General features: G+C 43.6%; 5 protein-coding genes across 6 annotated transcripts in view; 2 read left to right on the top strand and 3 right to left on the bottom strand.

Moving 5' to 3' along the window:
• prdm6 (PR domain containing 6) overlaps positions 1–493 on the top strand; it is a 129,447-nt gene extending 128,954 nt beyond the window's left edge. Inside the window, exon 8 of the mRNA XM_033972061.2 lies at positions 374–493. Within this exon, the coding sequence (XP_033827952.1) occupies positions 374–488 (115 nt within the window). The 3' untranslated portion in view covers positions 489–493. The remainder of the gene's footprint in view (positions 1–373) is intronic.
• A 6,191-nt stretch (positions 494–6,684) lies between these two features.
• Positions 6,685–23,291, bottom strand: cep120 (centrosomal protein 120). Of its 2 annotated transcripts, none has more exons than XM_033972060.2 (20): positions 23,054–23,291; positions 21,915–22,071; positions 20,745–20,859; positions 20,267–20,411; positions 19,496–19,641; positions 19,072–19,269; positions 17,874–18,089; positions 16,916–17,162; positions 16,025–16,172; positions 15,769–15,915; positions 14,340–14,525; positions 14,173–14,269; positions 13,671–13,859; positions 13,446–13,535; positions 13,245–13,337; positions 12,866–13,027; positions 12,161–12,283; positions 11,249–11,347; positions 7,728–7,873; positions 6,685–7,515 (listed from the first exon to the last, which is right to left on the bottom strand). In XM_033972060.2, exons 1-20 carry the CDS (start codon positions 23,100–23,102, stop codon positions 7,278–7,280), a joined length of 2,991 nt encoding a protein of 996 aa, XP_033827951.1. In that variant the 5' UTR covers positions 23,103–23,291; the 3' UTR covers positions 6,685–7,277. The 2 variants fall into 2 exon arrangements, with proteins under 2 accessions (XP_033827951.1, XP_055079926.1); XM_055223951.1 differs by having other exon boundaries at positions 7,142–7,515; positions 20,252–20,411; positions 23,054–23,193.
• Positions 23,292–25,809: 2,518 nt separating this feature from the next.
• On the bottom strand, positions 25,810–42,226 carry cfap251 (cilia and flagella associated protein 251). The gene is made up of 20 exons (XM_033972059.2): positions 42,137–42,226; positions 39,797–39,937; positions 38,546–38,649; positions 38,364–38,472; positions 37,906–37,989; positions 37,755–37,829; positions 37,611–37,652; positions 35,620–35,855; positions 35,045–35,221; positions 34,084–34,334; positions 33,342–33,493; positions 32,992–33,159; positions 32,275–32,453; positions 31,838–31,952; positions 31,393–31,556; positions 28,193–28,283; positions 27,897–28,040; positions 26,606–26,822; positions 26,101–26,187; positions 25,810–25,900 (listed from the first exon to the last, which is right to left on the bottom strand). Exons 1-20 carry the CDS (start codon positions 42,224–42,226, stop codon positions 25,821–25,823), a joined length of 2,706 nt encoding a protein of 901 aa, XP_033827950.2. The 3' UTR covers positions 25,810–25,820.
• A 7,744-nt stretch (positions 42,227–49,970) lies between these two features.
• On the bottom strand, positions 49,971–66,451 carry znf608 (zinc finger protein 608). The gene is made up of 9 exons (XM_055223955.1): positions 66,208–66,451; positions 63,394–63,709; positions 62,113–62,200; positions 58,164–60,162; positions 52,849–53,152; positions 51,583–51,734; positions 50,986–51,118; positions 50,781–50,834; positions 49,971–50,029 (listed from the first exon to the last, which is right to left on the bottom strand). Exons 1-9 carry the CDS (start codon positions 66,319–66,321, stop codon positions 50,010–50,012), a joined length of 3,180 nt encoding a protein of 1,059 aa, XP_055079930.1. The 5' UTR covers positions 66,322–66,451; the 3' UTR covers positions 49,971–50,009.
• Positions 66,452–68,571: 2,120 nt separating this feature from the next.
• The window catches only part of LOC117376688 (GRAM domain-containing protein 2B), an 11,081-nt gene continuing 8,992 nt past the window's right edge, over positions 68,572–70,660 (top strand). Inside the window, exons 1-2 of the mRNA XM_033973211.2 lie at positions 68,572–68,731; positions 70,387–70,539. Of these exons, the coding sequence (XP_033829102.2) occupies positions 68,667–68,731; positions 70,387–70,539 (218 nt within the window). The 5' untranslated portion in view covers positions 68,572–68,666. The remainder of the gene's footprint in view (positions 68,732–70,386; positions 70,540–70,660) is intronic.

Genomic DNA, 70,660 nt, shown 5'->3' with positions numbered 1-70,660 from the left:
GAACTAGGACTAAACCAAGACTAAACCAGACCTGAACAGGACTGAACCAGGCCTAAACTAGGACTGGACCAGGACTAAACGAGGACTAAACCAGGACTGAACCAGGACTGAACTGGGACTGAACCAGGACTAAACCGGGACTGAACCAGGACTGAACCAGGACTAAACCAGACCTGAACAGGACTGAACCAGGCCTAAACTTGGACTGGACCAGGACTAGACCAGGATTAGACTAGGACTGAACCAGGACTAGAGGAGGACTGGACCAGGACGAACCAGCACTAAACCAGGACCAAATAGGACTGGGCAGATGGAGCAGAGGGTCAGAGGAGCGTTCTTTTCTTTCTGACTGTTTCTCTCGTGTCTGTTTCAGATGTGAGCGCTGTGATCGGAGCTTCACTCAGGCCACTCAGCTGAGCCGTCACCAGCGCCTCCCCAATGAGTGTAAACCAATGAACGACAGCTCCGAGTCCATCGAGGTCGACTGAACCAACCGGCCAATCAGGACGCTGCATCTGACCTCTGCTGAACCAACCAGCCAATCACACGGTTCCATCTGACCTCTGCTGACCACGCCAAAGAACTACAGAGTCTATAGGCTGCGTTCACGTGTCCTCATCACACTGTAGAATCTCTCTAGTTTAACCTGAGCTGGAGGTCAGAGGTCAGGTCCTCAGGGGGAGTTCTCTGTGTAACTGTCAGATGCAGATGACCTGGTTCATGGTTAATATCTGTGTAATCACTGGGCCTATCCACATGAAACAAAAACTGGCACAAAGTTCAGCCTCTTCTCTGTCAGTTTAAATAAACAAAAGTTACATGATTTTGTGGAGCCATTATTCAAGGTCAAAGACGTGAGAGTCGTCAAAAGACTTTAAGACGGAAGATTAATATGACGAGTTTGTGGAGCTGATTACAAACTAATTATGAGAAGACTGAAGATTTGTAAGATTATTTAAAAATAGAGGATCTCCCATAGAGTTATACAGAGCTGATACTTTGCAGCTGATGTAGTCAAAACTCCCTAGGGGGGTGAAGCTAACTGGAGGCACTGCTCTGTCAGTTTTGCTTTAACACAGTCTGACCATAAAGACCTGACTTATCTGAACTACAACACGTGAGCTGAGAGCTCTGTGTTCTCTTGATCAGGAGCCTCTGATCACGTGTCGTAGTTCAGATAAGTCAGCTCTTTCTGGTCAGATTATGTTAAAACAAAGATCAGATTAAAGACTAACTTGAGGAACAGAGCTTCAGACAGAGCAGTGCCTACAGTTAGCATAAAACCCCCAGGGAATGTTGATGACATCAGCTCAGTCTCTATATGCCCCGCCCTCCATCTGAGATCATGACATCATTAGATTCTAGAACGTGAACGCCGCCTGTAGCCTCAGAAACAGCCAAAGCTAAACCAAATGTAAAACCCAAAACAAAAACACCAAAAAAACACCACACTGACCCCTCCTGGTGACACCAAAGAACTACATGTCTGCAGCAACGTCCACGGAGCGTCTACACAAACCAAAAAAACAAAAATGAACCAAAACTCTGCTCTGAACTGAAGCAGGAGGAGCAGGTATAATGAAAACCGAGACTCCTCAGACCCACCAAGCAAAAGACTGACACTAAACAAAACACACACTGGTTTTGACGGGAAAAACAAACTGCACTATTCACTATGGAACTTTTCTGGTATAAGGTCTGCCACCTGCTCGTCTCCATAGAGATGTTATCAACTTGTTTGGAATGTTCCACAGTATGGCATTAAACATGTCTATCTCCATCTGTCCAATTACAGGTGTTTATATTGCTCACAAATACCTCTGAAATCCTGCACTTACTCTGAATGGGATCGCCTCTACACAGATCTGACCTGTAATTTGGTCTGCTGGCGTCACCTGGTTGTTTCCATGGAGATAAATGTCATACTGTGGAACAGGCTCGTTGTCTAATCGTGACTAGTCTATAAAAATAATCCTAATGGTATTTAGACAATGCTAATCTGGACTAAACAGAGTGACACACCTGTTCTAACAAACACTTTAACACCAGCATTTTTACATCGAAATATCAACGTAGGGCTTTGATTAATCACAACTAATCAAATATTGAATTTAGTCATGGCTTAATCGCCTTGGGGACCACACAGAGTCCAGAGCCGTGGGCTCAGAGAAGAGGTTTGTGACACAGGAAATGTGTCAAATGTGTTTTTAATCAACAACCACTTTTACTGTAAATATACTCAATCAAATGTATTTAAAATCTAAACAACTAATTGATTAATCGAAACAATGATCACCGAGGGGGGATTGGCTCTCTTTGGTTGCCATGGTGCTCACTGACGGAATTCCAAATTCGGATCTCGGCTCCAGATTAGATGCTATAACTGCTCTGGCCTCGATGAGCTTCGTTTGGAGCTGAACTCTGTGGTGACGTCACACTCACTTCTTTACACAGTCTGTGGTTACAAGTTTTCAGTCACCAGTTTACCAGTAGTTGGTCAAAATGTGTTTCTAAACATGTTGACTGCTAAAATAATCATTATTTGCGGTTCTACAAAACAATAACATCTCCATGGAGACAAACAAGTGCCAGCCTCTTCACCAGAAAAGTTCCATAGTGCAGCTTTATTCTCATGTCATTTTAAACTGCAGATGTGGAACTGTCCTGTTGCACCTGTCTGACCCTCACAGCCTCAAACCTGCTCAAACCGAAGGCTTTTACTTTTTCACCCAAACCAAAGAGGCGCCTTGTACAGAGAGAGACACTTTGAAACTAACTCCAAAGAATCTCTGAACCCGGAACCAACCAAAACTAAGCCTCAAGAAGCTTTACCCGGGTCTGGAGACAACCGACGAAGCCAAAGTTGAGTTCGACCAAAGTTTGAACTGAAAATGTATAAAATAAAACGTCTATTTATGCAGCTCATATCCTGCTCCTGCACTTTTACTTTGAAAGGATCAAGCTTCACTCTTATTTTGAAGGACTTCTGTTCTGTTATGAAGATGCATGTTTTTAATGAGGACGACTTTCTATTGTTTTTAACTCTTGGGGTCTGTAACAGGAAGCAGGAAGCACTTGGAAGCACAATACACATACGTTTACTGGTATCATATGATGAAGAGTGAAGTTTGTCTCCTGTCTGCCTGGGGCAGAATGACAGAAGTGTGGCTGCCGTTTAACTAAAGCCTCTGACACATCACCATTAAGGCCTGAACTAGGGCTGCAAAGGTATACATTTCCCTCCATGTATTTGCCCCAGTCCAGATATACTGTAAAAGTAGCTCTTGAGGTCAAAATAAGTCTGTTTTATTGTCTGAGAATCAGGACGTGCACCTTAGCATGTTAATTGAACTCTGCTCTGGTTTTAGAGTTTTAAAAAGTGCTTATAAACTTTTTGTGGTGAATAACTACGATGCTCTGGATGCATAAGGTCAGTGAGGAATAACTTTGGGTCACTGCAAACTGTAAAAAATGTTTTATATATCTGAAATTGTGTCAAAACGCAGGCCGTATTTCAATATGTTCCATTATCGTGCAGCCCTAGTTTGAACCCATGACTCTGTGGTTGATGGTCGAGTGTTTAGTCCACTGTGGCACTGAAACACACAAGGAGAAAGCACAACAGAAACCAAACTAAATGCCTCTAGGTTTTCAAATATGTAACATTTTTATGATTTCAACAGATGTGTGAAAGTCCTGCCTCTCGTTGCAGACCTCTGCTCATGAACGGTCAAAGATCTCCAGATCGCCAAAGTCTAAGTGTAAAATGTGTAAATAACAAAAGCACAGTTCAGTTTGTGCCTGAGTTTCAAAAGCTTTAAGGTTCAGTTTGTGTCCAAGAAAACGTCAACCAAAAATGAACTTTACCAAAAATGAACTTTACCAAAAACCGAAGGATGTTTCACTTGGAAAAACTGACCCAAACTGATCGAAACTGACCCACCTTTGAGTTCTGTGTCGTTTCATTGTACAAAATCATGTTTTTTATAAAATTGAAACATCTTTTGTCTTGATGCAAAATGTAACAGGAACAAAATACACTCACTTCCTGTTTACTTTCTGGATTCATGTGATCTGACCTCTGACTCAGACTTGAACGCGACTCGGCTCTGCTGTGTTCCAGGCGATTGGGAGGTCAGATTTTCCCAGTTGAGCTTCACAAGCTGCGAGAGGGTTCTAGCTGAAGTCATTTGTATTTAAAACAAGACGGCTAACGCTAAAGGCTAAATGTGAACTTTAATGTGTGTAACTTATTAAACTACAGAATATTGTCATATTATGGGGTTTCTGTGGAGTTAGCCTCGCTGAGACGCTTTGGTGATTGGCACTGATGTGATACGCCAGATTCACTCGTGTGTCAAGTGGGAGTCTTCTTTCTCCTCCCCATTCACTAGTGGGAATGACCAGTTTGGGTGGCATTCCAGGGCATTTTTTTAAATCAGAGGTAGGAAAATACCATTTACCATTTGCCTGGAACACACCATAAAAGCCAGCGTCAAACAGGAAGTGAACAGGAAGTGATGCGCGTACGTCTCTCTGACATTCGGACGATAATCATGTGACTGAAGAAAGTGACTCCATTTTGTTGAACTTGTTGCATGAAACAGTTTTTTTTTTTTTTTTGTTTTTTTTTAATCAAATTAAACCAAAAAGTCTCTGTTCCAAAGGAAATAAAGCTCAAGTTCACTTTTGACTCTGGGTCCTGATTGGTCACGAGGTGGATGAGGTCATAGGGTGTGTGACGACAGCATCATCATCATCTCCCTCTCTCCTCTTCTCTTCTCTTTCACTGTTATGGGTCTGACTCCCTCTCTCCTCTTCTCCTCTCCTACCCTCACTCTCCTTTCGGTCACTCTAATGGGGCTCTCTCTCTTCCTCTCTTCTCTCCTCCTATTCTCTCTCCTTTCACTCACTGTAATGGTGGTTTTCTCTTCCTCTACCTCTCTTCTCTCCTCCCCCCTCTCTCCTTTCACTCACTCTAATGGGTCTCTCTCTTCTCTCTCCCCATTCACTCACTGTAATGGGGCTCTCTCTTCTGTCTCCTCTCCTTTTTTCTCCCCTCTTTCACTCACTGTAATGGGGTTCTCTCTTCCTCCCTCTCTCCTCTTCTCTTCTCCCTTTCTCCTTTCACTCACTGTAATGGGGCTCTCTTCCTCTCTCTTCTGTCTCCTCTCCTCTTCTCCCCCCTCTCTTTCACTCACTGTAATGGGGTTCTCTCTCCACCCTCTCTCCTTTCACTCACTCTAATGGGTCTCTCTCTTTCTTCCTCTCTTCTCTCTCCCCATTCACTCACTGTAATGGGGTTCTCTCTTCCTCCCTCTCTCTTCTCTCCTATCACTCACTTATGAGGCTCTCTTCCTCTGTCTTCTGTCTCCTTTTCTCCCCCCTCTCTTTCACTCACTGTAATGGGGTTCTCTCTCCTCTCCTCCCTCTCTCCTTTCACTCACTCTAATGGGTCTCTCTCTCTCTTCTCTCTCCCCATTCACTCACTGTAATGGGGCTCTCTCTTCTGTCTCCTCTCCTTTTCTCTCCCCTTTTTCACTCACTGTAATGGGGTTCTCTCTTCCTCCCTCTCTCTTCTCTCCTTCCTCTCTCTTCTGTCTCCTCTCCTCTTCTCCCCCCTCTCTTTCACTCACTGTAATGGGGTTCTCTCTCCTCTCCTCCCTCTCTCCTTTCACTCACTGTAATGGGTTTAAAGTGGACGTAACGATTGAGTCCAGAGGAATTTCCTGTCGACACAAAAACTCGAGGCAGAACCGGGTCAAAAACCAAAAAAAAACCCTCAAGAAAAATAATGAAAAAAAGAGAAGATGAAATGAAAACCAGGTGCAAACGAAGTGGGAACGAGGCTCGGCTCAAGTCTCACGGCTCCGCGGCCGTGGGAATTATGCAAATCACTCAAGTTTTCACTCAAATTTGTCTGAAATGAGGCTTGAAACTGAGCCGTTTAGAAGGAATCTGAAACTAAACAGAAAAAGAAAACAAACCGAGTTACTCATTTATCTGTCACATCTGGACACACAAAAACATCACATTAATAAAACTATTATTCTAACTCTGAATGGACCACCTGATGACATCACCAGGTGGAACAGACTGCTGCACTGACTAAATGTGCAGGATTACTTAAACGTGTGATAATGTGATAAAATGTTCCACACATTCACAGGTTAAAGCCCCACTGCGGAACATTTCATTACACTATCATAGGTTTAAAGCCCCACTGTGGAACATTTCATCACACTATCATAGGTTTAAAGCCCCACTGTAAAACATTTCATCACACTATCATAGGTTTAAAGCCCCACTGTGGAACATTTCATTACACTATCATAGGTTTAAAGCCCCACTGTGGAACATTTCATCACACTATCATAGGTTTAAAGCCCCACTGCGGAACATTTCATCACACTATCATAGGTTTAAAGCCCCACTGTGGAACATTTCATCACACTATCATAGGTTTAAAGCCCCACTGTGGAACATTTCATCACACTATCATAGGTTTAAGGCCCTAGTGTGGGACATTTCCTCACATTAGAGCAGGGTTAAAGGGTGACATCCTGAATTCCTCTTGACTGAAGTGAATTATTGAAGTGTTTTATTTATTTAGAATAAAGAAAATATTTAGTTTCAGACATTTTGATTTAATAATGCCATTTAGTTATAAAAGCTCTTTTGGCGTGTGTTGTAAAGCACAGTCCAGAGAACAGTATCAAAACTACTTTTTACTATTTCAGTGCTTAATGCAACCCTACATTGTTTTACATGACAAGAGTTCATCAGAGGTGCAGTGGCAGAGTGGTTAGCCTTGTTGGGGTCATGTGCAGAAGGTGGAAAAGGACAAAAACAACCTTTTAAATTGAAAAAGCATCATTATGTTTTATGTAAAAAAAAAAAAAAAATCAGATAAAACTGGACAAGTCTGTATCAAATTTACTTAAAAAATCTGTCAAATTCATAAATAACAAAATAAAACATTTATAGTTTCTACACAACAAAAGCCAAACGAGACACAACAAGGAGAACAAGACATGATGGAGACCTGGGACTGTGATCACCGTCCCTCCTCCCCCTCACGCTCCCCTTTAGTCCTAAAGGTCCAGTTTAGCAGTTCTTTTTCTAAGGTGAATGGGTGGAGTTTAGGCGGTTAGTCCCACTTTATTATTAATATTTAAATGCATTTGTTTGTCCCCCTCCTGCTCTCTGTTTGTTTGTCCTGCTCCTCCACAGCCTCCTGTGACTGGTCCATCTGTCTCGTGGTCTCCTCTGATTGGTCAGTGGCCCTTCATCACTTCCTGTATCTGTCTGTTGAGCTCAGAGATGATTCTGTCTTCGTGAGTGTAAACTCCAGTCCTCAACAGTGTGTCTCTCTCCTCCAGGAGGCGGCTCAGGTGATCACTCAAATGGCCGTCACCAAAAGGGGCAAGGCCTGAGAGTGAGGGGGCGGGGCCTGGGAGCGAGGGGGCAGGGCCTGATAGTGAGGGGGCAGGGACTAATCTCTCATCTTTCAACCTGAAAAATACAAAAATGAGAGGATTTAAGGAGCTGTATGACGGTAATGCTAACAATAACTAGCATGCCAATAGTGCATCAGTGCACTTCCTGGTTCACAGCTGATAAAAAATGCTTTACAATCACCTGCTGATATAGTTCTTGTCTCTCTTCTCTCTCTTGACCTGTGACCTTTCTCCCCCAGCCCCGCCTGCCCTCTCCTCCACTCTCACCTGTTGATTTGGTTCTTTATCTCCTCCAGCTCCTCCCTCTCTTGACCTGTGACTTTTCGTTCCTCGGAGCTCAGATACTTGAGCCTCATAACCTCCAGCTCCTGTTGCTGCTTCTTCAGACGACACATGGCGTTCTCCTGCTCGCGCTGAAACACAGAAATGACACATTAAACACGTAAACAAACATGTAAAAAAAACACATATAGGCAAGGCAAGGTAAGTTTATTTGTATAGCACAATTCGTACACAAGGTAATTCAAAGTGCTTTTACAGAATAAGAAAGACAGTAAAATCACACAAATCAAAACATAAATAATCACCCAATCTGCAACTCTCTCACCCACTCGTTTGCACCCTTTAAAAACTCTCTCTCGCACTCTTTAAACACTGTCTTGCTCAGTTTAAGAACTTTCCAACTACTTTACAAAAAAACTTTCCTGTCACTTTACTTAGTAAAGTGGTTCTCAAATAGTGGGGCGCACCCCCCTGGGGGGGCGCATATGACTCCGCGTATTACACTGTAGTACTGTACGCAGCGCGCACACAGCAAAGAGCAGGAGAGAGCGAACAGATCGTGACACAGGGCAGTGAACAAGAAACACTTTTGCTAAAGAAACACTATGGAAAACATTTTAACAGGGATGAAAAGAAAGGCGGATATAGACGGAGGTAAAGTCACCCGAAAAATAAGACGAGGAAGTCTGATGAAGAGTATTTAGCACTTGGCTTCACCGTGACTCCGGTGGGACACGAGGACAGACCGGTGTCTGCTGTGGACAGTGGACAGTGTGAAGCCAAATAAGTTCAGACGCCTCATTACACCTCAGTCACGCTGATAAGACGCTGGAGTTTTTTCAGTGTAAACGTGCCAAATATTAACAACAATCATCCACTTTGTAAATGTCACTTAAAGCAGCGAGCACTGAGCATCATATAAGGTGGTGTACCAAACTGCTAAATTACTTGTTTTAATTTGATATTTATTTAATATTAATGTATTATTTTGATATTTATTTAATTTTAATTTATTCATTTGATGTTTACTTAATTTTATTTTTTTATTTGATATTTAATTAAATTTCATTATATAATTTCATTTCTTTTATTTTTTCAGGGGGGGGGGGGCGCGAAATTTTTTCTTCTTTATAGGGGGGGGCATGATAGAAAATAATTGAGAAGCACTGCTTTACTATGTCTAATAAAAGTCCATCAGTCCATGTTTCTTTTGTCATCATAAAATTACCATTAAAGGAGAAGAGTGCAGAATTAAAACCTTTCAGTCGTATGCACAGCTAAACAGAACTGTTTTGAGCGTGGATTTAAAAAATGTCAAAGTAGAGGCCTGTCTCACATCTTCAGGAAGACTGTTCCAAGTTTTAGCTGCATAAAACTTAAACGCTGATTCTCCATGTTTAGTCCTGACTCTGGGCACCAGCAGGAGGCCGGTCCCTGAAGTCCTCAGAGTGTGAGATGGTTCATATGGCACCAACATGTCGGAGATGTACTTTGGACCTAGACTTATACACAAGCAGAGCTGCTTTAAAGTCGATTCTTTGAGCCACAGGAGTCAGTGCAGAGACCTGAGCACAGGACTTATGTGCTCGTACTTCCTGGTTCTAGTCAGGACCTAAGCAGCAGTGTTCTGGATGTACTGCAGCTGTGTTAAGGCTCGTTTGGAGAGGCCAGTGAGCAGGACGTTACAGTAGTCTAACCTACTGGAGACAAATGCATGGATAAGTCTCTCTAAGTCTGGCTTTGACAGTTTACCTTTGATTTTTGCAATGTTTTTTAGGTGGTAAAAAGATGCAGATGTTATTGATTTGATGTGGCTGTTAAAGTTCAAGTCTGAGTCCATTATTACCCCTAGATTTCTAGCCTGATTTGAACTTTTGTTTCACTACTACAGTTGTGTCGGTCAGTCAGTGGCTCTCAAACTTTCCACACCACCAAAGATAACATTTGGCATTCTGAGTACAGCCAGATGTAAACCAGGTCTATAACAGGATTATTCCAGGTCTAATCTAGGACTAAACCAGGTCTAAAAGTGGACTGCATCATTCCCACTGTAGTTCTCACCAGAAACGTGGATAAAACTCTAAAATGAGACCCACAAACTGAAGCGCTCCAAGTCCCACCTGGACCACAGTTTGAGAAACACTGCACTCAGTTGTCAAGGCGTTTAAAAGGAACTGACTGTATCCTGCCCCCTACACCTTAAACGCAGTACTACACTCACCCTGTGTCCAGAGCCTGAACCTGCAGATAGAGACACATACAAGTACAAGGCCTCATGAGTATTAAAAGAGACCGACTTTGACTTCTATGGGGTATTAAGTGTAACACGTAACATATTTAGATCACCATGTTTCCTTTTTCTTGTTTTCAAAATGCTATATTCACCCCAAAACAGCAATATTAACATGTTTTATAAGTTTCAGTTTAATTTGATCTCTGTGCTAAGTCACTCCCTCTTCAGAGCATTATCACAACACAGTCAGCTTCATCCCACTAATGAAACTACTGCACATCACTTCAGGTTTGTCAAGTTGCTGTGTACAGTTTTGTATCATGTTTTTGTATATTTATGGGAAATAGCTGTGTGGGAGCATGAGTGATGTAGGATTGTGGGTTGAGTCTTATACAGGCTTTTACTGCTAACTATAAGGAGGGTTCAAATAGGGCCCAGGAGAGATCACTATATCACTCAAACATGCATGGATGACATCTAAAACCTCTTCAGGCATGTTTTTGATGAGGGAACAGTGTTAGAACATGAGATAAAGCTCCAAAAAGTCCATGTTGCAGACTCTCCCTATGGTCACTGCTGTATTCTGGGTACAGCGTGTTCCCATGTCCTCACTCTTCAGATTATAGTCCAGATTTATGGCTCTGTGGCGACAGGATTAGACAGTTTTACATGTTTTGGTTTCGCTCTTGGTTCGTTCTTGATTCACGAAGAGTCGACAGAAATACGACGTTTGAACATTTGTCACGTTTTCACTTCATCTCAACGTGATTTAAACATTTAAAGTGTTTTCTGAACACTGACTTTTCAACATAAAGCTCAGAGTTTATTTTTGAAAGGGCCTCAAAAGAAACAGATACATTAGTTTTACAGTCAAAAAGTTTGTTTTTTAATTTAAGAAGAAAATGATCCAATGAACAATGGGCAAACTATGAGGTCTACAAAGCCTAGTTCAGTCCTGGTTCAGACCAGGTTCAGTCCCTGATTTTGTGGGTTTTGTGGTTAGTGTCTTGCCCAAAGACACAAAGCAGCATAGGCAGGACTTGGACTTCTTTGTTTTTCGATAACAATAACCAGATAATCATTGCTCTGTACATCAGTACTGAGCTAAAATGTGTTGGTGGAGGCACAAATAGTGAATGGCGTAAAGTTAAACAGAGCAGAAATCTGATTTAAACCTGCGTTTCAAACATTAGAGTTTATTTATAATCCTCTCTGTCCTCAGCATCAGAGCCACAGTCGCCCCAGGGCAGACTGACAGAGGTGGGACTGTTACCTGTTTGAAGCGAGCCAGTTCTTTTAAAGCACGTCCCCACTGCTGTTTATAATGTAGTTTAGACTTAGTGATGGACTCCAGCTTCCTCTCCAGCTCCACCTTAAAACACACACAGACAACACTATCTGTAAATCCCAAGTCCCCAGTCTAATCCCGAGTTCAGTACTGGGTCCGGTCCTCGGTCAAGTTCAGTACCTTCTTGAGTAAGTGCAACTTGATCTCAGACTGCAGTCTGAACTCTGGTCTAAACTCTGGTCTAGTCCCTGGTCCAGTCCCCCGTCTGGTCCCCGGTCTAGTTCTTGACCTAGTCCCTGACCTAGTCCCTGACCTAGTCCCTGGTCTAGTCCCTGGTCTAGTCCCTGGTCTAGTCCCTGGTCTAGTCCCTGGTCTAGTCCCTGGTCTAGTCCCTGGTCCAGTCCCCCGTGAGGTCCCCGGTCTAGTCCCTGACCTAGTCCCTGACCTAGTCCCTGACCTAGTCCCTGACCTAGTCCCTGGTCTAGTCCCTGGTCTAGTCCCTGACCTAGTCCCTGACCTAGTCCCTGGTCTAGTCCCTGGTCCAGTCCCCCGTCTGGTCCCTGGTCCAGTCCCCCGTCTGGTCCCTGGTCCAGTCCCCCGTCTGGTCCCTGGTCCAGTCCCCCGTCTGGTCCCTGGTCCAGTCCCCCGTCTGGTCCCTGGTCTAGTCCCTGGTCTAGGTCCTGGTCCAGTCCCTGGTCCAGTCCAGTACCTTCTCGAGCATGAGCAGGTTGATCTCAGACTGCAGTCTAAACTCTGGTCTAAACTCTGGTCCAGTCCCCCATCTGGTCCCCGGTCTGATCCCCGGTCTGGTCCCCGGTCTGGTCCCCGGTCCAGTCCCCGGTCCAGTCCCCGGTCCAGTCCCCGGTCCAGTCCCCGGTCTAGTCCCTGGTCCACTACCTTCTCGAGCATGAGCAGGTTGATCTCAGACTGCAGTCTTAACTCTGGTCTCATGTTCTGTTGTTCTCTGTAGAGGAGGAACTCTTTCTCCAGACTCTTGTACTTTGCCTCTGCGTCTGAGATCTGAGAACATCACACAGACATTTTTGTATGATTAAATAAAACAAACGTCAAATCCAACTGGATACAGAAATCATCTACAAGAGACATGAAAAGTAAAGCTAATTTTGGCTGAAGAGTTGAAACTTGAAACTGGACAAAGTTTTGTACTTAAAATACTTTGTTTGCAGAGCACAATCCACACACACTTTACTTTGCCCGAGGCGAAAATACAAGAGCAACTCATGGCTGCGCAGTCACTCAGACAAATGGTTTAAAGTGTCTCCAAACCACAGACTGTATATAGCTCTGGACATGGCTAACCTGCTAGCCACTGCTTTCCAAACAGGAAGTGATCATGGGCATGATTCAGCTCCATTGACTCTGGCTCCAATTCACTTTCTCTGTAAAAACTGTGTCCCCTCTCTCTGTAACTGCTGCTGTCAGACTCATCATTTTGGTCTTAGATGTTCATATTAACCCACCCTACATGATCCTAATGTTTTATCTCACAATTTTGTCCTTGAATCAAGATATGACCATTAACAATAGACCAATCTTTCGCTGAGGTTGCTCTCACTAGTGTTAGCAGTAACACACATGTACCTGCTGCAGTAGTCTCTCCCTTTCCTCCTGCAGCAGGCGGCTCTTGTCTCTCTCTAGCGCCACGCGGTGGTCACAGTCGAGCTGCAGTCTGCGGCCACTCTCCTTCAGCTCGGTGAGGGTCAGAGAGTGTTCAGCACGTAGCTCCCTCTGCAGGCGCTCCGTCTGCACAGCAGGGGGCAGTAGAGAGGGGTTAGACTGTGAGGGTGGTCATGCTAATGGCTAACAGGTTAAACAGTAATATTTATGCTAACAGGTTTGACATACCTGACCTGTAGTTAGCCACATGCTAACATGAGTTCACATTTATTTAGAGGTGAGACATGTTAGCATAGATAAATGAATGAAACATGCTGTATATTTACAGAAGTTAGACTCAGACCTGTAGCTCGGCTTCTCCCAGACGTTTCTCTCTCGCCTCCAAATCTGACAGAGTTTTGTGAAGCTGCTCCTCCAGACACTGAAACTCCTCCTCCTGAACTCAAACACAAACAGACTACACATCAGAATATTACACACACTTCAGCTTTAATACGGAACAATTACATTTGATTTGACCTAAATCTTTTTGAATGTTTCAGACCTTCTTCTGCAGCAGAGCCTCTCTCTCCTGGTCCCTCCTCTTCCACTCCTCTGCAAGCGCCTGCATGTGGCTCTGCTCCTTCTGCTTCAACTACAACACAAAACACAGCGTTAGAACAGAGCTGGACTTTACTGAGCCTGACCCCAGTCTGGTCCCAGTCTGAATCTGAGGAGCTGACTCTCTCCTGCTGCAGTACCACATAAGCCCACGGGGGGGCGCTGTCACCTGGTGGTCAAACAGGTCTTCTTGTTCCTCCTTCCACATCTCCAGCTCCAAAGCTGCGCGGTACTCCAGGGTCTGTCTAGGCGGGACAAGAGACGGAGGGGGGCCAGAGGGAGGGACAGGAGGGGGAAGGACAGGGGGGGCAGCAGGGACAGAAGGGGGCGCTGTGGGGTGAGGGGGAGCAGGATCAGTCTGTGAACAAGAGTAAACACAGTTTTTATTTACCCCAGTCCTCACAGGTAATCTCTTTGTTTGGCGGATTTTTAGGCTCGGCCTGAGCTGTTCTCATGAGTGAACTCTGGCTCTGTCCTCCGCTTACACGAAATCTTTCCTGAAATCAGCAGGGTGAGTAGAGTCTGTGTGTGTCTGTGTGTGTCTGTAGTCTATGAGTGTGTCAGTTTAAAATCTTCAGCAGTAGTGTAGAGTGTACAGTACAGACTGTAGTCCTGCTACAGCTCAATATTCATGATTAATTGACATTATAAAATATAATTTTTGTTCTCACTGGAGTGGACTCTGTCACAGTGACCTCTGTGGCTCTGACCAAACCCAGGTCGTCCAGAGATGCCATGTAGCTCAGCTCAGCGGCGCTCTCTGTAGGCCTGTGGGGGAACAGCGGGTCAGATGTGTACTTTCTTATATCATACTAAATAAACGTGTCCAACGTGTCACCTGTCCACACGCAGGAAGGGCACCCTCTCCTGATGCGTCTGCCTCCAGCTCTGTTCCGCTGACGACAACCTCTGACCTTTGACCCGGGGTGACCTGAGCAGGTGAGACAGCTGCAGCGAGGCTCGGCCAATCAGCTCGTCCCGTGAGCTGAGGGGGCGGTGCCACAGCTCTACTACCAGCGGCACTCTGAGGTCACAGAGGGAAGGCAGTTATTAAGGTTGATGTGCGTATGAGGTTTTCACGTTGTTCTGAATCTGACTGGGTTTGGTGGGATAGTAACTGTGGTAAACATTTATCAAGACAGTTTGTGGAAAAAGTTAAGAAGAAAATTAGAAAAATACAGGAAGCATTTGAGAGTTGTAAAACATATTCCCTCTGCCTCTGTCTTTTGGATGGAGTTTTCTGTGTTGATGACAGATACAGTTTAGACTCAGGACACTAACACTTTAAACCTGCATTTAACTAAATAAAGCTGTTGTCATTTATTTTTTATTTCTCTAATCATGACTACTGTGTAATTTAGACACGTTTTAGTCCTTTGCTTACATTACGATTACTAGGTAACAGTTATGGAATTTCCTCTACGTATGTTACATCGGCTACTTTTTCCAAAATTGTAAACTTCACCAAAATAAAATAAAAGACTAAACTAAACCTGTTAGATGCACTTTAAATATTTCAATCAGCAGCTCAAGAACTAATATTATAATAAACAAATGCATTATAATAACTAACATTCAGGCCTTTTAGTGGAGCTGAAAAGATCTGGAATTTGACTCAGAATTACAGTTTGGGAGTTATTCACAATTAATAAAGCCTCATTTGTGTGTCCTTATCCTAAAAGTCCTGAATGTCCCCGTGGGGCGATCATCTTTTCATTCAGTAAAAGATTTGGGGGGGGTCAATATTTATGGTCGGGACTTTTTCTTTTCAGACGAGCCACACGTTTTGTTATTTTTCCGTTCTACGATTAAAATTTGAGCTGCAAAGGGTTGAATAAATAACTTCTATGACTCATCACAGATACAAACTGAATACTTAAGTGTTTCATTCTGCTGTTTATTTATTGCTGATCATGTTTTTATGTTATTATATTACACATTTAGAAGGGCTTTTAGAGACAGCTTTAGGGTTATTTTGTAAGTCGTAGAATCGTTCACGGTCTTCTGCCATTAAATCATAGCTCAGTTTTGTGTGTCAGACGCCCTCCCGGTATGTGTCAGATGCCCTCCCTGTGTCTCCATGGGGTCTTATTCTGAGTAAAACCTGTTGACCCTGTAGTTAGAGCTGTACAAATGTTCTGAAATGTGTCTGTGGCTCCCTCTGTTGGACACATGCTGCTACAACATTAATAAACAGAAGCCTCCTGTGATGAATCGCCTTGATGGATTACAATCTTAATAATAAAATGTCTTTAAAAGAGTCGTACGTGTTGAAGGAGAGGTGCAGCTGCTGAGGAAGAGCAGCAAAGTCAAACGCACAGAAGGACTGTGGTAACAGCGCCTCCGAGTGTCTGCTCAGGGTCACTACAGGGGTCATCACAGGTGCAGACGAGCCGAAGAAACTGTACTGGTATCTGCAACACACACAGACACAGACAGTGAACACACAGACTGGGGGAGTTTGGGTGAGTACCTGAGAGTAGCTGATATGGGGTGAGGTTTAGGGCGAGTTTCGGTGCGTACCTGAGAGTCGCTGATATGGGGTGGGGGAGGCGGAGGTTCCCAATGCTCCTCAGATCCAGAGAGAAGCAGAAGTGATGAGCCAACGGAGGGATGGACACTTTAGGAGCAGAGACTGAGAGTGATGACGTGTCTGAGTCTGCAGGGGGCGCTACAGAGACCAGAGGAAACACAGAGTCAGTGTAAACCTGCAGTGTTCTTAGTAAAAATGCCTTTTGCCTGTGTGAATGAGGGAGGTACAGAGTGACCGAAGTCTACGTTTACCTGAACACTGGGAAAACTGGACAAGCCCACTCCGATTTAAACTGATTTCTAAATGTATCTAAACCCAGAAACTATGACTGGGAAGTTGTGAATCAAATCTCAAAAGTCTCAATAACACATTTGTAGAGAGCGATACTCCGAATCCTGCTGCATGTAACAGCGCAGTTCGATTTAGATTAGGCGGAGACTGGGAGAGGCGTTCAACTGCACAAAGTCAGAAACAGCCAGAAAAGTATTAGACATGTGTTTGGACCTGCACTTTCCACCGGCCTCTACACCAAGCACATGTGGCTTTATTTTGTTTTGTATGTTAAAGTGAAATGAAACCAGAGCGTCAATGTGTTTATTTGTGCAGCAGAGAAAATTTGAGTAATGCAGTTCCTCATGTCTGAAAATCAAATGCTCAACATCAATGATGATGAGCTTTTCTATTTCCAAAAGTCGGTTATGTGTGAAGACTAAATGCCTCGTAGCCCCCATTTGCCCCTATTTAGATCTTTGACATTTGACCTGCTGTAGACTGGGACAAGAGTCTAACAGGTTTTGGGACAAAGGCAATTTGAGTTGTTTTGTTTAGCGCACTCGGAGTTCTCTGCACATGTAAACAAAGTGAGTCATGTGTGATCATACCTTTGTCCTGCGCCCTTTCTTGGTGCAGCTCGTCCATCACACCCTCGCCCTCGCTCTCAAACTCACAGAGAGGAGCCTCTCTGGGGATGGGAGACAGTACCGGAGACCTGGGACCCTGGTCTAGACCTGGGCCTGGATCAGGACCAGGATCGGGCTGGACTGAAGGACCAGAAGAGACCACAGGGACCAGAGGCACCAGGGGAGCCTCAGGAAGAGATGAGGGAGCGGCTTCGTTTGGCTCTGAAGTCTGAAAGAAGGGTCAGGTATTCCGTATTGATTATATTGTGCTTTACCATGAAATATCCACATCTTAAATTTGCAAAGTTAAATATACCCACACAAAAGGCAAATTGCACAGGAAAACTGCTTTTAACTGAAGAAGAGAAGTGTCTTGCCCCTTACGGTACCCATGTCATGAGATTGGTTCAACTAAGCCCCTCCTCTGACCCTTTCATATTGACATTGACATCACTGGGGGTGTTCTACAGGTATCTCTGTGGTGGAATGTTCAGCAGTTATTATGGAGACCCAACGCACACATTAGCAAAGCAAGCAAAAAAGTTTAAATATTTAGTTTAAGTATAATATAAATACAAAATGGAACAGCACATCTTCATGAGCCTGTGGTCATGTTTAGGAGAAAAGGTAAAAAATAAAAAATAAAAAAATAAAAAAACTAACTGAAAAACTGACTCACCTGTAGTTCAACTAAATCAGCAATTTCTGGTCAGACTGTGTTAAAATAAAGCTCAGATTAAAGTCTACCAAAGCTTCAGACAGGGCAGTGCCTCCAGTTAGCATCACACCCCCAGGGAATGTTGATAATGTCAGTTCCAAAGGACCAATAATAAGACAGTAACAAGTGCAAGGAAAGGTGTGTGAAATGTGACTCCTTGGCAGGTTTGATTTAGATCAGCAAACAGAACAGTCTAAAGCAGTTTTGTGTTCAGTGTTTTACCTGCACAGGTGCATCCTCCCTCCTCAGTGTCACGGCCACGCCCACAGTGGGAAGCTCCGCCCTCACGGCCGGTTGAGTTTGTTTTTTAGGAGGTTTTAGCACAAACGCTCCCTCCGCTGTGGCTGCTTTAGTTTCCAGATCAATAGAGGAGGAGCAGAGAGGAGCAAGAGGTACGTCTGCACTGCCCAAAGACAGACTGCCACAGCACAAGTGGATCTGAGGGAGACCACAGGTGAGTAGAGGTGAACACAGGCGAGTACAGGTAAGCACAGGTGGGTACAGGTGAACAAAGGTGAGTAAAGCACTGGTGGATCTAAGAGAATACAGGTAAGTAAAGCATTACTCATTCCTGTGTGTCTGCTTCCTCTTTTCAAACGCATTCTATGTTTTTCTAATTCTGACATGGTTTGGTGGGATAGTACCTGTGCTTGTCAATAGCTATTGTGTAATTTAGACACGTTTAGTCCTTGTTTACATTATGGTAGGTAACAGTTATGGTATTACCCATACACTGTATAAAGAAGTAGACTAAGTGAGTGTGACATCACCCACAGCATTCGGCTCCAAGTGAAGCTCGTTGAGGCTAGCAGTTATAGTGGCTAATCTGGACCCCAGTTCCATATTTGGAATTCTGACTGCAAGTATGATTGCAACCAAAGAAACAATCACAACCAAGGCTGTTGAAGCTTTCAATCAAGCCTGTTGCTAAAGAAGCAGAAATTACCTTGGAGAAAGAAGGCGCCTGATTTGGCTGTTATTAACATTCATATCTTGATTTCGGGCCAAAATAGTGAAATAAAAACCCCGGGATCATGTAGAGAGGGTTAATACCAACATTTTAAAACCAAAATGACGAGCCTGACAACAGCAGTTACAGAGAGAGGGGACATGATTTTTACATAGAAAGTGAGTCAGAAGCACGCCCATGCTCGCTTCCTATTTGGAACGCAGCAGATAGCGGGTTAGATATGTCCAGTGCTATATACAGTCTATGGAATCACATCTACATTTGTCATATTGACTGCCCATGTCCAACCAAGAAGTAAATTATAAACTTATAATTATAAACCAAAATTTAAAAAAAAAGAAAAAAATACCCAAGAATTTTGTAAACTCGTGAATATAATGATGTTAACTGCATTTTAGTGAAATGAGCAGTGAAGCCTGCTCCCTGTCCTGTTATTTGTCCTACTCTCACCTCTAGACTCTTCTCCTGGTGTAGGAACCTGTGCAGGAACTGTTTGCTGCTGCGGATGCGCACAGAGGCGCGCTCCGGCTCGAAGGTCGGCGTGAGGAGACTGTGGAAGGGTTCACTCGTGATGTCATTGCCCAGTAAAGTGTAGTAGAAGAAGAAGTCCGAGCCCTCAGCAGAGAGCTTCAGGTCACATGGGATCAGCTGAGGACAGAGGGATTATGGGAGATTATATAAACAGGAGAAAAATATCAAACAGTGATTTTTCAGAAGAATCGACAAAAAGACTGAAATCTGAACTGACAAATCAAAACAAGAATCACATTACAGAACAGGAGGAAGGCTGAGCTCTAACACAGTTCTGGTCTCTGATTGGCTGAACTCTCTCACATACACACACTCTCTTGTGTGTGATTGGATGAGCTCTGACCTGTTGCAGTTTGGTAGCGAAGGCTACAGTGACGGAGAGCACAAACATGTCTGAGCACAGATCCTCAGGTCCAATCTGATGGAACCCACGATCCGCAACAAGGACTGGCTGCAGTCTGTCAGGGAGGAGGTCCAGAGCAGGAGACGCTGAGGGGGACAAAAACATATTTATAACACAGATATAACAAAACTATACCACTGCAGTCTGCACTCACTAAACAGTCACACCCACCCCTGGTTCTGGAAGTAAATTTCTCATAAATTTTTCTCATAGAGTTTCTGAAAAATTATACATATAAAAGTTTGAAAGCTCAGGACACATCAGCTCTGTGGAACTAATGAGCACAACACCTATACTTTTGTTTAAAATCTGTTTCTGAAGCTTTATAAACCCCAACCATTTCACAGAATATGAAAGTGTTTTAAATGTGCTTTTTGGACTTAAAACCATGTTATGGGTATTAGTTAGTACATAACTGGTTAGCCTCTGCAATGTCATTGAACTCCAACGATTTAAATTTTCCCAAGAATCTATGGGAAAAATTAATGGGCAATTTACTTCCAAAACCAGAGCGGACTTTGAAGTGGGTGGGACTGTTAGGCTCCATTAGGATCTTGCCAAAAACAAGTACGAGAATAGAGAGGTACTAGGCAGATTAGATTATAAAGGCAGATAAAACCGTTCAGTTGCTCAAAAAGCTCCAGCACACTCCATCCCTTTGACTGATTAAGATTATGTCAGTGTTGCACATTCCACCTGTGAGTGACTGACCGGTCCTGGGAGGAGCCTGTTTGGCCCTGAACTTGTCCGGTGACACTGGATCTGGTTTGGAGTCGGTCTCGAGCTGCACAGACAGAAGCAGCGCAGGCTTCAGTTTGGTGTATTTACTGTTGAGAAGCGGGAACCAGCGAGGGTCCTGAGGATTGGGCAGAGGGCAAAGGTCAGAGAGCAAAGGTCAGAGGGCAAGAGGTCAGCCACATCAGCTGTCTCAGCATCAAGTTTAACTTGAGCTGAGACAGGTCAGAGCTCACAGGTGAAGTTTGGTGTGTAACTGTCAGATTACAGATGTGTTGACCTGGTTTATGGTTAATATCTGTGTAATTACTGGGCCTATCCACGTGAAACAAGTACAGTTCAGAGTAGAGAAAGTAGAGGGAGAATAGAGTGTTATACTAGCCTCAAGTAGCTGTTTAAACTATTGTGTTTAAATATGTTTCACATGTTTATATATTTACCCACTGCCGCTCACCTGTTTCCGCTCCTGCACTGATCTCAGGTCCAGCACAATGTACCCCACACTCTCTCTCTTTTTACTGACTGAGTCCACTGCAAAACACTGCAGTTTAATGGGAGTCCTCTGCAGTCTGGAACAACAGGTCAACAACAGGTCAACAACAGGTCAACAACAGGTCAACAACAGGTCAACAACAGGTCAACAACATGTCAACAACATGTCAACAACAGGACAACAACAGGACAACAACAAGCAAACAACAGGTCAACAACAGGTAAACAACAGGTCAATAGCAGGCAAACAACAGGTCGACAACAGGCAAATAACAGGCAAACAACGGGGAAACAATAGGCCAACAACAGGCAAACAACAGACAAACAATAGGCAGACAACGGGTCAACAACAGATAGACAACAGGAAAACAACGGGCAAACAACAGGTCAACAACAGACAAACAACAGGTAAACAAAAAGCAAACAGGTCAACAACAGGTAAACAACACATCAACAACAGGCATGCAACAACACACTTTGAGAGATAAGTAGTCCTGTCATGATAGCACATTCTGAAGTTCAATATATCACGGAAGTAAATATGGACGATAAACGACTGACACAAAAATCCAAGAGCAGATTTAAACACAAAAAAATGTCTATTTATTGCATTTTTGACAATATTGTAGATTTAGACAGCAGAATGAAACACTTAAGTCATTAGTTTGCATCTGTAATGAGTCAGACAAGTTATTCATTCAAACTTTTACAGCTTAAATCTGATCATATAGTCAAAAAATAACCAAATATTTCCCAGTTGAGTGGAGAAAAGGTAAGACGCTAAATATTGACCCTAAATATATATAGTTTCATCTTTCACATACTGAATGATCATAGTCAATACAGTGATTATTATGACAGGCCTAGGGACAAACACAAGACAGAAATGTACGAATTATGAGTTGAGTACTAACGTTTTACAGATAAATACAAAAAATACCAAATCTTCAGCTCCCGCACTCCTCCAAACAAAGAACAAGACCCGGGTAATGAAATGTCTGCACACTTTTTATTGTAAATAGTGTGATTTGGTCATATTTTAGTGGGAGGTGTGCGGTGGAATCTATTTATCCAAAAATGTATGCTGTGACACAAAGACAGTTGAAAACCCATGATGTAGTGCAGTCTGTACCTGTGTTGGTGCAGTGTGCGTCGGCTCAGTTCCCAGGCGAGCTCGGTGCTAAACTGCGGCTGCTCGCGGTGTTCCACTGGGTCTGTGCTCAGGGTCTCTCCATCGAAACTGGCCTGAACAATCAGACTGAGGCGGGAACTCTTCGGGAAGTGCCGACCTGCAGCACAGAGAGAAGGAAGAGGTTAAAATGTGTACAACAACAATATATTCCGCATTTAGGCAGAGAGTGCAGGGAGTGTTTACCTGGATCTGTCTAAAGATCTCAGATTTCACAAACAAGATGCCAAACACATTTACACATAATTTATTACCTCTTATTATATATTATTATTAAAAACATACTGGAGTTGTGTTTTGTTTCATTCACATATGTTTGAGTAACACTTCATTATTAGTCTGTCTACATCTCCAAAGCTCAAAATGCTCTGTTCCACCTTGTGATGTCATGAAGTGGTTAACAGTCCCTTTTACCTTTAGTTCACTAGAGATTGGTAACTTCAGGGCTGAAATGATCCAAATGATTCTAGTGAAGGTGTGTGGAGTTTAAAAACACAGTGGAGCACTTCCCGTATTACCACATGATGACATCACAAGGTGGAAGTGTTTTCTGTTTGAGTGAAGAACTCAGCCTAAATATGCATGGTTTTTGTGTTAAATATGTGCGAATGAAACAAAACACAACTCCAGGTCTGTTTGTGATGAGGAAACAACATTAGAACAGACATCGGAAAACAGTCTAATATAAGATCTTTAAACTAACATTGTTGAATTGTAAATTAATTTAACTAGAGGACTCAAGAGCTTCTGCTTCACTCTGGCTCCTGTCACATTCACCTGAGATTTTAAACAGTTTTGGCGTTTAATAAATAACGAAACATAAGCAATTTATCTGATTAAATCCTGATTCATAACCATAACGCAACAGACACAAATATATACATGGTTTAGCTTTAATCTAGCTCGGGAAACCGAGTTTACAGAGAACAGGCCATTTAAACCAGCACAGCATCCACCAGAATCTGAGTTATGCGCCAATATCGTTTCTGCAAACACGGAAAAGCAAAGCGAGACAATAATTGACTCATTTGAGCTCATTTCGGTGTTTATTTCACTCCTGTCTCTCTGTTTAAAGCACTCACCTTCTAAAATGCACACCACGATTAGCAGCTGCTCACTTTTCGATCCCATTCTTCATTTGTACACCTCCAAAAAAGCGCTTTTAAAGTTCGTATTTAAAGTCCTTATTTAACGTACTGTTTCCCTCCGGAGTTTGCGTGATGTCCCGGTGTAAAAGGCGCGTTTATCTCACTGCTTCTCTCTGTTTTGCTGTGGTTTGTTTGGGGGAAGCGCTGTGACCGTTGGCGCTGCCTGATCCGTAACTTTGGCGCCTCCCATTTTGTTTTAGACGCGGAATTGACGTAGAAAGAGGTGACCAGTGCAGCTCCTCTGGCGGCGGGAGGACAGTACTGCAGCTACGCTGAGAATTGAAAATGTGTTCAGATTAAAAGGCAAACAATTTTTAATTCAGCAAGATAGTGGCTGCATTTTCAAGAGTTTTCAGGAGTTAATTGAATAAATAAAAATAGAAATAAAAAAAATAAAAAATAATGTTTTTAATAAATATCTAGCCTGGGGTTCTTATTCTTGTTTAGCTCTGATTTATTCTAGAGCTGATCTGACCTGGCAAGTATTTTTAAACGTTTAAATCCAGATTTTATTTACACACATAAATATGATATGGGAGATACAATATTGTTTATTATTAGGATCCACTAATCTGAAAATTGGCAGTTTGAATTGGCAGCACAGTGGCTGAGTGGCAACACTCATGTCTCACAGCAAGAAGGTTTGGTTCAATCCCCGGGTCGCCCAGGCCTTTCTGTGTGGAGTTTTGCATGTTTCTCCCCGTGTCTGGATGGGTTTCCTCCAGGTACTCCGGTTTCCCCCATCAACCAAAACATGGATGCCCTTCGAGACAACTGTTGTTGTGATTTTGGGCGTTACAAAAATAAAATAAATTGAATTGAATTGAATTTCATTCTTGACATAAACATCATTGGTAGATCAGCTCCCACAGATGAATACTGTCGCCGTGCCAACGAGTGTATAGTCCTATATATGTGACCATGACCATTTAGTAGAAGTAGTGGTAGTACTAGTAGCAGTAGTAGCAGTAGTAGTAGTAATAGTAGTAGCAATTGAGGTATTAGTAGTAGCAACAGTAGTAAGTAGTAATAGTAGTAGCAGTAGTAGTAGTAGTAGTAGTAGTAGCAGTAGCAGCAGCAGTAGTAGTAATAGTAGTAGTAGTAGTAGTAGTAGTAGTTAGTAGTAGTAGTAGCAGTAGTAGTACTATTAGACGTAATAGTAGCAGTAGCAGCAGCAGTAGTAGTAGTAGTAGTAGTATTAGTAGTAATAGTAGCAGTAGCAGCAGCAGTAGTAGTAGTAGCAGCAGTACTAGTAGTATTAGTAGTAATAGTAGTAGTAGTAGCAGTAGTAGTAGCATTAGTAGTATGTTATTTCCAGATGCACTGTATTTTCTTAAAGCTCATAGTACTCAGACAAAAGCAGGACTAAAGTCTTTGCGTGTCCTCACTCTGGTAGTTGTGTGTAGTTTCATCTTGATTGTGTGATTGTGAGCTCCCTCTGCTGCTGATATGAAAAGTGCAGTGTGAGCCTTATCTCTGCTGACTGTGTGCTACAGAGGAGCAACAACAGGCCTGATACAGAGCGCGCATTACAACAGCTCTGATGGCTCCGCGATCCAGCTCCGAGACAAATGCTCTGGCCACTATCAGATCTGCAGCTAAATATGTGTCAGCGCCTCTGAGTTTGCACCAAAGTTTCACCAGATCAACGCTGTGCCGAGGAGCCGCTCTCGAGGAAAACATTTGGACTTTTATCATGTGTGTAAACATTTATAACAACAGAACACACAACAGTTTAAATAATGCTCTTATGGTTGTTTGCTAATGTTGTGCTAACACTCAGAGAAACACTGAACCTTTTGTCAGTTATTTGTTTTATGTGGAAAGCACCAGTAATTACAGACATATCAAAGGTGCTGTGATGGAGGACCTGCTTGTCTCTAATGTTGATGTTGGAGCTTTGAATGTCCCACAGTATGGCATTAAACTTGTCTATCTTGCTTTACTCAGTTGATAGTGTTTTTATTGTCAAAATGCTTGGTCTGGTGATGAACACGTTTTCTTTTTTTTTTTTGGTCAAACTGTGGAACATACCAGGCTGAGACCCTCCACCAGAAAAGTTACCTATTGCAACTTTAAAGTATAACCAATTCTATCAGAAATGTTATAGTTAAATAGTTTTCAAATATCCACATCCATATTTATCCAAATATCAAACTTGGCCAATGTTTTTCTTCTAATCCAAGGACTGATACTTGTTCAGTGCACATATCTGAGCACCTGTGTGTGTGTGTGTGTGTGATGCTAACTGGAGGCACTACTCTGTCTGAAGCAATGTTAATCAAGTTAGACTTTAATCTGATCTTTGTTTCAACACAATCTGACCATAAATAACTGACTTAGCTGAAGTACAACATGTGAGCTGATTTGTGGTGTTAAGCAAGTCCCTCCTATATGACATTATAGTCACAAGGTAGCTAGCATTAGCATTAGCCAACAGTTCCTCAGTTAGTCACTCTCACCTTTTTGTGTAAAATCAAAAATGTGAAAATATGCTCTTTAAATACATTTTATATTTTTTCTTGACTTTTCAGAATTTTGATGTGTACATTGTGTCACCACGGTAACTAATGAACTTTCAGCCATAGACACACATGCAGAACACCTCCAGCATAAATATAGGTCCATTCATATGACTGGAGTTTGCTCATATGTGCAGTCAGCAGAACATCTCAGATCCACAAGGGTCTGGTGTAAGGGTTCATGTTTTTGGAGGTCGGTCAGAAAAGCCCAGGATTTGAGCTAAGGTCTCCACAGACACCTCAGAGGGCAGGAAACTCTCTGGGGAAAAACAAAAAGCAAAGAATCAGCGTGAAGATCAAGACCGAATTTATACCAGGGTCAGTGAGAATGCTAATGCTAACAGCACTGTGTTATTTCTGTAGCTGTGGGTAACACCATGGAAACGGGTAAACAAAGGAGCGGCAGGTAGGACCTTAAAAGGGAGGCTTCAACTAAAACTGAAATAACTAAAGTCTTACTGGAGCTTCTGGGGGAGTCCTGGTCTTTGTTCAGGTCCAGGAGAGAGGAAAAGCTCTGGAGAACCTCGTCCTCTGTCATGGCCTCTCCTGGAACACAACATGCTTTAGACACACAGTTTAAGTTCTATCAGTACTTCAGCGTACACAATCAGAATGACAAAATCCCCAATGAAAATAAAATGCACTTCCGTTATCGCACCCTCACGATATATTTACTTATCTTTATATGGTTTTACAACAGTGAGTTTTAAACAGAAGGATTGTACTGAAACTTTTACAGCACTGAGTTCAGCAGTTTGATCGATGTCCTGTGTCTCTCAGTGGCTGTGTTTGCTGATGTGTGCCTTGTGTCTCCATGGTAACTGCTGAACATTCCACCATAGAGATAAATGCGGAATACCCTCAGCGTGATCTCAGTGCAAGGTATCAATTAGTTTCCCTCACCACAGACCCGGCCCCTAAACCCAGGACTAAACCCCAAGTGGACCCCGGTCTCCTGCAGTACCTTGGCTCTGTATCATCTGTAGCAAAGCGCTCCTCTCCATGTTCTCCTGATCTCCTCTGAGGAGGTTGAAGGCCTCCTGCAGCTCCTCCTTCACCAGTCCAAACGCAGGTCTGTGGTTCACATACAACTTTATGAAGTCCTCCAGGCACAGCTCCATCACGTACTGTCCCGTCTCTGCGTATCTGCTGAACTTCACCTCATTCTGAAGGTCCTCAATCTGAGAACAAGACCAGGGCTGAACCAGGACTGAACCAAGGACTAGACCAGGACTGAACCAGGACAGAACCAAGACTGATCGAGGACTAGACCAGGCCTGATCCAGGAATAGACCAGAACTTAACCAGGACTGAACCAGGACTGAACCAGGACTGAACCAGTACTGATCCAGAACTAGACCAGGACTGAACCAGGACAGAACCAGGACTAGGCCAGGACTGAACCAGGACTGATCCAGGACTAGACCAGGCCTGATCCAGGAATAGACCAGAACTGAACCAGGACTGAAACAGGACTGATCCAGGACTAGACCAGGACTGAACCAGGACAGAACCAGGACTGATCTAGGACTAGACCAGGACTGAACCAGGACTGAACCAAGACTAGGCCAGGACTGAACCAGGACTGATCCAGAACTGATCAAGGACTAGACCAGGACTGATCCAGGACTAGACCAGGACTGATCCAGAACTAGACCAGGACTGAACCAGGACAGAACCAAGACTGATCCAGGACTAGACCAGGACTAGACCAGGACTGAACCAGGACAGAACCAGGACTGATCTAGGACTAGACCAGGACTGAACCAGGACTGAACCAAGACTGATCCAGGACTAGACCAGGACTGAACCAGGACAAAACCAGGACAGAACCAGGACTAGGCCAGGACTGAACCAGGACTGATCCAGGACTAGACCAGGCCTGATCCAGGAATAGACCAGAACTGAACCAGGACTGAACCAGGACTGGTCCAGGACTAGGCCAGGACTGAACCAGAACTGATCCAGGACTAGGCGAGGACTGAACCAGGACTGATCCAGAACTGATCCAGGACTGAACCAGGACTAAACCAGGACTGAACCAGAACTAAACCAGGTCTGAACCAGGACTGATCCAGAACTGATCCAGGACTGAACCAGGATTAAGCCAGGACTGAACTAGGGACTGAACCAGGGACTGAACTAGGGACTGAACCGGGGACTGAACTAGGGACTGAACCGGGGACTGAACTAGGGACTGAACCAGAGACTGAACCTCTCTCTGGACTAAATGAGGATCTGAAACCTGTGTGTACCTCCTGCTCTGTGGGGAAGAAGCCGATGGCCCTCATCATGGTGGAGACGTGGTTCAGAGGGATGGTGGTGGAGACGTGTCTCCTGTGTTCTGTGTCTATGCCCTGGTGTCGCAGCTGGAGGTAATAGAACAGGTCCTCCACCTCCTGAGCATCACAAACACCACATGTGTTAGAATGGTTCAGGCTCCAGACCGAGGGGGAGCTGAGTCTATCTGTAAACTTTAGTCTCAGTCGGTGAGACTTTAGTGCATTTCTCTACAGTAAATTAAGTGTTTGAAAAGTGAAGAGGTTCTGACCTTGTAGAAGGTTCCGTCTCGTCCTCCGTCCAACATGGAGTAGAACGGCTCCATCCCTGAGCCTCCCAGAGCAGCAGCCGCATCAAGAGCTCTGCACCACAGTAAAAGGCAGATTTCACACATAAATAGACCTGGACTAAACACACTTTCATTATAGATGGTTATAAAGCACACATTTTTTAAAACATTCACCAAAGTTGTGCAAGGGGCTTGTCTCTCCACAGAGCTGACTTGTAACTTTTCTGATAAAACACTCGCCACCTGCTTGTCTCCATTCCACAGGAGGCGATCAAATTCTCCATGGAATATGTTCCAGAGTGTTGTTATAATTTTCTGTCTTCATGGAGACATACAGCTAATATTCCTTGGTGCTGCAGTACATTTTCCAGTGTGTACTTTATAGGCCCATGTTCACAGAAATGACCTGAGTTTAAGTCCAAGTTTTGAACAAACATAAACGTACAAATAAAAAATGACCAGAGGAACTACAGCTAAACTATCACGATTACGAATATTTCTGAAATACAGTGGGCATGGAAAATATTTAGACTCCCTTAAATTTTTCACTCTTTGCAGCAATATGCTAAAATCATTTAAGTTCATTTTTTTCCTCATTAATGTACACAACACCCCATATTGACAGAGAAACATAAAATTGTTGAAATTTTTGCAGAATTATTAAAAAAAGAAAAAGTGAAATATTATAATTATAATAATTATAATATTGTATTCTTTATTTTAGCTGTGTGCTTAGGATCATTGTCTTGATTGAAGGTCAACCTTCGGCCCAGTCTGAGGTCCTGAGTCTGAGGTTTTCGTCCAGGATACCCCTGTACTTGGTCGCATTCATCTTTCCTTTGATTGCAACCAGTTGTCCTGTCCTTGCAGCTGAAAAACATCTCCACAGTATGATGCTGCCACCACCATGCTTCACTGTTGTATTGGACAGGTGATGAGCAGTGCCTGGTTTTCTCCACACTGCTTAGAATTAAGGCCAAAAAGTTCCATCTTGGTCTCATTAGACCAGAGACTCTTATTGCTCACCATCTTGGAGTCCTTCAGGTGTTTTTTTTTTTTGTTTTGTTTTTTTAGCAAACTCCATGTGGGCTTTCATGTCTTGCACTGAGGAGAGGCTTCCGTCAGGCCACTCTGCTATAAAGCCCTGATTGGTGGAGAACTTTCTCCCATCTCCCGACTGCATCTCTGGAGCTCAGCCACAGTGATCTTTGGGTTCTTCTTTACCTCTCTCACTAAGGCTCTTCTCCTCCAATTGCTCAGCATGGCCGGACGGCCAGCTCAAGGAAAGGTTCTGGTCGTCCCAAACATCTTCCATTTAAGGATTATGGAGGCCACTGTGCTCTTAGGAACCTTAAGTGCAGCAGACATTTTTTTTTGTGACCCTGACAAGATCTCTGCCTTGCCACAATTTTGTCTGAGCTCTTCAGGCAGTTCCTTTGACCTCATGATTCTCATTTGCTCTGACCTGCACTGTGAGCTGTAAGGTCTTATATAGACAGGTGTGTGGCCTTCCTAATCAAGTCCAGTCAGTTGGACTCCACTGAAGGTGTAGAACCATCTCAAGAATGATCAGAAGCACCCGAGTTAAATATATGAGGGTCACAGCAAAGGGTCTGAATACTTAAGGCCATGTGATATTTCAGTTTTTCTTTTTTAATAAATCTGCAAAAATTCAACAATTTCATGTTTCTCTGTCAATATGGGGTGTTGTGTGCACATTAATGAGAAAAAAATGAACTTAAACGATTTTAGCAAATAATATAATAATATGTAATATAACAAAGAGTGAAACATTTAAGTGGTTTGAATACCTTCCATAGCCACTGTATGTCTGAAATACTTTTACTTAAGTATTTCAGCTTCTGCATCTGAATAGGACATACAGGTCTACACCAGGTCTACACCAGGTCTACACCAGGTCTACACCAGGTCTACACCAGGTCTATACCAGGTGCACACCAGGTCTACACCAGATCTTACATCAGGTCTACACCAGATCTTACATCAGGTCTACACCAGGTCTTACACCATGTCTTACATCAAGTCTACACCAGGTCTACACCAGGTCTTACATCAGGTCTACACCAGGTCTACACCAGATCTTACATCAGGTCTACGCCAGGTCTACACCAGATCTTACACCAGATCTTACATCAGGTCTACACCAGGTCTACACCAGGTTGACACCAGGTCCATACCAGGTCTACACCAGATCCACACTAGGTCTACATCAGGTCCATACCAGGTCTACACCAGATCTGACACCAGATCTTACATCAGGTCTACACCAGGTCTTACACCAGGTCTTACATCAGGTCTACCCCAGATCAACACCAGGTCTTTACCAGGTCAATACCAGGTTTACACCAGATCTTACATCAGGTCTACACCAGATCTTACATCAGGTCTACACCAGGTCTTACACCATGTCTTACATCAAGTCTACACCAGGTCTACACCAGGTCTTACATCAGGTCTACACCAGGTCTACACCAGATCTTACACCAGATCTTACATCAGGTCTACGCCAGGTCTACACCAGATCTTACACCAGATCTTACATCAGGTCTACACCAGGTCTACACCAGGTCGACACCAGGTCCATACCAGGTCTACACCAGATCCACACTAGGTCTACATCAGGTCCATACCAGGTCTACACCAGATCTTACACCAGATCTTACATCAGGTCTACACCAGGTCTTACACCAGGTCTTACATCAGGTCTACACCAGATCAACACCAGGTCTTTACCAGGTCAATGCCAGGTTTACACAAGGTCTACACCAGATCTTACACCAGATCTTACATCAGGTCTACACCAGATCTTACACCAGATCTTACATCAGGTCTACACCAGGTCTTATACCAGGTCTTACATCAGGTCTACACCAGGTCTACACAGATCTTACACCAGATCTTACATCAGGTCTACACCAGGTCTACACCAGGTCTTACATCGGGTCTACACCAGATCTACACCAGGTCTTTACCAGGTCAATACCAGGTTTACACAAGGTCTACACCAGGTCTATACCAGGTTTACACAAGGTCTACACCAGGTCTGACCAGGTCTATACCAGGTCTACACAAGGTCTACACCAGGTCTGACCAGGTCTACACAAGGTCTACACCAGCTCTAACCCACCTCCCCTGTATATGGTCTATGATACCAGACTTACTCGGTGGAGACGCTCCAGCTCCTGGCTGTGAAGTCGGCTCCTCCTGAGGTCACAACATGGGTGCCATCGAAGGAAGCGCTCAGAGTCTGGACCCCAGACGGGTGACAGACCAGAGCCTGGGACTTAAATGGGTTTCCATCGGCAGGGAGCACCTGTAGACCCACCTGACACACATACAAAATGGGGATAGACAGGTGACTAGACCGGGACTAGACCAGGACCAAGGCTAGACCAGAGGCTAGACCAGGACTGGACCAGAACTTGACCAGAATTGAACCAGGACTGAACAAATGCTGTACCATGTAACCCATGCATTAGCAGCATTAGTAGAACAAGTAGTAGTAAGGGTTGTAGTAGCAGTAGTAGTATCAGTGGTAGTAGTAGTAGTAGTAGTATCAGTAGTAATAGTTGTAGTAGTTAGTATTAACAGCAGTAGCAGTAGTACCATGGTCTGTGTGATGAAGGCCATATAGTAGTTCCTGCTCTGATCCTCTTGGGTCTTTTGCAGAACCAGAACTCTCTGCAGAGGAGAGCCGTAGACTGGGCCATGGACCACCCTCCTGTAAAACACATCAACCATCAACCAGGACCAGAGCCAGGTCTGAACTGGGACCAAGACTGAACCAGGGCCAGGACTGAACCAGTCATGTCATCTACATTCCTTGGGGGTGTGATGCTAACTGTAGGCTCTGCTCTTTCTGAAGCTCTGTTAAGAAATCTGATCTTTGTTTTAACACAATCTGACTGTAAAGAACTGACTTACCTGAGCGACAACAGGTGAGCTGATTTGTGCTGTTAAACAAGTCCCTCTCAGACAACATTACAGTCACAAGCTAGCTAGCATTAGCATTAGCCAAAAGTTTATCAGTTGGTCACTCTCACCTGCACATGTGCGTGGTGCTGTTGATGAGTCGGAGCTTGTATTGGTCAGAACAAATCAGGAGGAACTGTTCTGTGCTCAGAGGAGGGTACCAGGTCATCCCCAGAGGCACCGCCCTCTGCTCCACCCGCTGACAGGAGAGGACAGGGAGGCCACTGTGGAGCTCAAGGTCATACTCCACCTACAGACAGAACAAGAACACAACGTTTAAGGACACAACATTTAAGGTGGGCATGACAGGTTTGGATGATTCTTATTTTGCTGAATAAAACTTGCTGTAAATATAAATGAACGTTTTACACAAATCAAGGAGCAGTTTGTGAAGAAAAAAAGCATTAACATTAACAAAATTTACAGGAAGTAGAGTTCTATTTAGACAGTCCCACATGGATGACATCAAACTGATGACATCACATTGACGATGTCACACTGATAACATCACACTCATGACGTCACACTGGGAGAATTCTGTCCAAAACTTCAGTACAATTTACAAAAGAAACATTTTTCTGACACTTTAAACATGATTCCAACAAAATAAAAGTGTTTTCTTATATTTTTATTTGTCACATAATAATCTCTGTGACATTACAGTGTTTTCAGGTAACAGGTTGTTTTTTTTTCAACAGTTTAACAGTTTTTGAATTTCCCAGTGTGATGTCATGATTTGCAACCAGGAAGTAAAATTTCAAACCCTCATACAGAGGGTAGAATCTCACCAGTCTGCGGTCCAGTCCCAAGGAGAGCAGGCGGGGCAGTGTGGAGTCCAACTGAAGCCCAAACAGGAGGCTCTGGATCGGGCTGTAGTGAGATCGGTGACGCCCTAAAATCTCCCACGGAGCTCCAGCAGAGACACGCCGCAACACAGAGACTGCAAAGCCACTGTCCTAAAACAAGACCAGGAGTGAACCAGGACTGAACCAGGATTAAACCAGGACAGAACAAGGACTAAACCTGGACTAAACCAGGACTAAAACAGGACTAAACCAGGACTGAACCAGAACTGAATCAGGACTAAACATGTTTACATTTCAATTTATCATAATCCTTGTTGGATGGTGAGACTTACAGCAGCAGCGAGGTACAGAGAGTCGTCAGAGAAACTGAGCAGGTTTATGGAGTCTTTACTGAGATGAAACTCCTGCTCTGGGTTAGTCCTCAGAGAGCTGGAGTCCAGAAGATCCACAGAGCCAGAGGAGAAGCCCACAGCCAAGAGCTTACCTGAGGAACATCAAACACAGTCACACATCTGTCCTGTTTGTATTTAAAGAGGGGGAATTCTGCAAAATTTACTTTTTGGAACTTTCTACCATGTTCCCTCATCAAAAACATGTCAGATGAGGTTTGAGATGTCATCCATGCACTGAGTAATCTAGTGATCACTCTCCTTAAGGATAGCAGTATGAGCATGTACAAGGCTCCACCCACAAGCCTTCATCACCCATGCTCCCACACAGCAAGATACAAAACAATATACTACAACTTCACAAACCAGATGCAATGTGCAGTAAATTCATTAGCGGGAAATTATAAAACATGTTAATACGTTGTTTAAGGTGGAAATAGCATTTTCAAAACGATAAAATGAAACATGGTGATATAAATATGTTATGTGTTAGCAGTTAATACACCATAGAAGTAAAATACCTCCTCTTTAATAGTCCTTAGAAATAAAACCCCCCCTTTTTAATACCCCAAAGAAGTAAAATACCCCCTCTTTAATACCCCATAGAAGTAAAATACCCCCTCTTTAACTAAGAATGTTCCATTGTTCCTGTTTTTTATGAGCTGTTGAAGACACCTGGTCTGACCTGAGGGGTCGTAGGTGACACAGGTGAGACCTTCCTCTTGTTTGAACTCCCTCTGGGTCACTGTGCGTCGGCTGCACATGTCTCTGAGTTTAAGCATGCCGCCGCTGCTCCCCGTCACCAGGAGGGGAAGTGAGGGGTGACAGCATAGGGCGTGGATGGGCTCTGGCTCCTCCTGTAGGACACTCTGTGCCTCTGCGCTCTCTGAGTTCACATGAAGCACAGAGGAGCCAGTGCTCGACACAATGAAGTTCCTGTAAAAGGGTGAGTTTAGATGTTTCAAATACAGCTCCAAGATCCTGCCTCATTTGGATACATCTGTGAAGGTATTAAGTGTTTCTCTCTCTCCACCCTCTCTTAATTTCCTCCCGCTCTCTGTCTCTCCTTACTCCTTCCCTCCTGTCTCCCCATCTCTAACCTTATGAGCACCTGTTTCTTGTACACTCTTTCTCTCCTCTGTCACTCCATCCATTCTCTCTTACCTTATGAGCACTTGTTTCTTGTACACTCTCTCTCTCTCCCCTCCCTCCCTTCCTTTTACCTTATGAGCACTTGTTTCTTGTACACTTTCTCTCTCCCTCCGCCCACCCTTCCTCCCCCTCCCTCTCTTACCTTATGAGCACTTGTTTCTTGTACACTCTCTCCTCCCCCCCTTCTGTCTTACCTTATGAGCACTTGTTTCTTGTACACTTTCTCTCTTTCCTCCCTCCCTCCCTCCTCTCCCTCCCTCCCTCTCTCACCTTATGAGCAGTTGTTTCTTGTACACTCTCTCCTCCCTCCCTCTCTTACCTTATGAGCACTTGTTTCTTGTACACTCTCTCCTCCCTCCCGCTCTCCCTCCCTTACCTTTTCTTGTACACTCTTTCCCTCCCTCCCTCCCTCCCTCCCTCTCTCACCTTATGAGCACTTGTTTTTTGTACACTCTCTCCTCTTTCCCTCTCTCCCTCCCTCCTCTCTGTCTTACCTTATGAGCACTTGTTTCTTGTAGGTGGGACAGTGGACGAGGTACCCGGCTGTGGACTCTGAGGAGAGGGAGATGGATGAGATCGGATCCTGGACCAGGTCTGAGTAAAAGGCCAAGAGCAGGAAATTCTGACTGAAGAACTTCACCACCCCCTCTGCGTCTCCAGTCACCAAACAACTAAGGAGCACAGGTGAGAGGAACAGGTGAGGACCACAAGTGAGAAGAACGGGTGAGGAGAACAGGTAAGGACCACGGGTGAAATGCACAGGTGAGAAGAACAAGGGAGAAAAACTGCTGAGGACCACAGATGAGAAGAAAAGGTGAGAAGAACAGGTGAGGATGACAGGTGAGAAGAAAAGGTGAGAAGAACAGGTGTGAAGACAAGGTAAGAAGAACATGTGAAATGAGGACTAAACCAAGACTAAACCAGGACTAATCCAGGACTAACCCTTGGCGTCTCCAGTCACCATACAGCTGAGAACCATAGGTGAGAAGAACAGGTGAGAAAACATGTAAAAAGAACAGGTGAGAAGAACTAAACAAGGGCGCCTCCTGCAGGTGTGTTATGTTGTTACCTGTCTGTGACACTCATGGCGGTGAAGGGAGCTTGCTGCAGGTGTATGGCGGTCACATTAGTCAGTCCTTTGGTTGTGGTCATGCCTTTGCTGAGGTCCCACACCACCACACTGCCCCCTGCTGTCGCTGTGAGCACCTGCGGCTCTCTCCAGTGAAATGCAGTCTGCACCAGAGCCCCATCTGCTGCACATATGCTGTAACAAGAGGTGGGGAAGCGCAGGTCCACAGCTCCACCCTGAAGAGAGTGAGGGAGAGGAGAGAGAGGAGGAAGAGAGGTGGGAGGGAGAGAGAGGAGAGACAGAAAGGAGAGTGAAGAGGAAGAGACAGGGGAGAGAGAAAGGGGAGGGAGAGAGGAGAAAGAAGAGGATGAAACAGGGGAAGGAGAGAGAGGACAGAGAGAGAAAAGAAAGAGGTGGAAGAGTGGGGGGAGGGAGAGAGAGTGGGGAGAGAGAGAAGAGGGGGGGTGGAAGGGGGGGGGGTGGAAGAGAGGGGGAGAGAGAGGGGGAGAGAGAAGGAGAAAGAGTGTTCCCTCCTACTGTTTATGATATTTAACCCTGTTATAACCGTGTGTGATCACAGTAGTGAGCAAAAATCCCAGAACCACATGGGAGGACCTAGAGAATAACCTGCAGAGAGCTGGGACCAAAGTAACAAAGGCTACCATCAGTAACACACTATGCTGCCAGGGACTCAAATTCTGCAGTGCCAGACGTGTCCCCCTGCTTAAGCCAGTACATGTCCAGGCCCGTCTGAAGTTAGAGGCATTTGGATGATCCAGAAGAGGACTGGAAGAATGTCATATGGTCATATGGTAGAACTTTTTGGTAAAAACTCAACTTGTCGTGTTGAAATACTAAGTTGCATCCAAGGAACACAATACCTACTGTGAAGTATGAGGGTGGAAACATCATGCTTTGGGGCAGTTTTTCTGCAAAAGGACCAGGACGAAATTCTTTCCTTTATACGATCCGTATAAAGGAAAGAATGAATGGGCCATGTATCGTGAGATTTTTTTTTTGAGAAAACCTCCATCCATCAGCAAAGGCATTGAAGATGAAACGTGGCTGGGTCTTTCAGCATAACAATGATCCCAAACGCACCACCACGTAAGAAGCATTTCAAGGTCCTGGAGTGGCCTAGCCAATCCGGGAGCTTGAAATGAGGTCACCACCAGATCTCAACCCCATAGAAAATCTTTGGAGGGAGTTGAAAGTCCATGTTGCCCAGCGACAGCCCCAAAACATCACTGCTCTAGTGGAGATTTGCATGGAGGAATGGGCCAAACTACCAGCAATGGTGTGTGAAAACATTGTGGAGACTTACAGAAAACATTCAATGCCAACAAAGGGACTATAAGAAAGTATTGAGATTAACTTTTGTTATTAACCAAATACTTATTTTGCACCATAATTTGCAAATAAATTCTTTAAATTCTGTATTCTTTCTCCCATTCTGTCTCTCATATTTGAAGTGTAGCTATGATGAAAATTACAGGCCTCTCTCATCTTTTTAAGTGTGAGAACTTGCACAATTGGTGGCTGACTAAATACTTTTTTGCCCTACTGTATAACCATGTTCCCTCCTGGTGTTTATGATATTTAACCCTGTTATAATTACATTGTCTACCTGTATTTAGAGAGATTGCTGCATGTTTGAGTAAGTGAGTCATAAAATGTCTATTTACAAGTACTCCCTGTCCCCGCCCACTGCCCTGTACCTGCTCTACTTACTGTTATTCTACATTTTTATTCAAAAAAATTCACACTCCAGGTCAGAGTTAGACAAGGTGACGTAGCCATTTTCTAACAGTAAAAACATCAGGACTTTTATCTATTTTTAAGCATTTTTAGAACAAAATTGCTGTTTACAATGAACAAAATGTAAATAATGAGCTACACTTGTTAAAATAAAGGGAAAACATAATATGTTTACAATATGTTCTTTAGTTGAGGGTCGAATCCAAATGATCAGAAATGAAATGAGAACTAACCTTCCTCAGCCTTAGGGCACAGTACGACAGAGAGTTTTGGTCCTGAGACACAGAGTGAACCACAGTTATAATCATTATTATATCATAATGTTATTCAAATGATCTCACAGCCCTACTCATGATGACATCATAATAGTAACTCACCAGTGTGTAGAGCAGCACATGAGTCTGGCTGCAGCTCAGAAATTCAGAGCCGCTGGACTTAAACAGGATGTGCCTCTGAAATGCACATGGACCATAACAACATGATTAAACTAATGACGATTTGAGCTGATTTAAATGATGAAAGCGGCACCTGGAGGCCGTGGTTTGGGTTGAGCTCGGAGCAGCACAGGGGGGTCTGTATGTCACCGGTCCAGTCCCACACGCACACATGTTGCTGTAATGTGGAAAACAGTCAGACAACACTTGTATAAATGTATTTACTTACACAATACCACTACTAAAATTTATTTTAACATAGTACATGGTCAGGGGAGTGTATTCTGAACACTAAAAATACATTCACATTTAAGTTTCATTATATTAGTGTAAAAATCATGACATTGGATTGAAAATAGCTTTGTATTTGTTTCACTGTATGTTATTATTTATTTATTAATAATTTGAGAAGAAAACATTTCAAATACACCACAGGAGCGATATTTGTGTTTACTCACTGATCCTGTGCTGTCTGAGGCCTAAACTGTGTGCTCCAGTACCATAGTGTGTCTTTTTGAACAAGCACCTGGTTTGCATCATCTTAAACCTCACCTGTGTGTCTCCTGCCCCCAGCGTGACCAGGTACTTAGCGTCTCTGGAGAACGCCATGTCTGTGAGGCCATGTTTGGGGTGACAGTGGAACAGCGTGCACACCGGGATCCTGGAGGAGGAGGCAGATCGTTGTAATGTTGCTGGGTTAAATAGAGTTATGCAGGAGGCTGATGACATTGTACCCGGAGTAGGAGTCCCACACGATGGCCATGGGGGAGGGGTCAGCGGTGGCGATCCAGCGTCTGTCGTCACTCACACACACAGAGCTCAGGTTCTGACTGTGACCCTGAAATCAAACTCTACCTTTACAATGGCACGAAAACAAAATCAACTTTTAGATTAAAGTAAATGATGAGCTAATGATTTCTGACATGAGAACTGGAATAAGTTAGTTAGGTTAAGCTTCACTTTAATGCCCTTATGGAATGTGTGTGTGCATTTGACCCATCCTTCAGTGTCTCTCGGAAACAGGAGTGCTCGAAGGAATCCTACCCAGACACAGGAAGAGTATGCAAACTCCACACAGAAATGCCCGGGATGAAGCACTGAAGTGGGGAGTTCTAGTATCTATAATGTGTCATGTAAGTTTATTATTTGTAAATCTTTCTTTCTTTATTTATTTGTCAGGGACCATACATACATACAAATTCATTAATCACACAAAAGAAAAGATAATTTGCACCAGATTTAGCTACTGGTACTTTCCAGTGCAGTCCCTGGGCAGGTGAACACACATAAAAAATACACATTTCATTACAATTACATTATAAGTGTATCAGTTCATCATTGACATTAGCAGTAAAATACAATACAATGTCCCCATGTCCAATACATGATGTTTCCTACAGTACATACCCATATTAAAAATCATTCTGTGCAGGTTTTTTACAGTGAAACAGGACATTACAAATTAACTACACTGACGCTGACACATTTGATTATCTAAAATGTACTTTTTCAAATTTCTAGTAAAATGATTCAGATCTCCAAACATTTTCAGACTGTCTGGAGCTGTTTTTCTGTCTGATGGTTTGAAAAGAAAAGGCTGCCAGAGCAAAGGCCGAGAATCTGTGCAGTTTAGGTTCAGAGAGGAGCAACCGGATCGGGGAGTTTGTTCGGAACAAAGTTTAATCCCTTTTTTTGTGGAGATGGAGATTAAAAATTTTGAATCAGTTTCTTAGATTTGAATACAAAATTCAGTTGTAACTGAACATTTTGTATTTACTTAGGATATAAGTGGTCATTATGAAGGGTGTTTTATCAAGTGCCTATATCATACTGTATGATTATAGATGGATCTAGAATCAAATGTCATCGTTTAGGCCTAACACTATTTAAGCTTAACTGAAAAAATATTGTTGATCAGCATATGCTGAAAGATAAGTCGATACAGTAATGTAGTAACATAAGAAACAAACCCGAGAATTCCTCACCTGCAGGATGTGCTGGGAGTTGGACGTGTGGTTGTAGATGACCCCCACGTTGGCTGCAGCATACAACACTACCTGCTGGTCGTGGTCCTGTAGAGCGAGGACGGGGAGGGAGGGGGTCCGCCCATACACCCATTCTAGAGTCTGACCAGGACAAGAGAGGAGTTAAAGGGGGAGTGTTCGGCACAGGAGCTTTCAGAGTTTTTAAACATGTTAGAGTTGTTTCTTCTCTTTTACCCTCAGATTTCTCTACTATAGCTTTAAATATGCGCTGATGTCAGAAGAGTCATGGAAACAGGTGACGACAGATGAGTAAATACATAGTCTAATTGTATAACTGTATATGTCCAACCAGCCAGCTAGTTTTTCAATATTGGCACCAATAGATCAGTATTAGATCAGTGCATCACAAACTAATACAACATCAATGATTTACACATTTATTTACACCTGATATTGAGGCAGAGGGTTTAAAAATGTAAAAAAAAAATATACAATGTAAAAGTATTTCCTCCAACAACTTTTTGTTCAGTTGACAGATTTTCTTGTATATTACTCAAGTAAGAGTACTCTTACTTCTATGAAAATATTATTCAAGTAAGAGTACTGTTACATCTGTAAAAAATATTACTCAAGTAAGAGTACTGTTACTTCAATAAAATATTACTCAAGTAAGAGTACTGTTACTTCAATAAAATATTACTCAAGTAAGAGTACTGTTACTTCAAACATATATTACTCAAGTAAGAGTACTGTTAATTCAATAAAAATATTACTCAGGTAAGAGTACTGTTACTTCAGTAAAATATTACTCAAGTAAGAGTACTGTTAATTCAAACATATATTACTCAAGTAAAAGTACTGTTACTTCAATAAAAATATTACTCAAGTAAGAGTACTGTTACTTCAATAAAATATTACTCAAGTAAGAGTACTGTTACTTCAGTAAAATATTACTCAAGTAAGAGTACTGTTACTTCAGTAAAATATTACTCAAATAAGAGTACTGTTACTTTAATAAAATATTACTCAAGTAAGTGTACTGTTACTTCAAACATATATTACTCAAGTAAGAGTACTGTTACTTCAGTAAAATATTACTCAAGTAAGAGTACTGTTAATTCAAAAATATATTGCTCAAGTAAAAGTACTGTTACTTCAATAAAAATATTACTCAAGTAAGAGTACTGTTACTTCAATAAAATATTACTCAAGTAAGAGTACTGTTACTTCAGTAAAATATTACTCAAGTAAGAGTACTGTTACTTTAATAAAATATTACTCAAGTAAGTGTACTGTTACTTCAAACATATATTACTCAAATAAGAGTACTGTTACTTCAGTAAAATATTACTCAAATAAGAGTACTGTTACTTCAAACATATATTACTAAAGTAAAAGTACTGTTACTTCAGTAAAATATTACTCAAGTAAGAGTACTGTTACTTTAATAAAATATTACTCAGGTAAGAGTACTGTTACTTCAAACATATATTACTCAAGTAAAAGTACTGTTACTTTAATAAAATATTACTCAAATAAGAGTTTTTTTACTTATTTATTTCAGGGACAGTGTATATTTATCAATATTTCTGTAAATATTCCAGAATTATCCAAAGCCTATTTTTCATCCGTAGTCCCTTGACAGCAGATACTGTCCACCAGTACTGTTACTTCAAACATATATTACTCAAGTAAAAGTACTGTTACTTCAAACATATATTACTCAAATAAAGTACTGTTATTTCAATTAAATATTACTCAAGTAAGAGTACTGTTATTGCAATTAAATATTACTCAAGTAAGAGTACTGTTACTTCAAACATATATTACTCAAATAAGAGTACTGTTACTTCAATAAAATATTACTCAAGTAAGTGTACTGTTACTTCAAACATATATTACTCAAGTAAAAGTACTGTTACTTCAGTAAAATATTACTCAAGTAAGAATACTGTTACTTCAAACATATATTACTCAAGTAAAAGTACTGTTACTTCAATAAAATATTACTCAAATAAGAGTTTTTTTTACTTATTTATTTCAGGGACAGTGCATACTCAAATAAGAGTTTTTATTTATTTATGAATCAATATTTCTGTAAATATGCCAGAATTAGCCAAAGGCTATTTTTCATCCGTAGTCCCTTGACAGCAGATACTGTCAACCAGTACTGTTACTTCAAACATATATTACTCAAGTACAAGTATGCTGCTAGAAAAGTGCAGTTTCTCTAAAAAGTTACTCAAGTAAACGTAATTCTCTGACTCTCTGTCCAGTGCGCATGCGCTTCAAATAAATAAATATTATAAAAATAATAAAATGTAACAAGTTTAAACTCACCAGAGCGTGCGTGTTGGAGGGGCTGGGGTCACTGTTTTTAGAGAAAAGAGTGTTTTTGGTCGCGGAGTAAACTTCAGACTGTCCGGACATTTTTAGCATGGAGCGTTTTAGCATGGAGCTCTTTTGCTTAACCTCCGGGGCATGTGCCGTCTCTGTTTAGCCAAATTTCACCTTGTCTCTCGTTCTGTCGTCGTTTTTTATCTGGAACCTCATTTGTTGTACGTCACTCTCGAAAATCTTTACATTAAATTAGTTCCTCGCTGTTGTTGCGCTGAATTTGCCAGAGAAATTAGCTACAAGGTGCGTTAGCTGTTAGCCTATAGCCGGGAGTTTGTTGCTGCCTGGCAACGGTTGCTTAGAGACGCCAGACCCGTCGAATAAAAGGTAAGGACTTCTTTACAAAACAACACATCTAAATACGGCTAAGAGCATAAATACGAACATTTTATAACAATGAGCAGAAATAAACACTATTCATGTAACTTTTTAAATAAAACAATAAAACAGCAAACGTGACTAACGTTAATGTATTGTACAATAAGTGACCAAAGTTTTACTTTTTAACAATGAAATGACTCATGAAATAATTACCATGTGGTTAAAATAGATAGATGCAATCATTTGAAGCATGAGTCTGGATCTAAAACAACTCGAGCAGACCAGGACTGAACCAAGACTCAACCAGGGACTAAACCAGGGACTGAACCAGGAGTAAACTGGGACTGAACCAGGACTGAAACAGGATTAAACCAGGACCAAACCAGGACTGAATCAGGATTAAACCAGGACTAGATCAGGACTGAACCAGGACTAAACCGGGACTGAACCAGGACTAAACCAGAACTGAACCAGGACTAAACCAGGACTAAAATTGGACTGAACCAGGACTGAATTAGGACTGAACCAGGACTAAACCAGAACTGAACCGGGACTAAACCGAGACTAAACTGGGACTAAACCGAGACTAAACCGGGGCTGAACCCGGACTGAACCATGACTAAACTGGGACTAAACTGATACTAAATCAGGACTGAACCAGGACTAAACTAGGACTAAACCAGGACTGAACCAGGGCTAAACAGGGACTGAGGACTCAGTCCCTGTTTAGTCCCTCAGGACTGAACCGGGTTTAAACCAGCACTAGACCAGGATCAAACCAGGACTACACCAGGACCAAACCAGGACAGAACCAGGACTGAACCAGGACGGAACCAGGACGAAACCAGGACAGAACCAGGATGGAACCAGGACGGAACCAGGACGGAACCAGGATTAAACCAGGATTAAACTGCAGGACCAGCCAATTTTGTAACTTTGATTTGGTAACATGATTTCTTTCAGTATCGACAGTTGGGGTTCCGTTCTTCTCTCTCACTGACAGTACTTACTGATCTGAGTGTCTGTGTTTCTTGCACCTCTCGTTCAAACTGACCTCAGATTTTAAAACTGGATGCCAGGTCCAGACCTTTATATGGCCTTTGTAGCACTTTGGGCAGGTGTGGTTGTTAAATTTGACTTTAAAAACATTATAACATGATTTAAAGCTCATAAGGGTCAAGTTTGTGTAATATAGGTTCTTTAAATAAAACATACAGTTTAAAACAGTCCTAGTGGATCAATATAGATCTCTATATTGATATGGTTTAATAACCACCTGTCTGTGATCTGTGGGTTGTCACTAGATTCCTCATTTCCAGTCACAGAATGTTCCGGTGCCACACCTTTTCAGTGAAGATAGGTGACCAGGAAACTGCGGCAAAAACTCTGATGGATGTGAGAGTGGCTCTGAATGCGGGACCATCGTTAACGTGATAAGGACATATGTGAGAGAGTCAGGTGAACTCAGTTCACTCAAACATGTGTGAATGGAACAAAACACAACTCCAGATATGTTTTTGAGGAAGGAACAACTAGGGATGGGACAATAAACAATAATATTTTTTATCGTAATAAAAAGGGTAAATGGTAATCATTCGTGGGATATTTTAGATAATCATGATAATGGCCAACAAAGATAATTGCTATTATATCACCTGAATGTGCATAAAAAACAGCTTATCCACAGGGGAGTAAACAGGGTAGGAGAAAGGGATCTGTTGTCTTAAGAGCCCAGAATTGGACCCTCTTACTATTAATTTGTATAAGAGGGAGGCCCAGGTGAGGCTTATTGCACCGTGCCCCCAAATTTCAGTTGACCGCCCTGCTCATCGTAGTTGTTTTCACTGATAACAAAGTACAATACTATAACAGCTGTTTAAACATGGAACATATTCATAATTGAAGTTATAATTATTCATATCCATAACAACTTTAAATATCATCATTAATGTCGTTAATGGAAATGATTTTGGCCATGATAATCATCACACAAAATTTCAATATCGTCCCATGTCACGACATTACAACATGGCTTAAAGCTTGCAAGAGTCACTTTTGTGTAATATAGGACCTTTAAATCTTGTCTCTACCCAAGCTAGCATTAGCCAACAGTTTTTCAGTTAGTCACACTGATGTTTCTGTTGAAACTCAAACTCCTAAAAAGGACCGTGACCTCGGATTGATCACAGGCTCCTGAAAATGTGCTCTTTAAATACATTTTGTAGTAGTAGTTGTAGTTCTTGAGTTTTCAGATGATCTTAAAACTTTTTGACAGTGTTTGCTAATGTGTGCATTGTTTCACCATGGTAATATCGTGATGTTACTGCAAAGGATCAATTATGTCGTCTTGTCTGTCTCTCTTTCGGCTTAATCTTGAGGTTCTTAAGTATTTTCTTATTTTCACAGTAAACATACATATATATTTTTGCCCTAATAATTGCATTAACCCCATTATAATAACAAACCAACGGTCTAGTTTTGTACAAAGGTCCTTTATTGATTGCCGTCCATATGAATTAAGGCATATACAGTAGAAAAAGCAGTGAGGGGCCCGATTGAGGTGACCATAGACTTACACAGGGCCATGTCTTTGTAAACACAATGAGAACATTTTATACTCCCAATATTCAAGTTTAACACATGACTTCACTCAACGATGCAGCGTGACAGGAGCAGACAGGAGCAGGGGCTGACAGCAGCAGGAGCAGACAGGAGCGGAAAGGTGCGGGCGGGAGTAGACTGGCTCGGGGTCATAGTTCCATCTGATCTGGAGGGCAGGTGAGTCTGCAGCTAAACGTTCATACACAGAAGTGTTAACCTGGTTTGTGGTGAATATCTGTGGAATCACTGGGCCTATCCACATGAAACAAAAACTGGCACAAAGTTCAAAGTCTTCACAGTTTACACCATTGTTATTAAGTACTGAGTTTAGTTTCTCATATTGTACAGTAGTAAAATAAAACAAACTTAATATTTGCCTGTAACACTGCTGTCTGTCAGTGCATTTAGACACAGGCAGAACATGCAAATTCAGGCCCAGCACGAGAGCTCCTGGTGTGAGTGTAACTGTAAATGAAGTCCCCTGCTCTCGTCGCTGCTCCTGCTCACCTGTCACTCACCTGTCGCTCACCTGTCACTCACCTGATGATCACCTACCACTCACCTGCCGCTCCGCTCACCTGTCACTCACCTACCACTCACCTGTCACTCACCTACCACTCACCTGCCGCTCCGCTCACCTGCCGCTCACCTGTCACTCACCTGCTGCTCACTTGTCGCTCACCCGCCACTCACCTGCTGCTCACCTGTCACTCACCTGCCGCTCACCTGTCACTCACCTGCCGCTCACCTGCTGCTCACCTGTCGCTCACCTGCTGCTCACCTGCCACTCACCTGCTGCTCACCTGCCGCCTGCCTGTCGCCCACCTGCCGCTCACCTGTCACTCACCTGCCGCTCACCTGTCGCCTACCTGCCGCTCACTTGCCACTCTGCTCACCTGTCGCTCACCTGTCACTCACCTGCCGCTCACCTGTCGCTCACCTGTCACTTACCTGATGCTCACCTGCTGCTCACCTGTCGTCCACCTGCCGCTCACTTGCCACTCACCTGTCACTTACCTGATGCTCACCTGCTGCTCACCTGTCGTCCACCTGCCGCTCACTTGCCACTCACCTGTCGCTTACCTGATGCTCCTCTCCCCTGCCGCTAACCTGCCGCTCCTCTCACCTGCCGCTCCTCTCACCTGCCGCTCACCTGCTGCTCACCTGTCACTCACCTGTCACTCACCTGTCACTCACCTGCCACTCACCTGCCGCTCACTTGCCACTCTGCTCAGCTGCTGCTCACCTGTCTCTCACCTGTCGCTCACCTGTCACTCACCTGATGCTCACCTACCGCTCACCTGCTGCTCACCTGTCACTCATCTGTCGCTCACCTGCTGCTCCGCTCACCTGCCATTCACCTGTCACTCACCTGTCGCTTACCTGCTGCTCCTCTCACCTGCCGCTCTCCTGCTGCTCACCTGCCGCTCACCCGCCGCTCCTCTCACCTGTCACTCACCTTTCACTCACCTGCCGCTCACCTGCTGCTGCTCTCACCTGCCGCTCCTCTCACCTGCCGCTCACCTGCTGTTCCTCTGTCGCTCACCTGCCGCTCACCTGCCGCTCACCTGCCGCTCCTCTGTCGCTCACCTGCCGCTCACCTGCCGCTCACCTGCCGCTCACCTGCCGCTCACCTGCCGCTCACCTGTCGCTCACCTGTCACTCACCTGCCGCTCACCTGTTGCTCCGGTGACAGCAAGTGCTGTGATGTGAGGCCATGTTCTGTACACATATTTACACAGATCAGCAGCCACAGACTAAACCACCACAGCTCAGGCAAAAGAGGCCTGAAAGCACCAGCAGGGGGCAGCACTGAGGAGCACCAGGGGCTGTAGGATCATTATATTATTTTTGTTTTTTTGGGACAAAAACATAACATTTAAACATATTTTCTGTAATAATCCATCAGTAACTTATGCATTTAAAACAAAGCTGCCGCAGTTTTAGTGATGGGTGAGTCCATGATTATTTCTACGGTGCAATGAGATTTTGAAATACAGTTTTTAAGTTAATTCATGGTGCCTGGATATTTACAAATCAATAAAAAAAATGTCCAAATTTTTTTTTTCTGACATTCTGAGTGAATATTATTATGTAATTATAATAGTATTAATATAAGTTTACAGTTCCCGTGATAAGAAGTTTTGAAATGCAGTATATTGCTGTATAAAAATATGATAATGAATAATAGACCTGTTATGAAAACATGAGCTGCAATAAATGAATGGTGGAATGAAATACTAGGACTTATTATCAGCCAGTGAAAAAGTCAACCCTGTGCAGCACAAATCTGATGTACAAATAAAGAAATCACAATGTTTGGTTGTTTTTATTTTATTGTTTGGTTGTTTTTCATTTTATTCTGATAAATTTTTGCAACCCTGTTTTAAAATACAGATTAATTTGATAAAGAGATGTCCCCAAAAAAAGAACTGAAGTTGAATGGTGTATGCCCAAGTGGGGCCCATGGGCCAAGTTTGGTCTTATGTGGCCCTCCAGGGGGCTCTGAGATTTGTAAGAAATATGTGTTTTGATAAAATTTTGCACTGAAAAGACTTTTTGGATTCTGTTACTCCAAGTCTGTCTCCTAAAACAGTTGAAGATTTAATATTAAATATCTTTGCCCTCGGTGCTGCGTATGTTTTCACTTTGGCTCAATGAGGAAAAAGGCTTGGGCACCACTGCCATAAAGTACAGGTGAAACAGACTCTGTGTTATTTAAATATGATTACGTGAGGCCTGTGCTGTCTCCCCCTGCTGGTGCGTCCCTGTAAAGCCACTGTCTGTTCATGAGAGGTACATTCACTACAATAATGTGCCACAGAAGCAGCTTTGTACAGTTTGGTCTGGGACAGGTCCATTTTCAGATCTGAGTTTAGTCCTGTCAGATCTGTGCACAAGGTCCTCCTGTAGTCTGGTAAGGATCCTCTTGTAGTCTGGTTTAGACCCCGCTGTAGTCTGGTTTAGATCCTCCTGCAGTCTGCTTGGGATCCTCATATAGTCTGGTTAAGATCCTCCTGTAGTCTGGTTTATACCCTCCTGTAGTCTGGTTTAGATCCTCCTGCAGTCTGCTTAGGATCCTCCTGTCGTCTGGTTAGGATCCTCATGTAGTCTGGTTTAGACCCTCCTGTAGTCTGTTTAGGATCCTCTTGTAGTCTGGTTTGGATAGTTTGCGTTCATGTTCTAGAATTTGCTGATGTTATAATCTCAGATGCAGGGGCGGGGCCTATATAACTCTATATAAATCTGTATCACTCTATATAACACTATGCAACTCTATATAGCTCGGTATAACACTATGGGAGATCCTCTGTTTTAAATAACTCTCCAACTTGTGCTCCTCAAATGTCAAACCTTCTCATTATTAGTTTGTAATCAGATTCACAAACTCGTCATATTAATGTTCTGTCTTAAAGTCCTTTGATGACCTAGGCTTGAATAATGGCTCCACTTTATGGGGATTAGTGGAAAAAAGTCACATGACTTTTATTTATTTAAACGGACAGAGAAAAAGCTGAACTTTGTGCCAGTTTTTGTTTCATGTGGATAGGCCCAGTGATTACACAGATATTAACCATGAACCAGGTCATCTGCATCTGACAGTAACACAGAGAACCTCCCCTGAGGATCTGACCTCTGACCTGTCGCTGTAAGAGATAGAGGGATTCTGCTTTGTGTTGATGTCACGTGATCATGCTGTATTGTTTTTACAGAAGGAGCTGAGGGTTGAGTGGTTGTTGTTGAGGTTGTCGTGGAGATGGGGTCTGGTTTGGTTATAAACAAAATGAGACTTCAGCTGGAGTAAAATCTGAACCATAGACTGTTTAAAGAAGTGGACTAAGTCAGTGTAACGTCACCCATGTTCGGTTCCAAATGAAGCTCATTGAGGTTAGCAGTTATAGCGGTGAATTTGGAATTCTGACTGTGAGTATCATAGCAACCAAATAGCCAATCTGGAGTGAGGCTGCTGAAGATGAGGCCTCTTCCTGGCCACGCTGCTGGTTTATCAGGGAGCGGGTGCTTAACAATGCTATAAATCAAAGTTGTTGCTAACACTAGTGGGAGTAACCAGGAAAAAAAAACGTGTCATTCCCCAATTTGAGTCAGACGCAAATTTGCGTAAAAATTGAATATGCACATAACACTTACACTTACTACGGCAAGACACACAGACAAACTACATACAAATCTATTTTTATTATTCTTTAAATCTGTTAAATATAAGCCCAGTGTTCATGTAAACAGCACATTTAACTGCTACAAAGCTTGAGCTAACAGATGAGAGTAGAGAAATGTCTAGGCTAACTGATGTAAGAATAATATTTTATGTGTTTGGTATTTACAGCCATTTTACCAATGTTTCTATCAAAATAAATCTTACGAAGCTTTCTTTGCAAACTCTATTTAACTTAAACAAAGCAGAATTTAGGTTTAACCGAACATTTTAACTGTTTTGGGAGTAAAATAATGAAAACAGGGTCAAGCTAACAGCTAGCATGACTGACGCAAGTTGGGCAAATGACTCAAATTGGGCAATGTTGTTATTATTAATGTTCATATCTTGATTTTAGATTTGTGAAATAACAACCCAGGTCAATACGAACATTTTAAGGTCAGAATGACATGTCTGACAGCAGCAGTTACAGAGACAAGGGTCAGGATTTTTCAATAGAAAGTGAATTGGAGTCAGTGGAGCTGGAAGTGCGCATATGCTCACTTTCTGTTTGGAATGCAGTGGCTAGCAGGTTAGCTATGTCCATCTATTTACACAGTCTATGGCCTGAAAGCAGAGGAGGAGCAGGAGGTTTGATGTCTCATAAACAGGAGTTATTAGAGTGGTCAGTCCACACAGGGTCAGGAGGATGCAGGAGGTGGAGCGAGGTTGAGGGAAGTCTCACTTCTTTCCATCACTCTCTGAGGAGACACAGAAAACAGGAGTAATGGATGACTGTTTTAGTGTTGTCACTATGGCTGTAAGATTTCAGGAAAAATATCGACATTGTGATTAGATTTGTGATTTATAGTTTCATAAAAAGATGTGACCAGTTGCTTCCATGCAAAGTGTGTTACATTTGATTGGAATTAAAGCCCTAATTGTTACCAACATTTAAAAATCTCAACTACTAAAGAATGACATTATCAAAACAAAATCATAATAGTTTGTATGGATAAAGAGCTGAACCACAGACACAACCACAGAACCACAGACTGAGCCATAGAACCACAGACTGAACCACAAACTGAACCAGAGTGAACCATAGAACCACAGACTGAACCACAAACTGAACTACAGGCTGAACCACTGAACTGCAGACTGAACCACAAAACTACAGACTGAACCACAGACAGATTCACAGACTAAACCACAGACAGATTCACAGACTAAACCACAGACAGATTCACAGACTAAACCACAGACTGAACCACAGACTAACCACAAAACTACAGACTGAACCACAGACTGAACCACAGACTGAACCACAGACTGAACCACAGACTAACCACAAAACTACAGACTGAACCACAGACTGACCCACAGACTGAACCACAGACTGAACCACAGACTGAACCACAGACTGAACTATAAACTGAAACTTAGACTGCACCACAGACTGAACCCTAAACAGTTGGAGGTGTATTAAACAGAGCACAAACTGAGTGGTACCAGAGGAGTGTCCAGAACTCTGCTGACCCGACACCAGCGACCGAGAACTCAGACCTAAGATACATAGACACACAGAGACAGAGACAGACAGGGGTTAGTAGCAGTGAAGTGTGTACAACTACAGTACTGTAACATATATCTGTAGTCAGTGTGAAGTAACTGGTACAGGTCTCACCACAGTAGATCTCACCTGTGTAGGTCTCACCTGTGTACAGGTCGTACTGTGGCTGCACCAGACTGTAGCTCAGTCCCAGAGCAGAGTGGTGACTGTGGAGGTGACGTCCAAACGACACATGGGTCCTGTCCGAGTCTGCCTCTGGAGAACCCTTCTCCCCAGGCTGAAGAGAAGACTACAGGTAATCTACAGGTAAGACTACAGGTACAGAGGACAGGAGCAGGGACAGAGGACAGGAGCAGGGATAGATCACAGGAGCAGACAGAAGCAGCGACAGAGGACAGGAGCAGGGACAGAGCACAGGAGCAGACAGGAGCAGGGACAGAGGACAGGAGCAGGGACAGAGGACAGGAGCAGGGACAGAGGACAGGAGCAGGGACAGAGGACAGAAGCAGGGACAGAGGACAGGAGCAGGGACAGAGGACAGAAGCAGGGACAGAGGACAGAAGCAGGGACAGAGGACAGAAGCAGGGACAGAGGACAGGAGCAGACAGGAGCAGAGACAGAGGACAGGGACAGAGGACAGGAGCAGGGACAGAGGACAGGGACAGAGGACAGGAGCAGGGACAGAGGACAGAAGCAGGGACAGAGGACAGGAGCAGACAGGAGCAGGGACAGGACACTCACCGCTGGAGACTTCCCGTGGCACTGGTGAGTCTGAGGCAGCAGCTCTAACCCTGTAGAGTCTGAGTGTTTACTGCTGACAGCGCCCCCTCTGGTCACTGCACCCTCCTGCTCCTCTCGGCCTGCAGTCTTTCCGTACAGAGGGTAGTGGAAACCTAAAGGTGCAGAACGTAGAACAGGAAACGCATCAAGTTTGAATATGGAAAACGTATTAGCTTATAAGTATTATTTACTAAATCCAACAGGAAAAAACAATTTAACCATTACTAAACCAGGATTCAACTGGAGCTATAGTCGGTCTTTACCTAGACTAAACCAAGTCTAAACCAGGACTAACACAGGACTAAATCAGACATAAATTAAGCTGAATAGGCTGCGTTCACGTGTCCTCATCACACTGTAGAATCCCTCTAGTTTAACCTGAGCTGGAGGTCAGAGGTCAGGTCCTCAGAGGGAGTTCTCTGTGTAACTGTCAGATGCAGATGACCTGGTGCATGGTTAATATCTGTGTAATCACTGGGCCTATCCACATGAAACAAAAACTGGCACAAAGTTCAGCCTCTTCTCTGTCAGTTTAAATAAACAAAAGTCACATGATTTTTTTTTTTTTTTTTTTTTATTTTTTTTTACAATATCTTCATAAAGTGGAGCTATTATTCAAGGCCAAGACGTGAGAGTCGTCAAAGGACTTTAAGACGGAAGATTAATATGACGAGTTTGTGGAGCTGATTACAAACTAATTATGAGAAGGTTCAACATTTGTGGAGCGCAATTTTGAGATTTATTTAAAAACAGAGGATCTCCCATAGCGTTATATGGCATTATATAGACTTACATAGAGTTATATGGAGCTATATGGAGTTATATAAGTCCCTTCCCTCCATCTGAAACTATGACATCATCAGTTTCTAGAAAGTAAACCCAGCCTATTGATACTCATACTGAGGGGGTTTGATATGTATGTCTATGGCGGAATGTTCAGCAGTTACCTTGGTGACACAATGCACACATTAAGAAAAAACACAAAATAGATTCAAACAGCACATTTAGGAGTTCAATTTTCAACAAAAAGGTGAGAGTGAGAGTCTTTAAAAAAATCAGCTCACCTGTTGTAGTTCAGCTAAGCCAGTTCTTTATGGTAAGATTGTGTCAAAACAAAGCTCAGATTAAAGTCTAAAAAAACCTCAGACCTAGAGCCTACAGTTAGCATCACACCCTGGGGGAATGTTAATGACATCAGCTGCAAAATATCAATAGTTTGTCTCTGACCTGGGTAGGAGTGGACCAGGGTGGGGGACAGGCCTCTGTAGCTGCCTGCAGATGGCTCACTGATGCTGGGCAGGTAGGGCGGGTATGTGGGGGGGTGGTACTGGGTGTAAGGCTGTGGTGATGGAGGAGATACGGCCGCTCTCGCACTTTGGCTGTCCTCACACAGCGCCCCCTGGTGGTCCTGTTCCTCACCCATTTTCCCCTCTCGGTCCTGGGCCCCGGATGTGAGCTCCGGAGCGCCCCCTGGCTCCTCCTCAGTGTATTTGCTGTGCACAAAGCTCCTCCACGTGCCTCCGTCTGAGGGCTAAACTCAGACAAACAGTTTCCTCAGCGGTGGGAGTTAGTTTAATATAACCATGGGTTTTACAACAATGAGGAAAATGTTATATCTTTTGATGGTCCTCAAAACCTCGCCTACAAATTAGGGACGCACCGATCCAGCTTTTTGTAGTTCTGATACTAATATTGATATTTCAACTTTAAATATCTGCAGAAACTCGATACCAGTGTAGCGACTGAGAATGGCTCTCACTTCCTTAAAAACTTATTGCACAAGAGATTCAGTTGTGTTATGTGACTGAACTACTGAACAGCTTCATATGGCTGAGGGTTCATACATTATGAGGTGCAGTATTGGACTGATATTTGATACCAGTATCGGTATCGGTGCATCTCTACTACAAACAGCAAGCTGAAACCCAAGAATAACAAAATCCTTTTGTTAATGGCTCTATGAGTCACTACAGCTGTAAATGTGTCTCCTCCATCCCCATCATGTCTCTGTGGGGTTCTCTTAAAAGTTGTGAGTGGATATCACTGACAACAGGGCAGGTGTTATGTCTCAGTGGTGATTAAAAAATATCATTATTATAGCAATAATCAAAGTTAGCGTTAGCTTTGAGACACAAACACCTACCTTTGTCCTGTGTCCTTTGTAAAGTCAGATTCACATGTACCACACGTGATTCGAGAGACAAGGCAGAACTCCATGACGATTATTTAAATCTGATTGATCGAAGTGTCACAACAGCAGAACAAGCCAAAAAATTCAACCTTTGGTTAAATCCAGCTGAGAGAAAAACACAAGCTCTTCCCTCTGCACAACTTGTGATTGGACATGTCATCAAGAGGCAGGAGGGGTACAAATTGGAGTCTCATGTTTCTGAATTCACAAATATATCGCGCAAATTCATCTAAAAATATTGACTTCATTTATAAAGCCGTTGACATGTTGTCAGTGATAATCCATCTGTAAATCGTGGTCCACTGTGTGTTTCTCTTCTGATTCTGTTGATAACGCCAAACCTGATTCAGGTAATGTGTCTGTTTGGTCTCTGAATTGCATTAAGCTGTTAGCGTGCTGTAGAAATGAGACTGGCCTTGACTGTACAAATCAAATGTATTTTCCATTTATAACATAATATTCATTCGTAATTCCCACCGCTGACAGGAAACTCTTCATCTCAGAGCCACAGAGAACAGCCATCTTGGATCTGGGTGACATGAGGATGGAGCATGACGACAGCAGCAGCCAATCACAGCGCACCACAGCAGCAGACAGCCAATCAGAGCGCAGGATGTGGCAACAGGTGAGGCGTCCATTTTAAAATGTTTCACACAAATTACACAGCTTAAGTATGTACCACCAGAAAGAGACGAAGCAGTAAAAAGTACAGGGACGCAACCAGGGGTGTAACTTTGTTTAAGTTAGGTTTCATAGCTGGAGGATTTGGAAAAATTGAATGACAAAAATCACCTTTATTTGACCCATAATGAGACATTTTACATCCTGGACCACAGACTGTATAAAGAAGTGGACTAAGTGAGTGTGACACAGCGTTCAGCTCCAAATGAAGCTCATCGAGGCTAGTAGTTATAGCGGCTAATCTGGAATGCAGTTCCATTTTTTGGAATTTCGACCACGAGCAACCATAGAGCCAATCTGGAGTGAAGCTGTTGAAGGTAACGCCCCTTTCCTGCTAAGCACCCACCTCTTGCTAAACCAGCAGTGAGTTGTCAATCAAACCTGTTGCTAACGCTAGCGGGAATAACCTCGGGGAAAGAAGGAGCCTGATTTGTCTGTTTTTAATGTTCATATCTTGATTTTGGGAAACATTGTGAAATAAAAACCCCAGGATCATGTAGAGCGGGTTAAAACCAACAGAAAATCACGAGTCTGACAGCAGTAGTTACAGAGAGAGGGGCCAGGGTTTACATATAACCTGAGTTGGATGCGCACCCATGCTCACTTCCTGTTTGGAACATAGCAGCTAGTGGTTTAGCTTTGTCCATATACAGCCTATAGCCTGGACCCATGGCCATGGTTGAACATCAACCTCTTAATAATTTTTCAATGTATCTACACAGGCTAACTACTACAATTTCGTTGGAAACATAAAGCACATCTTGTGTTATTTGGAGCTATCAAGAACATTGCAGTATTCTGTGTAAAAGTTGCTAACCCTCTAGTTTAGACCTCTACAAAGATGTTCTGAAATGTCCCAGTGTGTCAGATGCCCTCTCTGTGTCTCCATGGGGTCTCATTCTGTGTAAAAGCTGCTAACCCTGTAGTTTAAACTCTACTAACATGTTGTTGAATTAGTTTAAAGTTCAGATTTCAGTCTCTCAAATGTGAATACTTCGTTACACCCCTGCCGCGGTGGAAAAAAGAGTGGATTCCATCATGAGTGTTTTATTTGATTGTTTGATTTTAATATTATTTATGTCGACTTTGCCATATTGGGAAAATAGCTACAGCCAATAACAGTAAAACAAGCTGGTGTCTCAAGCACATGTTTGTGTCGGATTAGAAAGAAAAGTCATTCCTTAAAGTGCATATGACAGGTTAGACTACTCCACTCACTAAAACACACTTAACATCATTAGATTGAACATTTTAATACAATTTGCCTCATTTTTTAATATATTTTTTTATTTTTATTTTGGTGAGGTTTATAATGTTACTTCCTGGTTGGACATGGCAGCAGATGTAGCATACGTAGAGGTACTTCCATAACTGTTACCTAGCAACCATAATGTAAACAATGACCAAAACATATCTAAATTACACAATAGTCGTGATTAGACAAATAAAAATAAAAGACAACACCTTTATATAGTTAAATGCAAAATGTCAGAAAAATGCCTTGCTGTCTCTGTGTTTTGGATGGAGTTTTTCATGTTGGGGACATAGACAGAGGCATCCTGTTTTAAAACTCTCAAATACTTCCTGGATTTTTTTCTTTCTGGATTTTCTTGTCAAATGTTTCTTCCACAAACTGCCACTTAACTGATGTGACACTATGGTAAGTATTTACTACAGATACTATCCACCAAACCAAGTCAGAATCAGAGAAACATGAAAACCTGTCATATGCACTTTAAACCGGGTCAGATTTGGCATTTACAGAAACACTGGCACCACTAAAATTACAATACAACGGTACAATGTGCAAAATAACTTGAGTCCAGTGGCAGCGGTACACAGATGGTACATGCTTAGAGGAGCGGCCGCGATGATGAAGATGAGAGCGAGATGAGGAAGTACAGATGAAGCAGCCATTTTGGATTCAGACACAAATCCATAAACAGGTTCTGGTGATGGCGGATGGGTTAAACAGGTGAACGCGTTAGCTTAAACATGGCAGGGCTTTTAGCAGCTTCAACACAACATACAGGCCAAGTCCACACAGGTAAAGATATTTACATCATAAAGTTCCACTCAAATCTGTCAAAATGTACAAAATGAACCGATATCTCTTTAAATCAGGTCTTTTTTATGTCAAATGGAAATATATAAACGTACATATCATAAACCGTCAATTTATTCTGATCTCAAATGAAATCATGCAAACAATGTGAATATTTTAGGCCAGAACTAAAGTGGATGAACAAATTTAAGCAAAAAAAAGTTGGAAAAACACATTATTTACTATATTTTTACAGTCGTCGAAAAAAAAAAGATGTAAACGGGGCACCAACAGAACGTGAGGGTCACAAATGTGTACATCCTGTAATAACGGCCGATACAGCATTTCATATAAATTTTTAGAAACTAAGGTTTATAACCAACTATCATCCAGTTTAACACAGCAGAAATGGCCAATTTAAGAGTGAAAAATGACCCAAAGACCCAACAGGTCACAAGGATTAACCCTGTTATAATGTGGTTTCCTCAAAACAACATTTAATATCACGTTTCATCTGTGCATGTTTCATACATGTTCAGTGATGGTTCCTCCATCAGCAACAATCTGCTTCACTCTTTTTGTTTTGTTAACGCAATAATAACACCTTATATAAATGAACCTGTCCAAAAGTCATTTATAAATCAATTGTATGCAGAATATAGGAGCTTAAAAATGAAACTGCAGCTTTGGACCTTTTCAAAAACAAGTGCCACAGATATTTCAGAACCGGAGAGAAAAACCTGCACATTAACTATAATTTTACAGTCCACTGTGTCATGCACAGAATGTGAACGTTTGACTAATAATAGCTTTATCTGTTTGGACCTGGCCTTTTTACAGTGAACAAACATGATTAGCACCTTTAAACCTGTACAATACCAAAACATTATGTCATTATAAAGTCTGAGGTGACTGTCCCTTTAAATCTACCCCATGTGACAACATTCAAAACACCGCGAGTTAGTGGCGTTAGCACCAGAACAGCCCTGTCACTCCCTGGTCTGCCACAAATGTGCAGCGGTTAAAGATTTCAATTACTGTTATCATAGTTTCACACAGACTGTTGTATGTGCTGTAGTATACTGCTGTAGGACACATGTTAAACTTTACAAATGAGGAGGATTTCACCGGACACTTATATGTTTATAAGGGATGGGATGTCCAACACACAAAGGGATGGGATGTCTTTGTGTGTCGGTCCTAATGCTCGCGCTAATGCTTTTATTAAAACATTAAATCTAACATAACATCAAAATTTAATTTGTGTTAAAGATGAGGCATTTATTTGTAGGTTTAAATTATTTCAGTCTGTGGTGTTATTTAAATATTTATTAGGCACAGAAATTAGCATTAGCACTCACAGACAAAGGTGTACCTTAGTAAACACAGAAGAGTCCTCCGGTGAAGTTTTCCTCACATTTGTAAAGTGTTTAACATGTTATCGGTGAAATCTACCCTCAACTCCACTGGCGGCTGCTCTGAGTAGTGCACAGAGCCAATAGAAGCACAGACGTGAAAGCACCAATCACAGCACTGATGCAGATCAGGGAGTGACAGTCCGATTAGCACCTCTGACAGTCAGTATTAGCACCTGCGCTAGCTCTAGAGACAGAGGGGGAAACTTACAGTGGTGTAGGGGGCGCTAGAGTCCAGCTCAGCTTGAGAGAGCTCGTCAGTGTCCCTCTGCTGCCCCCTGTCTGCGCTTAGCTCCACGTACGAATGCGCCGCTTTGGGACTTTTCACGGTACTCCCGTCTTTCCCGACTCTCATCTCGTCCGCGTCTCTCCCCCTTGGCTTCGGATCACAACATTTGGAGCCCAGGACTAGCTTCTGGTCCATGTACATCCCTCGTGAGTACTGTCCGTAGTAAAGCGACTGGGCTAGCGCTGTTTGGCTCATGGCTAACTGCAGCTGCGATTGTCCATCTGATTTTTTACTTTCAGAAAACTCAGAGATTTTCTCATCCTCCTTCGCGTCCTCTTTGCGTTCCTTCCTCTGTCTCTCGGGTGCCGCATATCCCTGGAGGTAGTAGGGGTCGTATCCGTGGTAATAAGGGGACTGTGGGTTATCTTTCACCAGATTCTTTGAATTAGCGCTAACCTCAGACGATACAGATTTGGAGGCTCCGTCTTCCCCCGCATCCGAGATATCTGAATACGCAGGACTGTTGTTTTTACTGTCCACGCTGCACCCGTCGACACGAGAGGAGCCGCCTATGGAAGGGCTCGGCGCGTTGTCCGTGAACGTGTACACTTTATCGGCCTCTGCTCGGATACTCGCCATGCGGCTCTCCGGTGTCTCTGATATGCCATTTAGCACTTCCTGTTTGCTCAAGTGCTCCTTCAAAAGACTCCCCGAAATCTCTTTTGCCACCATTTTAGTTCCGTTTTCTTCTATTTTACAGTTTTCACCGTTAGCCACTCTGCTAGCAACATCTTTAGCTAATTTATCTTTTAATCTCTTCTTTTCCTTCTTTTTCATCTCTTTGCTACACCCCACAAGCGTTGCTTTGACTAAACTCGGCTCTACTACAAGACTTAGTTTTGGTTTAATCGGTTTTAACGGGATATTTTTGGTCGTTAAACTCAGAGGTTGCTGTTGGCCTGCTGTAGGTTCTGTACTTGAGTTTGGAGCGAACGACGTGTTTGGGATTGCAATGAGTTTAGGAGGAGCAGGTGCTGGAGCGATCGGACGGTTTACTCTCGATTTGGAAATCTTTTCGACTTTTCCATTTGCCTTTTTGCTCTTTTTATCTATCAAGCCTTCAGCTTCGAGTTTCGGCATCTCCACAGTGGAATTCCTGTCCGGCACCATGCAGTTCTCCAGCACCACTGTCATGTTCGAGATGATCGGTAAGTTTGTCAAATCGTCTATGAGTCCGTCTTTGAGAATAGAAGTCCGTCTCGTTTTCGCATTCTGATCTGTGCTCAGCAAAAGCCGCCTGTTTTTCGGAGACCCCACTGTTGTAACTTTATACAACGGTGTTGATTTCTTTGCTGAAGTTTCTGAAATCTCGTAGCTGCCGATCGCGTCCTCGCAGTCCGACAAACGCTCCTCGCTCTCTGGATCTTTCATCGCGTCCGCCGTCTCCGGTTTCTCTGCCTCCAGATGTGCATGTGTTTGGTGGTAGCGCAGACCGTTAATGTGTTTGTATCTCTTGGTGCAGTTCGGGTGTGGACAGTCTATGAGAATGGGAAGGCCTCCTCCGCCTGGATCCATAAATGAAGGATCGTTTTTCCCTTGAGGCGTCGACGGCGCACTACGTGACTTCGCCCGGATACGTTTCCCGTTTCCGTTTTTCATATCATCCGCTCCCACCAGACTCAGATCCAAATCCGCGGGTGGTTTGTTCTTGCGTTTCCCAGACAAACTGTTGGGAGATTTCACGTCGTCCACGGTGAAGAAGGAGGAGCGTCCGTTGGCGTTGATGAGGTTGAGGCTGCCACGCCGCCCCTTGTGGAGAGAGCTAGTAGCGCCTCCTCTGCTCCTGTGCGGCGTCGTTAGCGCACGGACTTTAGCGGCGGGAGAGTCAAGGCAGGAGCGATCACTCAGAGCCAAACGCAGCCGCTTCCCTCGACCGCGACCTCCTGGCAACTCAGGGTCAGAGCAGGGCGAGTCGCAGAACCTGGAACACACAAGAGGAAAGTTTACACAATTGTTTTCTGCTATTTTAATTTTTTTTTCCCCTCATCATTTCTATTATTGACAAGGTCCATTCTCCTACTGTTTTTATCCAACAACAACATCTGTAAAGACATTTGACCTGGGGATATAAGAGGATGGGAGGGCACCTGACAGGAAAATTGCAAGATTAATCGGAACTAAATTGAAATTGCAATTTGAATGAACGCAGTTAAGAAGTACCATCATTTTCTCCACAAGCAAAAAAATCTCCTGTTTCATTCTGCATATAAATGTCTAACCTCCCTGTGTGACAGATGCCCTCCCTGTGTCTCTGTAGGGTCGTATTGTGCATATAAATGTCTAACCCTGTATTTTAGATCTATACAAACATGTTCGGCAAGGTTCCTGTGTGAGTGAGATGCCCTCCCTCTACAAACATGTTCTGAATGTGATTCTTGTTTTACTTTGTCAGCTCAAGTTTCAGTCTCTTTGTCTGTTCTTTTGGACCATGGACTGAGGGAGCGTGACGTCAGCTATAGCGTTCAGGTGCAACCAAACAAAGCTCATTGATGCTAGTAGCAGTTAGAGCGGAGCCAGGGATCATATTTGGAAATCCGAGCGCGAAACCAAAGAGCCAATCTGGATCTACGCTGTCAATCTACCTGATGCTAACGCCAACAGGAGCAGCCTCGAGGAAAGAAGGCGACTTATTGGTCTGTTATTAATGTTCATATCATGGAGATAGGGACCACTGTTTTTCAATAGAAAGTGAATAGGAGCCAGAGTCGCTCGCACATGAGCTATGTACACTTATGTATAGACTCTATGCTCAGGATGTGTTTAAGATGTGAACTTTGAACAGAATCCTAGTATTAAAACAATCAGAAATCACAATCACAATTCGAGATTTTTTTTTACGTAAATAGTTCACTCCTGTTTTGTCTCATTCTCTGGTGTTTGATCAGAAGTCAAATTCACAAATGTGTTTTTTTTTTGTTTTTTTTTCGTAATTAGAAACATGGTCCATTCTCCCAATAACACCACAACATCTGGGAGGGCATCTGACACACCACAACATCTGCAGATTAACTAGAGACATTTTACCTGCCCCCAGCTCAGTCTAACACTACAGGGACACAGGAGGATGGGAGGGCATCTGACTCACTTTGCTGACACAAAAGTCTTTATCACAAGAAACAAAATCCACCACAGAAACACCTACCTACCTCCTTCTGTCTCCTCTCTCCCTTTATTTCTCTCCTCCTTTCTCCCTCTCGGCTTTGTCTCTTTCCTCCTTCTCTCCTCTTATTTCTCTCCCTCTCTCCTTCGCTCTTTCTCCCTCCCCTTTTCTCTGTCTCTCTCCTCCCTTCCCCCCTTTCGCCCTCTCTCTGTCTCCTTCTTTCTCCCTTCTTCACCTCTACTGCTCCCATTCTCTTCTCTCCCTCATCTTCTCTTTCTCCCTCACATCCTCTCTCTTCTTTTCTCCTCTCTCTCCCCTTTCTTTCCTCTTTCTCTTCATCCCCCTTTTTTTTCTCCTATCCTCCCCCTCTCTCCCTCCCTCTCCTTTTTCTCTCGCTCCCCCTTTTCTGTCTCTCCTCCTCTCCCTCTCTCCCTCCCTCTCCTTTTCCTCTCCCTCCCCCTTTTCTCTCTCTCCCCCTCCCTCTCCTTTTTCAGGGATAGGACGAGAAGAGTCGCTACCTTCAACAGCCTCACTTGGTACTTTGGTTGCTATGATACTTGTGATTGGAATTCCAAATATGGAACTGGGCTCCAGATTAATCCACTTCTTTATACAGTCTATGTTTGTGCGATGATGAAATGGTGCAAAGGATCATGGTCTATGTAGTTCCCTCTGCTGCTTGTGTACAGGTGAGACAGGTGAATGTTCCGGGTGAGCTTTAGGGGTTACTCTTTACAAGTGAGTGATACAGGTGAGTGGGCGGAGCTTTACCTGGGAGGAGCCCAGTCGTGTTTGGTGCAGTCCAACAGTGTCCCCACGTACGTCCTCTTCCTCCAGGTCACGTTCACCACCAGCACACCTGTCAATCATAATACACCTGTCATCACCTGTCATTACATATACACCTATCATATACACCTGTCCTATATGCCTGTTATATACACCTGTTATATACACCTGTTATATACGCCTGTCCTATATGCCTGTTATATACACCTGTCATATACACCTGTTATATACGCCTGTCATATACACCTATAATATACGCCTGTCATATACGCCTGTCATATACACCTGTTATATACGCCTGTCATATACACCTGTTATATACGCCTGTCATATACACCTGTTATATACGCCTGTCATATACACCTGTTATATACGCCTGTCATATACGCCTGTTATATACGCCTGTCATATACGCCTGTTATATACGCCTGTCATATACGCCTGTTATATACACCTGTCATATACGCCTGTTATATACACCTGTTATATACGCCTGTCATATACACCTGTTATATACGCCTGTCATATACGCCTGTCATATACACCTGTCATATACGCCTGTCATATACGCCTGTCATATACACCTGTTATATACGCCTGTCATATACACCTGTTATATACGCCTATATACGCCTGTCATATACACCTGTTATATACGCCTGTCATATACACATGTCATATACGCCTGTTATATACACATGTCATATACACCTGTTATATACGCCTGTCATATACACCTGTTATATACGCCTGTCATATACACCTGTTATATACGCCTGTCATATACACATGTCATATACGCCTGTTATATACGCCTGTCATATACACATGTCATATACACCTGTTATATACGCCTGTCATATACACCTGTTATATACGCCTGTGATATACACATGTCATATACACCTGTTATATACGCCTATATACGCCTGTCATATACACCTGTTATATACGCCTGTCATATACACATGTCATATACGCCTGTCATATACACCTGTTATATACACCTGTTATATACACCTGTTATATACACCTGTTATATACACCTGTCATATACGCCTGTCATATACGCCTGTCATATACACATGTCATATACACCTGTTATATACGCCTGTTATATACACCTGTTATATACACCTGTTATATATGCCTGTTATATACGCCTGTCATATACACATGTCATATACACCTGTTATATATGTGTATGCATATGTGTGTATATATGTGTGTATGGGTGTGTGTTCCACAGAGTGGGTTGCTCACCTTCCTGGGTCTCGTGCCACACGATGCCCTCCAGGTTGACGCTGGTGCCCGGCTGGCAGGGCCCTCTCTGGGGCAGCTCTCCGTCTGCACAGCCCCTCTCCTGGGTGTTTGTGCCCACAGAGCGGGTACGTACCTGCTGCAGGGCGGGTCTGTGTGAGGGCGGGGGCAGAGCGGAGGAGAGGAGGGGCTTATGGTTCAGAGAGGAGGAGAGAGAGCAGGAGAGAGAAGAGGAGAGAGAGGGGAGCAGAGAGGATGAGAGACCTGGAGGAGAGCAGCCAGAGCCTGGGCAGGAAGGCAGAGGGAACAGAGACTCCAGCTGAGAGAGACGAGAGGAGAGAGAGAAGAAAAAAGAGAAGAGAGAGGGAAGAGAGAAGATAGGAGATAAGAAAGAGGAAAGAGGGAAGAGAGGAAAGAGAGAAGAAGAAAGAGGGGAAAGGGAAGAGAGAAGAGTGGAAAGAAAAGAGAGGGAAGAGAGGAGAGAGGAGAGGAACAAGGGAAGAGAGGAGACAGAAGAGAGCAGAGAGGGAAGAGAAGAGAGAGAAGAGAAGAGAGAGGGGAGAGAGGAAAGAGAGAAGATAGGAGATAAGAAAGAGGGAAGAGAGGAAAGAGGGGAGAGGGAAGAGAGAAGAGTGGAAAGAAGAGAGAGGGAAGAGAGGGAGGAGGGAAGAGAGGAGAGAGGGATGAAAAAAGAGGAGAGAGGGAAGAGAGGAGAAAGGAGAGAAGGAAGAGAGGGAAGAGAGAAGAGGAAAGGGAGGGGAGAGGGAAGAGTGGAAAGAGAAGAGGGAAGAGAGGAGAGCAGGAAGAAAGACAAGAGAAGAGAGGTGAAAGGAAAGAGAGGAAAGAGGGAAGAGAGAAGAATGGAAAGAGAAGAGGGAAGAAAGAAGAGAGATGAGAGGCAACAGAGGAGAGAGGAAAGAGGAGAAGGAAGAGAAGAAAGGGAAGAAGAGAGGAGAGGAGAGAAGGGAAGAGGAAAAAGGGGAGGGAGAGGGAGGAACAGGAAAGACGAGAGGGAAGAAAGGATAGGGAAGAGAGGTGAGGGGGAAGAGAGGAGAAGGAAGAAAGAAGAAGACGGGAGAGAGGGAAGAGAGGATAGAGGCATATGAAATATTAGATATTGAGGACATTTCATTACAGTCACTGTGCTCAGCTTAATGTGTGTTTAACCCTCTGAATAAACCCCACACAGACCAGACTGATCGTCCACAGGATCCTAACCAGATCTGAGGGTCCAGTTCTCCTCCTGACCAGGATCCTAACCAGATCTGAGGGTCCAGTTCTCCTCCTGACCAGGATCCTAACCAGATCTGAGGGTCCAGTTCTCCTCCTGACCCGACCAGGATCCTGCCTCAGGTTTTGGACAGTTTAAGTCAGAGCCATAAATTTTGTCCATTTAAAGGTCCTATATCACACAAACTGACTCTTGTGAGCTTTAAACCATGTTATAAAGCTGTTCCCTCCTCAAAAACAGACCTGGAGTTGTGTTTTGTTTCATTCCCACATGTTTGAGTAACTCTTTATTATTAGTCTGTAACATCTCCAAAGCTCAAAATGCTCTGTTCCACCTTGTGATGTCATGAAGTGGTAGTTTCTAGTTAACAGCTCCTTTTACCTTTAGTTCAGTAGAGATTGGCCATTTCAGGGTTGAAATGATCCTAATGATTCTAGTGAAGGTGAATGGAGTTTATAAACACAATGGAGCACTTCTTGTTTTACCACATGACATCACAAGGTGGAACAGAGTGTTTTCAGTTTGAGAGAAGAACTCAGCCTAAATATGCAGGGTTTGTGTGTTAAACATGTGTGAATGAAACAAACTACAACTCCAGGTCTGTTTGTGATGAGGACACAACTAAACCAGGTGTAAGAAGGTGCTGATTTCAGTCCCTTGACTCTACATCCTCTGGTTCAGTCCTAGTTCAGTCCTGGTTTAGTCCTGATTCAGTTCTGGTTTAGTCCTGGTTTAATCCTGACATCCTTCACTACACAGACATTGTTTAACACGTTTGTGGAAGGAGAGACTGAGGACACGCTCCCTTCAAAACACCCACATGCACGCTCATACTGACACGCGAACTCAGAGAGATCAGGAGTCTAACCCACAGCCTCCTGGTGAGAGGGAAGAGACAGGCTTACCACTCTGCCACATTAGGCCCAGAGCTGAACCAAAAAACATGACATCACTGAAACCTCAAATCACCCAGAACCAGGACTGAACTAGGACTGTACCAGGACTGAACCAGGATTAAACCAGCACCAAACCAGGACTAAATCAGGTTTGAACCAGGTCTGAATCAGGACTACACCAGGACCGAACCGGGACTGAACCAGGACCGAATCAGGACTAAACCAGGACTGAACAGGACCGAATCAGGACTAAACCAGGACTGAACCAGGACCAAATCAGGACTGAACCAGGACTGAACAAGGACTAAACCAGGACTGAACCAGGACTAAACCAGGACTGATCCAGGGTTAAACCAGGTCTGAACCAGGTCTAAACCGAGATCAACCCAGGATCAGGAGTGAACCAGACCAGGCCTAAACCAGGACTGGACCAGGACTGGACTAGGCCTACATCAAGGGAATCACACAAAGCTTCAGTGAGGCCCGTTCCCGTCTGGTCTCACAGCCCGGTACAGCCGGGCAGTAAACAGTATGTCCCGTTTAGAGCCGCTTTGGCCCGTGTCATCCCGTTATGTTATTGTGTTATTGTCCCGCTCATATCAGTGCGTGCGCGTGTACGTGTGCGCGTGTGCGCGTGCGGCAGACAAAGCTCCGGGCCTCGGCTCAATGACAGGCGGACAGCGGCCGTACCTTGTCCGGGGCTCGGTGCTTCTTTGCCGCGGTGTCGTCGAGCTGTCTCCGCGCGGTGCTCGCGGCATTGTTCGCGCCGCTGCCGCTGTTGTTGTTGTTGTTGTTGTCGGCCATCGTTCCGCGGCTCTGCGCGGGTCCAGTACAAGGCGGTGACGGAGGGCTGAGCGGCGGGAGGAAGGCGCGCGGAGGGGAGGCGGCGGAAGACGAAGCGCACACATCACTGTCCCGCTCGCGTTTCCACGACGCGCGGAGAACGTTCCGGTTTTTGCGCTCATCTTTGCCCTTGGCGTCACAAAGCATGTCTCCTCCGCCTGTGCCCGCGTGCCGCGCGTGTCCCCGTGCCTAGGGCGGAGGAGAGGGTGAGAGTAGGAGGAGGAGAGCTGGAAGAGAGGAGGGGGAGGAGGAGAGAGGAGGAAGAAAGGAGGGGGATGAGGAGGAGAGAGGACAGGAGGATGCGGGCAGGGCGGCGCGCTCAGGGCCGCGGATGCTGGAGACGCGGCTGTGGTTCCTCCATTCACACTGAGACAGGCCTACTGCGCATGCGCAGAGTACTGTAAACTCTTTTGAAGAATGACTAGAAAGGGTTCATGTGAGACACGGCTCTTAACCAAGGACAGAATGAGGCAGTTTAAATGGACCAGTCTCATGAAGAGCCACAGAAACGTTAAAACGTCTGGAAGGACAGGACATGTGTGTGTGTGTGTGTGTGTGTGTGTGTGTGTGTGTGTGTGTGTATATATATATATATATATATATATATATATATATATATATATATATATATATATATATATATATATATATATATATATATATATATATATATATATAACCAGGACTAAAACTGTACAAGTATTGGCTGTATAATCTGCTGTTGCATTTCTGTTCCATCACCACCAGGGGGAGCTCAATGAATTAAACTGTACTCTTCTCTTTTTTTATTTAAACTCAAGTGAGCTGAGTACACAGTGTCAGAGCAGAGAGTCATCCACACAAGCAACACGGAGTGAACGTCAATAACATGCACAAAAGTGATCAAATGTTCAAATCAGGTTTGATTGTAGATGTAGTAAAGTGACATTTTTAAAACTACATTTAAAACACAGCTTTTTTCTGCTGTTTTTGGTTCTGTGGCGACTGAGACCGAGGAAGGCGCTGTTTTAGAAGTGTGACATCTGTTTGTAAAGTAACAACACCTTTACCTCATGAAATCAGCAGGAGTACTGGTTTAGTCCAGGTTTAGACCTGGTCTAGTTCTGGTTTAGTCCTGAGCTAGTCCTAGTCTAGTCTTGGCTTAGTCCTGGTTTAGACCTGTTTTAGTTCTCAGACTGGAGACTTATATTTGGGTCTAAAGTTTTGTTTGTCCTTGTCTCATATTTACCTCCAGAGTAAACATGGAGTCCACAACACTGACCCACAAACCAGACCTGGACTAAACCAGGACTAAACCAGGACTGAACCAGGTCTAGGCCAGAACAGCTCCTCCTCGGTGTATTGTGTTTCAGTGGAGTTGGTGTTTTCCCACGATCCTTTGAGTCTCAGCTTTCATTCTTAACAAAACATCAAAAACCTGGAAAACCTCAGGGCCCCAAAAGTCCCTGAGCGTGGACTAAACCAGGACTAAACCAGGACTAAACCAGGACTAAACCAGGACTAAACCAGGACTAAACCAGGACTAAACCAGGACTAAACCAGGGTCAAACCAGTGTCAAACCAGGTCTAAACCAAGTCTAAATCAGGACTGAACCAGGTTTAAGCCAGAACCCAACTATTGACCCTACTTTATAAACATTATACTGTTTTCAATAAAAAATATGTTAACAGTGTCATCATTGTTCTCAGTGTCGGTTCAGTCCTGGTTCAAATCTGGTTTAGTCCTGGTTTAGTCCTGGTTTAGTCCTGGTTTAGTCCTTGTTCAATTCTGGTTTAGTCCTGGTTTAGTTCTGGTTCAGTTCTGGTTCAGTCCTGGTTTGAGTAGGAATAATGATCAAATCATAAAGGCTACAGCTATTCAGATCATAGAAGGTCCTTTGCAAAGTTCTGAAATGTCCATGTGTGTCAGATGCCCTGGTTCTGTCTTTGGATTGTAACCTGTTTTTGGACCTTGTCATGGTCCAATCTTTATTTGCAAACAGCTCCACGCTTTGAACTCTGAACACAAACAAACCGTCTGATTGGCCGAGAGCTCTGACCACATTCTGAATGCCACTCTCTGACTGGCTGCGTGTCGTATCCACACTCCACTGGCTGCTCTCTGATTGGCTGTTGTCTCTAACCATGCTCCAGACCTTGCTCTCTGATTGGCTGTTCCCTCCTGAAGTCCCTCCTCTCTCAGCTCTCTTTTTCTCTCTGGCTCAGGTCTGGCTCAGTGTCGGACGTCCGTCCTCAGCTCAACATCTCTGGACTTTTTGAAAAATATAATTATTTAAATTTTTTGGGATAAAAGTGAAACAAAAGCCATGAACGAGACACAAGAGGAGGGGAGGAGGGACGGGCGAGCTCCCAGACCAGACCAAAGAGACCTGTGAGTGAGAAAGTCCTGCTGTAGTCCTGGTTCAGACCAAGTTTAGCTCTGGTTTCGTCCTGGTTCAGTTCTTCTTTAGTCCTGGTTTATTCATGGTTAAGACCAAGTTCAGTCCTGGTTTAGTCCCGGTTCAGCCCTGGTTTAGTCCTGGTTCAGACCAAGTTTAGCCCTGGTTTAGACCTGGTTCAGTCCTGGTTTAATCCTGGTTTAGTCCTGGTTCAGTCCTGGTTTAGTACTAGTTTATTCCTGGTTCAGACCAAGTTTAGTCCTGGTTTAGTCCTGGTTCAGACCAAGTTTAGTCCTGGTTTAGTCCTGGTTCAATCCTGATTTAATCCTGGTCTAGTCATGGTTTAGTTTTGGTTCAGTCCTGGCTTAATCCTGATTTAGTCCAGGTCTAGTCTTGATCTAGTCCCGGTTTAGTCCTGGTTTAGTCCTGGTTTAGTCATAGTTAAGCCCTGGTTAAGTCCTGAATCAGTCCTGGTTCAGTCCTGGTTCAGTTCTGGTTTAGTCGTGGTTCAGTCCTGGTTAAGTCCAGGTTCAGTTCTGGTTTAGCCCTGGTTCAGTCCTGGTTACGTCCTGGTTTTAGACACCTGAGAGCAGACGTTCACAGCAGCTCTAGCCTCAGTTATGGTTCTGGACTCAGAGTAATTTTTCTGATGGTGAGTCTGCCTCCTGTTTGTGTCAATGGAGATATTATTCCTGTTTGCTGTTCTATGTATGTGTTCTTGGTGTGAGTAGGCTTGCCTCTTCACAGTTCTGACTCAGTCTCAGATGCGTTTACCTCTGGAGGGAGCAGTCTAAACTAAGTCAAGTTTATTAGAATCCTTTTGGCTGTAAACGTCACTCACTTTCATACTCTAGGGCACAAACACTGGAGGCAAGGAGGGGCAAGTGTCTTGCCCATGGACACAACGAGAGTTTGCTCAGCTGCTGTGCGTTCATAGTGAGAATAGAACCAGACACCCAGACACCGAGCAGCCAGTCCCGTCTCTTTCCTGTAATGGGACTACAGAGACAAACCTCCAAATGTGGGGTGGTCCAATCACAGCGGCTCGTTTGTGTCACATGACTCTCAAACACAGAACGCATCTCCTCTTCTGATCTAAACCTGTCACTCCTTCTACCTGATCAATGAGAGTTTGATGTTTCTGTTGATTCCGAACAGATCTGAAGTTCTCAGTTCTCTGGGTTGTTGTGTTAAGCCGTCATGTTTGTTTTGACCCGAACGTAGCTTGCGCTTCTCTGATTGGTTAATCCGCCTGTCAGTCACACCCTCTGGAATCGGGGAGACAGGACACGGCTCCAGACCCACTCGTCTTTGTAAAGTTTTGTCAAAGTGTGTGGTTCTGGCTGGTAACCATTAACCATTGGATTAGAGCAGGCAGGCCCTTAATGAGAAAAGTTTGGACACTCTTGGATTAGAGGTTCAATCCCCACTGCAGTTTGATCTGACGTTGTGTCTTTAGGTCTGTCCTCTTCAATGTGTGACTCCTGTGTTTGTTATAGAGGCCATAGGCACAGTGTGAGTGCCACTCTCTCTCAGTCTGCCCCGGGGCAACAGACCTCAGAGTGGACCTCAGTCTTCTGAACATGTCCTGATACAGTCCTCAGAGGGTTTAGATGGCCCTAACCCTGGTGCTTATATTTGTCCAAAGCTCGGACGTGGAGGGCGGCTGTGAGGAGAGACACCGGGTCAACAGAGCCATCAGCGACCCCCTGCACAACCAGACGAACCAAGACCAGAACCAGACCCAAGATTTGGACCAATATCTGGACCAGAACCAGAGGACAAAACCAGCTCTCATCAGGTCTGAGCCTCCACAGGTCCCTCTGATCTCACTGATGTAAACCTAACCACCAGAGAGACCTTGGTATCAGTTAATATCGAGTACTGACAGATATTTAAAGCTAAAATATCGACATCAGTAT

The sequence above is a fragment of the Periophthalmus magnuspinnatus genome, chromosome 9 (genome assembly GCF_009829125.3).
Source record: "Periophthalmus magnuspinnatus isolate fPerMag1 chromosome 9, fPerMag1.2.pri, whole genome shotgun sequence".
In the NCBI taxonomy this organism is placed as follows: domain Eukaryota; kingdom Metazoa; phylum Chordata; class Actinopteri; order Gobiiformes; family Gobiidae; genus Periophthalmus; species Periophthalmus magnuspinnatus.
Note: the sequence above shows the minus strand (reverse complement) of the source record. Positions and strands in the feature narration are given on the sequence as shown.

Coding starts and splice junctions, on each gene's coding strand:
- cep120 (XM_055223951.1), bottom strand. CDS start 23,102: ATGGGATCGAAAAGTGAGCAGCTGCTAATCGTGGTGTGCATTTTAGAA. Junction 20,860..21,914: donor CGCACACTGCACCAACACAG/GTACAGACTGCA, acceptor CTGTTGTTCCAG/ACTGCAGAGGACTCCCATTA. Junction 13,536..13,670: donor AAGACCTGTTTGACCACCAG/GTGACAGCGCCC, acceptor TTTGTGTTGTAG/TTGAAGCAGAAGGAGCAGAG.
- cfap251 (XM_033972059.2), bottom strand. CDS start 42,226: ATGTCCGGACAGTCTGAAGTTTACTCCGCGACCAAAAACACTCTTTTC. Junction 37,653..37,754: donor ATGTGCTGCTCTACACACTG/GTGAGTTACTAT, acceptor TCTGTGTCTCAG/GACCAAAACTCTCTGTCGTA. Junction 26,823..27,896: donor TCTTCCCCACAGAGCAGGAG/GTACACACAGGT, acceptor TCTTGTTCTCAG/ATTGAGGACCTTCAGAATGA.
- znf608 (XM_055223955.1), bottom strand. CDS start 66,321: ATGGCCGACAACAACAACAACAACAACAGCGGCAGCGGCGCGAACAAT. Junction 63,710..66,207: donor AGCACCGAGCCCCGGACAAG/GTACGGCCGCTG, acceptor CGTCTCTCTCAG/CTGGAGTCTCTGTTCCCTCT. Junction 60,163..62,112: donor CACGACTGGGCTCCTCCCAG/GTAAAGCTCCGC, acceptor TGTGTGTTCCAG/GTTCTGCGACTCGCCCTGCT.